General features: G+C 42.5%; 3 protein-coding genes and 1 long non-coding RNA gene across 6 annotated transcripts; 2 read left to right on the top strand and 2 right to left on the bottom strand.

The window, feature by feature from the left end:
- Positions 1–774: 774 nt before the first annotated feature.
- malt2 (MALT paracaspase 2) lies at positions 775–10174 on the bottom strand. Of its 2 annotated transcripts, none has more exons than XM_029632343.2 (17): positions 9756–10174; positions 8475–8618; positions 8059–8225; positions 7791–7921; positions 7116–7266; positions 6752–6939; positions 6469–6565; positions 6217–6261; positions 6059–6100; positions 5686–5889; positions 5391–5568; positions 5203–5277; positions 4987–5114; positions 4706–4855; positions 4340–4497; positions 2548–2682; positions 775–2298 (listed from the first exon to the last, which is right to left on the bottom strand). In XM_029632343.2, exons 2-17 carry the CDS (start codon positions 8609–8611, stop codon positions 1840–1842), a joined length of 2445 nt encoding a protein of 814 aa, XP_029488203.1. In that variant the 5' UTR covers positions 8612–8618; positions 9756–10174; the 3' UTR covers positions 775–1839. The 2 variants fall into 2 exon arrangements, with proteins under 2 accessions (XP_029488203.1, XP_029488202.1); XM_029632342.2 differs by having other exon boundaries at positions 8475–8622; positions 9756–10173.
- A 16129-nt stretch (positions 10175–26303) lies between these two features.
- Positions 26304–33124, bottom strand: LOC135564318 (uncharacterized). The gene is made up of 2 exons (XR_010460919.1): positions 32923–33124; positions 26304–32358 (listed from the first exon to the last, which is right to left on the bottom strand). It is a non-coding gene; the product is annotated as an uncharacterized LOC135564318 (long non-coding RNA).
- Positions 33125–33229: 105 nt separating this feature from the next.
- fam32a (family with sequence similarity 32 member A) lies at positions 33230–38793 on the top strand. Its single transcript, XM_029632341.2, has 4 exons — positions 33230–33311; positions 38071–38212; positions 38353–38406; positions 38532–38793. The coding sequence occupies exons 1-4, from the start codon at positions 33235–33237 to the stop codon at positions 38598–38600; spliced, it is 342 nt and encodes a 113-aa protein (XP_029488201.1). The 5' UTR covers positions 33230–33234; the 3' UTR covers positions 38601–38793.
- Positions 38794–39476: 683 nt separating this feature from the next.
- LOC115108232 (AP-1 complex subunit mu-1) lies at positions 39477–56854 on the top strand. Of its 2 annotated transcripts, XM_029632339.2 has the most exons (12): positions 39479–39666; positions 40290–40446; positions 40768–40835; positions 40976–41106; positions 41351–41498; positions 41701–41827; positions 42184–42326; positions 42935–43006; positions 43149–43307; positions 43494–43619; positions 51145–51220; positions 55962–56854. In XM_029632339.2, the coding sequence occupies exons 1-12, from the start codon at positions 39625–39627 to the stop codon at positions 55982–55984; spliced, it is 1272 nt and encodes a 423-aa protein (XP_029488199.1). In that variant the 5' UTR covers positions 39479–39624; the 3' UTR covers positions 55985–56854. The 2 variants fall into 2 exon arrangements, with proteins under 2 accessions (XP_029488200.1, XP_029488199.1); XM_029632340.2 differs by lacking the exon at positions 51145–51220 and having other exon boundaries at positions 39477–39666.
- The last annotated feature ends 15235 nt before the right edge of the window (positions 56855–72089 follow it).

Here is a 72089-nt window from a genome sequence, read left to right as displayed (position 1 = left end):
TCCTGAGGTTGAAGAGGCGCTGCTGCGCCTTCTTCACGATGCTGTCTGTGTGGGTGGACCAATTAAGTTTGTCTGTGATGTGTACGCCGAGGAACTTAAAACTTACTACCCTCTCCACTACTGTCCCGTCGATGTGGATAGGGGGGTGCTCCCTCTGCTGTTTCCTGAAGTCCACAATTATCTCCTTAGTTTTGTTGACGTTGAGTGTGAGGTTATTTTCCTGACACCACACTCCAAAGGCCCTCACCTCCTCCCTGTAGGACGTCTCGTCGTTGTTGGTAATCAAGCCCAGTGTTGAGGATCAGCGGGGTGGAGATGTTGTTACCTACCCTCACTACCTGGGGGCGGCCCGTCAGGAAGTCCAGTAGCCAGTTGCACAGGGTGGGGTCAAGACCCAGGGTCTCGAGCTTGATGACGAGTTTGGAGGGTACTATGGTGTTAAATGCTGAGCTGTAGTCGATGAACAGCATTCTCACATAGGTATTCCTCTTGTCCAGATGGGTTAGGGCAGTGTGCAGCGTGGTTGAGATTGCATCGTCTGTGGACCTATTTGGGCGGTAAGTAAATTGGAGTGGGTCTAGGGTGTCAGGTAGGGTGGAAGTGAGTGCTACAGGGCGGTAGTCATTTAGCTCAGTTTACCTTAGCTTTCTTGGGAACAGGAACAATGGTGGCCCTCTTGAAGCATGTGGGAAAAGCAGACTGTAGACCCAAGAAGACTCAAGGCTGTAATCACTGCCAAAGGATATTCAATAAAGTATTGATTAAAAGGTCTGATTACTTATGTAAATGTGATGTTTTTTATTTTTTATCAATTAGCAAACATTTCCTAACCAGTTTTTGCTTTGACATTATGGGGTAATTGTGTGTAGATTGATGGAGGGAAAAAACTATTTAATCCCTTTTAGAATAAGGTTGTAACGTAAGAAAAGGTGGAAAAAGTCAAGGGGTCTGAATACTTTCCGAAGGCACTGCAACTCCTCAGATGTAAAATCCTTTAATCCTTGAAAGAGTTCAGTTGCAGGATCAATGTCGATCTTTCTTGACTTATTTTTACTTCCGCAGTTCCATTTATCACCATTGCTATAAATGACACAAAGTCCACTTTCTTTACTTGAAGAATGTCTGGATCCTGCAGGTGACACGCAGGCATCGCTGCTTGTTGCTGTGTCGGACCTTTTGCTATTTCTACCCTTTATAGAACCTTCCGCATAGAAGACGGACTGAACTGCTCTGATTTTGGCCACCTCCACCTCTTTCACCATATTTGGGCATTCCAAGGATGTTGCCTCATCACCACAGTTACAACACTTTATTCCTTTGCAATTCTCTTCTGCTATACAGTCTCTATCAAACTGATTTCCCCCGACATGTTCCACATCTCGGCTCCTTCCGTCTGCAGACACTTTTTACACGTCCAAACATTTGACATCTCTTACACTGCAAAGGCTCTGACAGGATAATAAACATATCCCAGCCTAAAGTATTTGTGTTTTGTGTACAATATTTGAGGGGCCAGAATCAAAATGTTCAAACACATTTTAATAACTTATTTATGTCTGTTTAAAAAAAAAAAAAAGTTAAATCCACCATGTGAAAGAAAATAAATGTATTAACAGCATGCCCAAATGGTTATGCTTTAAGGCACTATATGTTCATAACATTAAGAGAAACACCCATTACATGAGTGTTTCAGTTTTTCTATACATATTCTTTAACATATAAACAATGCAGGTCATGGGATCAATTTGTTGTAAAGTAAGTTGCACTATAAGTTAATGTGTAGGTCTGTGGACAAAACACAATGGGTTGCACGGCTTACAACACTGCAAATTGACATGACTAACATGAATGGAAGTTGTGCATGTTACTGAACCGATATGTGAGGTCCTCTACTTGACCATGAGGCAGGCTTTTGCTTGTGGTGAGAGGCTGGGGGGCGTCAGAATCAAACAACTCTGGACTGTCATCCTCCACAGGTAGATTTAACTTCCCAGGCGAAGATGGGGTGGCAGACACTCCTGGCTGTGAGTAATATGACCAGGTGGTGGAGGCTGAGCCAATGGATGAAGTCTCTGAGGCAGGGAAGCTTGGCCCAAAGCCCTCTGGGAAGGAGGAGGAATGGCTGAAGGAGTGAAGGTCGAATGAGGAGGAGGCCGAGTAGGAGCGGGGAAGCCGAGGTTCGTGGAGATTGAGTTTGGATACCAGTGGTTTGCCCACAGTGACAGTTTGCCTCTCATGGACCTCCTCATCCAAGTTTGTATACTTATACTGAAGGCACACAGTGAATGTCAACTCCTTCTGTAATGAGAACAAACAAAAGCAGATGCGTCAAAGCTCAGAAAATGGTGATAGTCACATAACTCATAGGCCTACACATAGAAGGGATTCACAATCACCTTGAGCAAGGTTCTTACAGGGTTTCTGGGCTCTCCCGTATCTCCAAACAAAACGGGTAACAAGGATATCTGATTTAGAGTTTGAATACCAACACTGGTCCCACTGTTGTGGAGCACCCATGAGATTTCAATGTGTAAAATGAACCCTGACCTTAAGTCTCTGCAGTCCCTTCAGGCGGGTGTAGAGGCCTGGAAGCTCTGCAGGTAGGAGGATCTCCATTGGCAGTAAACTCCCTGCATCTAGGAGGTTCTCCTGATTACTCATCTTCAGATCCATATCCAAACCCTGCCATCATACAGAACACAATTGGAAACCGGAACAAGTGTGATTGCATGTCCACATGACAGAAACATAAAGCAAAAAAAAAGAAAGGTCCTCTCACTGTCAACTGTGTTTATTTTCAGCAAACTTAACATATGTCAATATTTGTATGAGCATAACAAGATTCAACAACTGAGACATAAACTGAGCAAGTTCCACAGACATGTGACTAGCATAAATGGAATAATGTGTCCCTGAACAAAGGGGGGTTCAAAATCAAAAGTAACAGTCAGTATCTGGTGTGGCCACCAGCTGCATTAAGTACTGCAGTGCATCTCCTCCTCATGGACTGCACAAGATTTGTCAATTCTTGCTGTGAGATGTTACCCCACTCTTCCACCAAGGCACTTGCAAGTTCCCGGACATTTCTGGGGGGAATGGCCCTAGCCCTCACCCTCAGATCCAACAGGTCCCAGACGTTCTCAATGATATTGAAATCTGGGCTCTTCCCTGGCCTTGGCAGAATACTGAAATTCCTGTCTTGCAGGAAATCACGCACAGAATGAGCAGTATGGCTGGTGGCAATGTCATGCTGGAGGGTCATGTCAGGATGAGCCTGCAGGAAGGGTACAACATGAGGGAGGAGGATGTCTTCCCTGTAACGCACAGTGTTGAGATTGCCTGCAATGACAACAAGCTCAGTCCGATGATGCTGTGACACACCGCCTCAGACCATGACGTACTCTCCACCTCCAAATCGATCCCGCTCCAGAGTACAGGTCTTGGTGTAACGCTCATTCTTTCGACGATAAACACAAATCCGACCATCACCTCTGGTGAGACAAAACCACGACTCGTCAGTGAAGAGCACTTTTTGCCAGTCCCGTCTGGTCCAGCGACGGTGGGTTTGAGCCCATAGGAGACGTTGTTGCCGGTGATGTCTGGTGAGGACCTGCCTTACAATAGGCCTACAAGCCCTCAGTCCAGCCTCTCTCAGCCTATTGCGAACATCCCCGATGGAGGGATTGTACGCTCCTGGTGTAACTCGGGCAGTTGTTGTTGCCATCCTGTACCTGTCCTCCAGGTGTGATGTTCGGATGTACCGATCCTGTGCAGGTGTTGTTACACGTGGTCTGCCACTGCGAGGACAATCAGCTGTCCGTCCTGTCTCCCTGTAGCGCTGTCTTAGGCATCTCACAGTATGGACATGGCAATTTATTGCCCTGGCCACATCTGCAGTCCTCATGCCTCCTTGCAGCATGCCAAAGGCACGTTCACGCAGATGAGCAGGGACCCTGGGCATCTTTCTTTTGGTGTTTTTCAGAGTCAGTAGAAAGGCCTCTTTAGTGTCCTAAGTTTTCATAACTGTGGCCTTAATTGCCTACCGTCTGTAAGCTGTTAGTGTCTTAACGACCGTTCCACAGGTGCATTTTCATTAATTGTTTATGGTTCATTGAACAAGCATGGGAAACAGTGTTTAAACCCTTTACAATGAAGATCTGTGAAGTTATTTTGAATTTTTACAAATTATCTTTGAAATACAGGGTTCTGAAAAAGGGACGTTTCTTTTTTTGATGAGTTTATTACTGTGAAATGTTTAATAAAGAGTCACCAACCCTGACTGTGCTGCAGTTGAAGTCTATTGAGCATATTAAGACATTTTGACAATGGAGAAGCTAACCTCAGTGAAGTCTGTGAGATGGGCCGAGCAGGACGCAATTTCCTTGGGGTTCTCCAATATTCGGGTGTAGATGATCATGATGTTGGAGAACTCTGCTGCGAAGCCCAGCTGCACCGTTACGCCACAGTCAAACTGCAGGTTACGGCTCTTTGGAAGAACTGGACAGAGACAGCTCATGCTTATTGAAGCCGTCATGCAGTGCTTACTTAGGTCTACCAGAAAACGCATATCAGCTCCCAGAGCTAATGCATTGGATTTAGCTCAAAGGGATAATGTAGCACATATGACCTGGTTCAAAACCCAGTCGGTCACTCCACTAATGTACTTTGATTGAAAAATGCATGGTGAATTAGCCAAAGGTCTCACCGTGTGCTATGGCCCACTGCAGGTTGCGTGCCGAGGTGGTCTCCGGGCAGCCGGAGCTCTGGATGCGGTCAGTGAGAGCACGCCGCTCAGAAAGATTACTGCGTAACTCTAGAGCCTGACGCCCTCGTGTGATCTCACACCGACCCATGTCTGTACAGATACATGAACAAAACAGAGAAACTACATTAACAGTCATTTGTAAAGATTGATATTCACGATATCAAGTGTCACAATACGTCAAAATATGTTTTCGTTTTTTTTTTATACTTCATTAGTCATACCTTCGGCCACCCTGTCCAGCATGACAGTGACCTTCTCGTCCTCCATGACTCTCTGTTTGAGGAAATTGATGAAGATTCCATTGGACAGGTCGTCTTTGTTCACCTCAAAGGCCTCTGCATCCACACACCTAGACATAATCAGAGATGAACATAACACATTCTGTGATACGTGTATGAGTGAAAGAGGTACTTTAAGTCGGCAGAGAAGCAACTCACGTGGCATAACCAAACACTATGTTTGCGGTCACTTTCAGTTGCCCTGGCTGTGGAGGGACGCCGTCGTTCAAGTTTCTACAACAGTACAAGTTTAGTACAGATATGAGTTCATTTACAACATCATAACAGCAATATCATTATTACATTATCGTAGAGCCCAATCACATAGTTGATGCTGAGAACTGTACCTTTTGCGACACATGTCCAATAGAAATACATTGAGGCTCGTCTCTCGCTCCTGCATCCGCTGTAGCACATCCTGCACCCACAGGCAGTTCTCTGAGGTATAAGAAGCTGGGGCGTCAATGGGCACCATGAAACTGTTCCCATAGTTCTCATAACCATGACCCGCAAAGTACAGAAGCCCTGGAACATGACGGGAGAGGAGGAACGGGAAAGGGATAGGCACTATTAGACCCAGCTGGACAATGCAAATAATATGACTATTTAACTACTATGATTTCTTATAGTAACTAAACTGACCATAGACGCCGCGGTCGAGCAGCAGTAGGAACTCAGTTACAGCGCTGTGCATCTCCTGCCAGTTGAGGTCCAGCAGAGAAACCACCTTGAAGTCCAGCTGGCGCAGCAGGTTGGTCATCTCGTGCACGTCAGCCATGGGCGCTCGCAGAGGCCTGTGGTGCAGGTAGTTCATGTTGCCCATCAGAAGAGCCACCTTGTCCGTGGCTTTGACAAACAAGAGGAAATTAAGGTATGAGGAAAAAGGGTACACATCGAAAACATTCTGTTATTAATGTTGTTCAAATGGACAATAATATACAGTCATTTATGTTTTTAAAGCTTTTTTTCGACACTGCATATTCTTTTAGATGGCTATGTTGTTTACTGCACTTACCATATAATTTACTTATCTGCCTGGCAGGGCTAGGTGTGGCAGCTGTAAAACATTGTTTATAACATGGTTATGAATGAATCACATTACCACCCCAAAACATTGGTGTGACATGGAGTAGAAAAACAGTGAAGTTGGTTAAAATACTATTATGTCTTTACCAGGGTCTATTTCTCCCCAGGAGGCATCAATGGAGGAACCAGGGTCTACAAAAACCACAAACAAGGAAGTCAGTCAAAGCACTGTGTCATGTGATTTCTGGGACAATCAAAACATATTCATAGAACCACTTCTGCACGAATCCTCACAACTAAGCCAACACTAAAAAGGAAACATACAAAATACGTTGTAAAATTCTGACCACAGAACAGAAACAACAGACAATACAATCATTGCAGATGCACCACTCTCACCTATTTTGACATGGACCTGGTCGCTCCACACCTCATGGTACAGGTTGAACACCCTGCAGCTGTACATTCCTCGATCTGCTGTGGTCACACACAGTATCTGCAGACAATCACGACACATAACAACCCCAAACATGACAATCATATACAGCCAATGAACAGACACATACAAGTCCCAAGATGTCTGACATAACTGGACCTATAATTATGATACAGGCTTTTTAAACATGGAGTTTAAAAAAAAGGTAAGTAATCATATATTCAGTGGACCCAAAACGGCACTGACCCTCAGGGTGCTTATCTTGCCCGTTGGCATTGGTTGTTTATTGTGGTACCACTGGTACTGAGGAGGAGGGTTGGCCTCAGCAAAGCAGTCCAGACACAAGGAGTCCCCCTCAGCTACTACCTGGGGCCGGGGATGACGAACAATACGCACTCCACTCACTGAGGGGGGGAAGAAGCTGCTACTGACACCTGAAACACAACCAAAGGGCCTAATGGTTATGACACAAAAAAATGCAAGGTGAAGTCAATGTGATGAATTCAGGAAGGGCAGAGCCTAAATGCCAAGACGATCTTCTAATACCACCATTGACTACATTAATTCTACTGATTTAACTATATTTGAAAATATAGTTGAATTGAGTTACCTGTGCTGGAGCCGGCAGACCTGACAATGCGGACATGTGCCCACTGGGAGAAGACGAAGTTCTCTCCATGGTTGACCCGGCAGATGTAGTGTCCCTGGTGGGTTGGGGTTAAAGGGCAAAGGACCAGCTCTGGACCACTTCCACCCAGCACCTAAAGAGAGAATACATTATCTCACTCATACACTTTACACTGTATGTGGGCACACAGTGAGTACACCAAACATTAGGAACACTTTCCTAATATTGAGTTGCACTCCCCAACCCCTTAATTAAACAAGTTGGCTGGATGTCCTTTGTGTGGCGGACCATTCTTGATACAGACGAAGTTGAGCGTGAATAACTTAGCAGCATTGCAGTTCTTGACACTAACGGGTGCGCCTGGCACCTACTACCATACCCCATTCAAAGGCACTTACATCTTTTGTATTGCCCATTCACCCTCTGAATGGCACACCTACACAATCCATGTCTCAATTGTCTCAAAGCTTAAAAATCCTTCTTTAACCCGTCTCTTCCCCTTCACCTACACTGATTGAAGTGGATTTAACAAGTGACATAAATAAGGGATCATAGCTTTCACCTGGGTTCATCTTGTCAATCTGTCAGGGAAAGAGAAGGTGTTCTTAATGTTTTGTATACTCAGTGTATAATCACTGTAATATCCAATGGACTGACCTCTTCTTTGCCTTTGAACCACTGGTAGCCCATAGCAGCAGGACCAATGGCCTTACAGACCAGCACAACCCTGCCTCCCTCTGTAGCATGCTGGGCCTGGGGCTGCACTGTGATCTGAAACCGCTCCATCACTACACACACATATACACACGCACAGTGACTGAGGTAACAAGTAAGGTGACAGAGGACACCTGTAGTGTTGCTAAAATATAGCAAATATCATATATTTCAGAGAGACAGAGACAGGCAGGCAGAGGTTAAGACTGACCGTTAGCAGTGAGGTACTGCACAGCTTCATGGTGCTCCATCTTCTTCAGGCAGTGCAGCAGGAAGCCCAGGGTGCAGGAGCGCTCAGATAGCCTCTCTAGGAGGTAGCGGCTGGGGCTGCCTGTCGGGTTGAGCACCTGGAGCGAACAGCTGGTCATCTCATTCTCACTGTCAATAAATGGTGACAAACCACTAACAGGTCAGGCTAAACATCGACATTCTCTCTGTATGGCTTTATACCATCATTAAGACACCACAATTTCACAACATCACCATTAAGAAAAGTTACAGATTGAGTGTTATCATTCGGTATAGATGACAGATTATTCTGTGAAGAATATTGGGTACGAACTCAGTTATCAACATCATAGCTCTAACAATGCTATTAGCATTGAGTGTTTCATTTCAAAGTCTCACCTGCAGCGGAATCGAGGTTCCTCAGTGACAACATTGGCAAGTTGTCTCCATCCACATTTAGCATTATCCAGCATGTCAGCTAACCTGCTCTGAGCTCCTTCACTCAAAGTCCCAATGCTGAGATTCCAGTCACCCATCTCTATTCTGTCTTCAAACAATATTGTTTTTTTGTAGGGAAGAAAAGAAACAGCTAATGGTTATTGACCTTAGTTTTCACAGTCCTCAAAACATTTTGGAATAAACTTGTAACAGTGGTCATCCAGAGTCAATCGTGCCAGTCACGCCTTGAGTGGCTGTGATGACAGAACACACTACAGAAGACACATTGTTCCAACCATAGATATCCTGTTAAATTACTAGAAGGGGTATGTCATAGATCCTCAAAGTTCCAGAATGGGTAGAAAATGGCAGCCATATTGGTCAGGGAAAAATCCCAAACAGTCTAACTGGAATGAATGGCAGTAGAGGCATAATCCTGATTTGACTTATACATGAAAAGAAAAGTAAGGCATGTGATATTTTAGAAATTGTGTAATATAATTATTGTCAACATAAAATATTGTCATATAATTATACATACAGTTTATACAGGTTTAATACCTATTTTCTTTATAAATAGCCTCTACAATATATGTAAACAGGCCAGAAATGTCTCAGTTTTATTGTAAAGCTGTGAGTGCTATTATATGATACAATATGAGTACTTGTTGCATTTACAACTTGTCTAAGTCCTGTCATCAATTAGTTTCAGCCGGTGTATGGCCATGGATAGCGGAAGTGGAGTTTAGTCCGCTAGGCTGTGGATTGATTGCATTGTTTGAATGGAATGTTGGAATATTAGCAGTTCATTTGACCCATTAATGGAATCATTCCTCTAAAACGGGCTTGCTATAGCTAGCTAACAAACATACACTGCAGATAAATTGTTCAAATACATTATTTTACACAATATCTAATCACAGCACTGGCAAACCATGGTTGACAAACTTGACCAAAATGGCTGACCTTTATATGATCATAACAACGTTCATGTCCATTCTAGTATTTTTAATGCTATGGTTACAACTTTCACTTGATGATGCTTATGGTGACTGGCAGTATGCAAAGCCTGCGACAAAATAGTTGTATGATTGGATTGTACGTAGCCTAGTTAAAAGCTATAACAATTAAACAAGCACATTACAACATAACGAATAGGCCTAAATATCGGTCAACTGCTATAGCCTATTTATCCGAATGTATCGCTCACTTAAATGAGTGACTGAAAGCGCATCCATTTACCTGCGTTCTATTCAGCAGCTTCCGGAATAACCTGAGATGAATTTCTTCGTCCACGTAAACGAGACTACTGTATCTTTATCTCAAAACTTACAAACGCCCGCCTCTTTACCGATTCCGACGATGTTTTCGATGATACAATAAGTTGTTCAATAGTTTTCAGTGGAAGAAGAGACACACCGACCGCTCTCATCTAGTTCAGAAATCTCTATCGATAATCATATATTTCGGAACTAGAGTAGTCCGTTTTGCCAATCTCGTCTCGGGGTGAATCAACTCTCACAATTGGTTGAACAATGTCTTGTTTCTCATTTCACATCGGTTCCTCTTTTTGTGTTGTCCCTTGTATTTGCATGAAAGCAACCATGTTCCCCCTCAAGTTTACTTTCACCTTCCCTACGCCAATAGAATCACACCAAAACTCAGCGTCAGTGGAAATATGTATCAGAGAGAAGTTTGGAACTATCAACAAAAGAGACAACTCCATCACGTTGCAGAAACACTAGTGGTTCATGGGTAAAATCCCTGAGAAAGCCAAGCCAATAAAAAAAAATATTACAACCTGGTATGATAATTGCGTTGTTTGCTCTACAACCCATTCATTAATACGTCACCGTGAAATACAATAAGGCCGTGACAACAAAATAGACAACAGTCACACAGTGGCGGAACAAGTTTAAATGCACAAAAAAAGGATATTCCCCATTTACACACAAAATCTTGCACGAAATAAGTAGATCTCAAAAGGTGACGAGAATAAACAAGGCCATTTTTTTTCAGAAGAACTCTAGCAGCAGCGGTGCATGTGTAAAATCACAAGCGACGCCAAACCACACAAAAAATGCCATATTCCAACCTGTTATAATTGCGTTGTTTGCTCAGCATATCTAACTTTTTCAGAAGTAGGGCCATATGATATGTTTTATTCGGCAGGTGATGGAATAATACAAAAAAATACAAAAAAATAGCCATTAGATGGAGAATGACCCTAGATAATCTCTAGTATAAATTAATTAGATTTTACTACAGATTTTTTTTTCGAACCCCACTCGCAGTTCTATTAATTTCAGTCATCCGGCCAATCCTGGTTTAGTATAATGGCATTAGCGATTTTTAGGCATATGCTGGTGACAATGTTAATTATAGGATGATTTGGGATACATGATCCACGACCAGTGGTGGAAAAAGTTGCAAATTGTCATAGTTGAGTAAAAATAAAAATACAATGGACAACACAAAAAGCGGAACCGATGATGACTCAAGTAAAAGTGAAAGTCACAAAAGTTTTCATTAGCAATGTAGTGAAGTAAAAGTAGTTGAAAATATAAATAGTAAAGTACAGATACCCCAAAAAACTACTTAATTAATCATTTTAAAGTACTTTTACTTAAGTTCTTTACACCACGGTCTACGACAGACAGCACATCTCAGTGTCATAGGCCTACCATAGAACAATAGGCTATAGCCTATGTGTAAACGTCGATACATCTTGACAAAATACACCATGGGTGGTCTAATGTCATTTTCTGGACCTTGTACTGTAGAGAATAAAGCAAAAAAAAATCCTAATAGTTGTATAATCAGGGCTTTATTTCTGCATGAAACACAAAAGGACGTTTGAGGGGTTATTCATATTAGCCTACATCACTGCAGTTTACAGCAAAAACAATAATTGTGTACTAACAATAATACATTTCTCATTGCACTGTGTTGTATCCTAAGACATAGAATAATTGTATTTTCCAAAAACACAGGCCTATATCTTCCATTTGATAATCTGCTACCTAGGCTGAAGGAGTGTTGCAGTTTACAACCATGCATGTTGAATTATTCCAATAGCCTATTAAATTTACAAATTTAGTCTTTAGCCAAAATAAACAACGACCATAGCTGTCACTGGAAAAAACCATGGCGCCCGAAACGTCATGATTGTGGGTTCGATTCCTGGGTCCACGAACGGAAAATGAATGCATGACAACATACTGTCGCTTTGGATAAAAACGTCTCCTTAATGTCACATTGATTATTTTTGCACACCTCTCCACATATTTTAATCTTCATATTATTTTGCAGCGGTGTGTGTGTGTGGGGGGGGGGGGGGGGGATTTGGGCCATTGCTGGGACGATTCTGGCCCTAAAATGGCAGCTTTGGCTCAGTTCAGACTGCCAGATCTGTCCCGAATGACTCAGGCCTAGTCTGTACCAACATTCATTTCGGGCTCAGGCAGGATCCGGCTGCCAGACCCGGGCCAGCAGTTTTAGATCTGGCATGCCGGAATCAGGCCAGATGTGAGCCAGACGTTTTGTGCTACCTGGGAAGCCACAGTGGCAGAATAAATTCAACCACACCTTTGTTTAATCACAAAACCAGAGTGGTGAAATCCACAAAGCAAATATTGCATGTAACAGTAATTTCACCAGCAGCATGGTCAAGCAAGTTCATGTTTTCAACAGTTTACTAAACAACTACTGATTTAAAACCAGTTACCACAAGTGAGCATAAAAACAACAGGAGCACTGCCTCTGCTATTCCAGTACCATTTCAACTTAAACATTTAAACATCATCAAATGAACAAGGCTATACATGCTTAGTTTAATACACTGAAAACAAACTTAAAATATACCCAAAACAATTTAGTTCAATCAATGTTGCTAAATGTCATGTGGTTGTCCATGGTACAGATTTCAGTCTGTGTGTGTGTGTGTGTGTGGGTGGGCGTGATTAAGCAAAACAATTTTTGGGGGATTCACCATACTTGTTGACTAGTTGAATGCCAATGCAAACCTCCTTTCTTGCTAGCTAGTTAATGGGATCCTGCTAGGCTACATATTCAACTTCAATCATCTCAGGCCAGTGGCACAACATATCAAATTATAGTTAGATCAGAATCGCCATCACAATCATTGGCCTGTACAGAGAATTAAGTCAAAACAACAAGTCAAAATCCCCATCTCCATCCATGGCTTAGGAATGGGATGATTTAGCAAGCTAGTTACTGCAGGACATCAACAAAAGCAGACCAGAAACCGACACTGAAGTTTTGTCCAAATGCTTGCTGGTATCATTCAATCAAATGCTACGGGGGCAACATGTTATACTTCTTAGGTCCAGATAGCAACAGATAAATGGGATGCACATACTGAGACAGGGGGGCGCTGTTTCCCTCGCTCCGATGATGTCTCCAGTGAGATTCAGACACTCAAATTATGAAAACACAGAGACGAAATATAATTGTATTAATATTTTGGTATTGGTCAAATATTTGGGGGAGCCTGGCTTCCCTTGGCATCCATGAGCACGCCACTGTGTAGAATAATCAAAATAATCACTTACAGAATAATCAAAGCAGTCATTTTATTCACCATTGATACACAAAATCTTGCACGAAATAAGCAGAGGTCAAAAGGTATTTAGGTGTTCTCTCTCTGACAAGTGACGAAAATAAACAAGGCCTTCATTTTTCTGAACGCGAACTTGGGACCTCTGCCGTGCTAGCACACATGACCGCCCTCCTGTAACGTCTTACCAGTCGGTGCTACGCGAAAAGCTAGCTATTCGCTGGCGCAAGTGTGGACACTTCAGGCTGAGGAGTAAGTTACACTTCATCTGACTACTAAAATATACCAAAAACTATTTAGTCCAATCAACTTAAGCTAAATAAGATGTCAGTCCATGGGACTGAGTTCTGTGTGTGTGTAAGTAGAAAAAACATGTTGACTCACCCTACTTATAGGGAAATGCAAATGCCATCCTACTCTTTTATGTTGCCTAAACGGTCTATGTCATACAGTACACACTTTTATAGTTTTTGTTGTCCTATGCTACCTGGCTAAAATGCTTGCTCGCTAGCCTAACTTCCTTTCATGGGCAATGATGTGCCAGACCAGTTAATTAAACTATCTACATGTTGATCTTCCATCCTCTCAGGCCAGGGGAACAATGTATGAATTTATGGTTGGATCAGAATTCTCCCTTATAATAATTGGCCGGCACGGAGAATGAAGTAAAACCAAAAGTCCAAATCCCTGTCTCTATCCATGAAAAGGGACGATTTTAGATAGCTAGACCCTGGAGGACAACGACACAACAATTCAAGTTTGTTTCTGTCAATGACGTTTGGCTTCTGATGTGATTGGTGTCAAGCCAAATCCTAACTTTTCACACGCTTTGTATACTGCCAACAATGTTATACACTTTTTGAACAGACATAGATGGGCTACACATACTGAGACAGACGGGAGAGACGAAATAGAAATCCTTTTGTATGTTCACAGAGTATTACAGATGCTATCTGCAAGGTGTGAATCAAAACTCATACCCTCACATAATTCTAAAATAACATGTCGGTATGCGTAATATTTTTCAAAGAAGCCTAGACATGGTAACATTTGAGATAAGAAATCGAAAGGCAAAAGTTGAGATGGATTCAAAATTCAGGTCTTTCTATTTGCCTTAGTTTACAGTACAAAGTCCAAGTTCTCGAGGTGATGGGTTATTCCCTTTCAGCAGAAAGATGACATGCAAGCTGAGAGTATTGACTCAGTCAAGTTACAGCTGCGCTATAGTGTCTGGTTACAGCGCTATAGTGTCTAGGACCCTGGGAAGCACGTGCTCCTTCCTCAGGACCTTCCAGTATTCACAGCTAACTGGCTCCAGCTCGTGGATATTCTTAAGGGGACCCAGCTGTAACTGGAAGAGCCTGGGAGGCAGAAGCTTGGTGTCACTTAAATAGTTTATAAAGCTTTTGTGTTTATTCATTAATAAAAACACACAACGCTACATGTTTATAACAAAAGCTGATATTCATGGACATGAAGTAGAGCATTAACAGGAAGTAGAGCATTAACAGGAACTAGAGCATTAAACAGGATATATTTATATTTTTCAAGTGAAAGCTATATCTCAAAATATCCCACAAAAACATGACTGATCTCCAGCTCTCTTTGTCAAGGTAGTACCACATTTGAGCACGTACCACTGGGTATTCCTTGTGTGGTTTAAGTGCAGGGTTGTCTCCTTGCTTAAAAATGTTGACTCCGACAGCATGAGAGGTGAGCTTCACAGGGTCCTTACACAACTCCGGCCCCTTCAGCACACCTTTTACAATGCCCTTGTCTTTCCCTTTGGCAGCTGGCAGAGAGAAAACAAGTTGGGATAAAAACGTGTTATGACTCATTCTACACTTCAGCATTGCTATCACTGGTCATACTATAAAACATGGAAACAATGAGTTCGAGAACATGAACAAGACTGGACTCATGATTTGTGCTCTTCTGCATTTCTGCCCAGTGTTTACGTTAAATAGATCTAATTGATCCCATATCTATAGATTTAAAGTCTTAAAAATCAGGTAAATTAATGAATGCAATAGATTTAACATTGGCTAAAGATCCAACTGATCCACGGAAGATACCATTTCCATCGCTATTTACACGGCCGTAACACATCTGGACAAGTGGAACACCTACAGTATGTGAACTGCATTCAATGCTGTTCATTGAATACAGTTCAGCATTCAACACTATTGTTCTCTCCAAGCTCCAACACCACCCTCTCCAACTGGATCACGGACACCCTGACAGGCAGACCAAAGGCTGTGAGGATTGACAACAACACCTCCTCCACACTGACTCTTAACACAGGGGCCCCCCAGGGGTGTCCTCTTTCCTCTGCTGTAGTCCCTGTTCACCCACGACTGTGTGGCTTTGCACGACACCAACTCCATCATCAAGTTTTCTGACGACACCACGGATGTAGCCCTGATAACCAACAACAATAAGTCAGCCTATAGGGAGGAGGTAAGTGAACTGGCATTGTGGTGTCATGACAAACACCTCTTCCTCAATGTGAGCAAAACAAAAGAGTTGATTGTTGATTTCAGAAAGCAGAGGAGGGAACATGCACCGATCCACATCAACGGGACTGCAGTAGAGACACAAGTTTTAAGATCCTCTGCGTCCACATCACTGAGGACTTGACATGGACCAACACCACCACCACTCTTGTCAAGAGGGCGCAACAGCATCTCTACTTCCTAATACGTCTGAAGAAATTTGGCATTCCGCCCCGGGTCCTCTCCAAATACTACCGCTGCACAATCGAGAGCGTTCTGACCGGTTGCATCACGGTCTGTTACGGGAATAGCTCCGTCCATGATTGCAAGGCCCTCCAGTGGCTGGTGAAGACGGCCAAGTAGATCACTGGGACCGTGCTCCCACCAATCCAGGATATCTACTTGAAACGGTGCCTGAGAAAGGCATGCAGCATCATCAGGACCCCACACAACAGCTCATGGCTGGGGTATCTCCCTTACCGTCGTGCAGACGGTATCGGAGAATGAGGTCTGACAACAACAGGCTCTATCTTCTACAAGCCATCAGACTGCTGAACACTTGAACTGGACTTGACCACCTGCTCTGATTCTCCGGACCTTAGCACACATGCACGCACACACACACACATCACACCTGCTGCTACCAGACTCTTATTATACTGCTCAACTTATACATTTGCCTCAATCTCCCCTTCCCCAATACACGTGTAAATATTGGACTGTAAATTGTGCCTTCCTGTATTACAAAATGTATTATTCTATTCTACTGTCATTTACTTTACATTCCATTTTCATATATTTTATTTGTTTATTTTTGTTGCATTGTCGAGGAGAAACCTTCAACTAAGCATTTCGTTGGACGATGTATATCATGCGTATATCCTGTACATATGACTAATACAACTTGAAACTTGATATTGTCCTGAATGCTACGTGGCAAGGCAACATTCAGATGTAATCTAAAGGTGCAGTGCCTTGAGATAAACTTCATCATTTACAGAGATAATATGGACAGGCAAAGGCATACAGAGGATACAGGCAATTATTCAGTGGGTGTGGGTGAAAGAGCTATTTTGATTGCACATGAAGTCACACAGGAAGTTATGATAGGAACTGTGCATCACTGTGGGCATCCTGACCATAAAGCGGCACATAGACTCCTACTAGCAAGTAGATAGCTACCTCACACTAGAGGTCTTCAGATCCACAGATCCACCTATACCTGAATACCCGAGACCCGGTCAGGGACCCGAGTGGGTCCGGAACCAGAATTCTAAATAATGTCAGGGGTCTGGGTCGGATCTGATATGATTGTCATGGGCCTCAGGTATGTTTAATTTTGTCCGGAAGGGTCCGCACAGATCCGAACGCAATTATTGAGGTAGAGGGAGAGAGAAATTTGATCATTTATGGTGCTTCTCTTGCTTTTCACAAGTGGAGGGTGTAGCTTGTGGTTGGCCAATCATAATTCATCAAAGCGGCAACAGGCATCCAGTCAGAGCCTCACCCCGTGTGTGGCACAAGTTAGGAAATATCTAATCAATGGAAGATGGAATTAAAATGAAAAGTTACAGGAGAAGGATAGGCTGCCTGCTGAAGGGGCACCACTCTCCCTCCTCTCACGCTTTATTAGCTCTGGTTAAAAATGTATTTTCTGCTGCTTCCCTCACTCAGATCAGACGGCTCTGGTTCCAACCAGGTCTATACGGAACGTGTCTAGTTGTCCTCTGGTTTATTTGCAATGGGTCTCTATATTAAAATATTATATTTATGCATACTGGGTCCGGGTGGGAAAGCCCAACTTTTTTGGCCCGTGAAAACCTCTACTTCACACTTTAAAGGGCTTGCAATGGCATCACAAATCACCTAGAAACCGCACCAGGCACCATGTTGGAAGACCAGTCTTGTGGAAGTCCTCCAATTATCCACATGGCTAGGTAGCTAACAGCCATGGAAAAGGGTGAAAGGTTTAGCTAGAAGTTCCAGCTGTCAGAGAATGGAGAGTAGGCTACTCTGGATAAGGGCAGGTACCTTTGTTGGGGGACATTAGTAAAAGATTTTCCAGTTCCAGTCCCTAGCGAGAAAAACTGAGGACAGAGAGATATAGCAACATAATATTCAGGGCTGTCTAATTTCAGTATAATGCAGCCTGTTTCTTGTTGATATTTTCTGTCCTCGGATACTGAGAGCTGTGAAACCCTGTCTGCAGATTTAAAGGTCCCAGTGAATGTCCCAAGAGAATAAGGGTACATCCTTGGATACCATGGATTACAGTGGATTCGGAAAGTATTCAGACTTCTTGACTTTTTCCACACTACAGCCTTATTTTAAAATGCATTACAATTGTTTCCCCCCCACCATCGACCTACACACAATACCCCATAAAGACTAAGCAAAAACAGTTTTTTAGAAAATGTTTTTAAATGTATTACAAATAAAACTGAAATATAACATTTACATAAGTATTCAGACCCTTTACTCAGTACTTTGTTGAACAGCGATTACAGTCTTCAAGATTTTCTATGGGGTTGAGATCTGGAGACTGACTAGGCCACTCCAGGACCTTGAAATGCTTCTTACGAAGCCACTCCTTCGTTGTGTGTTTGGGATCATTGTCATGCTGAAAGACCCAGCCACGTTTCATCTTCAATGCCCTTGCTGATGGAAGGAGGTTTTCCACGGATCAGGCGTCCTGGTCCCTTTGCAGAAAAACAGCCCCAAAGCATGATGTTTCCACCCCCATGCTTCACAGTAGGTATGGTGTTCTTTGGATGCAACTCATCATTCTTTGTCCTCCAAACACGACGAGTTGAGTTTTTACCAAAAAGTTATATTTTGGTTTCATCTGACCATATGACATTCTCCCAATCTTCTTCTGGATCATCCAAATGCTCTCTAGCAAAACTTCAGATGGGCCTGGACATGTACTGGCTTAAGCAGGGGGACACGTCTGGCACTGCAGGATTTGAGTCCCTGGCGGCGTAGTGTGTTACTGATGGTAGGCTTTGTTACTTTGGTCCCAGCTCTCTGCAGGTCATTCACTAGGTCCCCCCGTGTAGTTCTGGGATTTTTGCTCACCGTTCTTGTGATCATTTTGACCCCACGGGGTGAGATCTTGCGTGGAGCCCCAGATTGATGGAGATTATCAGTGGTCTTGTATGTCTTCCATTTCCTAATAATTGCTCCCACAGTTGATTTCTTACTAGATGTTTTACATGCATTGTACCGACATGAAATAGTTTTGTGCGAATCCGACCCTTGTAATCTAGGCAGTGAAATGTCTTGAAGCAGGAGATGGGATCTTTAGCTTAAAACATCCACCACCATGTTCAATGCCAGATACTTTTCTCCCAGAAGATCCGAGTGGCACTTCGGAAGTGCTACCTGTTATAATGAAAATGGTTTGCCTAAGACTAACACAACAATTACATTGTTTATGCTAAATGTGTTTAAATTATATATATTACACACACACACACTATTATTAAAGTACAGTATGTTTATAATATCATAAATAAGTATATAAATAAGTATTTGACATGTTGTTCCAAAATAAATGTATAACTGAGGGATGTCTCCTTTCATATCTGGAGAAGGACGAAGTTGTAGAAGAAACGGATGTTGCTGCAGCATTGCTCATCTTCACAGGGGGAATCCAGTCGACATACAGTACATAAACAAATAAAGCTGATGTTAGAATATCACTTCTTCAGGTCACCTATACCATCAGGGCTCTTAATTGTTTGGTTGTGTTTAATTCATTCAGTTGTTTTCGTGTCATATAAAGATTAAATATGTTGTTAGGCTGGAACAACCAGTCAACACAGCAGGTTGTCCTAACCCATTGAGGCATTTTTCCTATGCTGTAATGTCCATACATTTTCTCTCTTTTGAATAAAGTTCTCAAATGATCATTGTTTTTTGGGGGGGCTATAGGGACCTCATATTGTACATTCTACATGGGTAGAATGTATCCATCCTTTGTCAAATTAATGTAATTTGACTATTTGTTACAGATGAGGAGAATTCAAGTAGCAGGTTAAGGAGAATTAGGTTAAGGTAAGGAAAAGAGCTAAAAGCTGCATCCCTTCTAGCTATGACTACTTTTCATAGGCATACAGTGGGGCAAAAAAAGTATTTAGTCAGCCACCAATTGTGCAAGTTCTCCCACTTAAAAAGATGAGAGGCCTGAAATTTTCATCATAGGTACTCTTCAACTATGACAGACAAAATGAGAAGAAAAAAAATCCAGAAAATCACATTGTAGGATTTTTAATGAATTTATTTGCAAATTATGGTGGAAAATAAGTATTTGGTCAATAACAAAAGTTTATCTCAATACTTTGTTATATACCATTTGTTGGCAATGACAGAGGTCAAACATTTTCTGTAAGTCTTCACAAGGTTTTCACATACTGTTGCTGGTATTTTGGCCCATTCCTCCATGCAGATCTCCTCTAGAGCAGTGATGTTTTGGGGCTGTTGCTGGGCACCACAGACTTTCAACTCCCTTCAAAGATTTTCTATGGGGTTGAGATCTGGAGACTGGCTAGGCCACTCCAGGACCTTGAAATGCTTCTTACGAAGCCATAAAAAAAGCCAGACTATGGTTTGCAACTGCACATGCGGACAAAGATCGTACTTTTTGGAGAAATGTCCTCTGGTCTGATGAAACAAAAATAGAACTGTTTGGCCATAGTGACCATCGTTATGTTTGGAGGAAAAAGGGGGAGGCTTGCAAGCCGGAGAACACCATCCCAACCGTGAAGCACGGGGGTGGCAGCATCATGTTGTGGGGGTGCTTTGTTGCAGGAGGGATTGGTGCACTTCACAAAATAGATGGCACCATGAGGTAGGAAAATGATGTGGATATATTGAAGCAACATCTCAAGACATCAGTTAAAGCTTGGTCGCAAAAAGTTCTTCCAAATGGACAATGACCCAAAGCATACTTCCAAAGTTGTGGCAAAATGGCTTAAGGACAACAAAGTCAAGGTATTGGAGTGGCCATCACAAAGCCCTGACCTCAATCCTATAGACAATTTGTGGGCAGAACTAAAAAGGCGTGTGTGAGCAAGGAGGACTACAAACCTGACTCAGTTACACCAGCTCTGTCAGGAGGATTGGGTCAAAATTCACCCAACTTGTGGGAAGCTTGTGGAAGGCTACCCAAAACATTTCACCCAAGTTAAACAATTTAAAGACAATGCTACCAAATACTAATTGAGTGTATGTGAACTTCTGACCCATTGGGAATGTGATGAAAGAAATAAAAGCTGAAATAAATAATTCTCTCTACTATTATCCTGACATTTCACATTCTTACAATAAAGAGGTGATCCTACCTGACCTAAAACAGGGAATGTTTACTAGGATTAAATGTAAGGAATTGTGAAAAACTTAGTTCAAATGTATTTGGCTAAGGTGTATGTAAACTTCCGACTTCAACTGTAAATTCATTAAGTCCTAATCTATGGATTTCACACGACTGGGAATACATATATGCGTATGTTGGTCACAGATACCTTAAAAAAGCAGAGGTGTGTATCAGAAAATCAGTATCTGGAGTGACCGCCACAATGCGACATCTCCTTTGCATAGAGTTGATCAGGCTGTTGATTGTGGCCTGTGGAATGTTGTCTCACTCCTATTGAATAGCTGTGCGAAGTTGGTGGATATTTGCGGGAACTGGAACACGCCGTCGTACACGCCAATCCAGAGCAACCCAAAAATGCTCAATGGGTGATCTCTAGTGAGTATGCATGCCATGGAAGAACTGGGAAGTTTTCAGCTTCCAGGAATTGTATACACGGCGTTGCCATTCAATTGGAATGATGGCGCCGACAGAGATGGTCGCCTCGCTTAGAAAACTATGCGGTCCTTTGAAAACTATGCAGTTATTTGTTTTTTATGTACTATTTCTTACATTGTTAGCCCAGAAAATCTCAAGTGTTATTACATACAGCCTGGAATAACTATTGGATATAGAAGCGATGTAAAGTTACCATCATTAAGAACAGGAATAAGTATTTCGCAAAGCGGATCCTTTGTTCGGACCTCCAACCTGGACACGCAATCTTATCCCAGAGGCCGACCCAAAACAAAGCGGTCGCCGCAGCAGAGGCAGACGGAGCGGCCTACTGGTCAGACTCAGAAGGCGAGCACACCATCCACCTCTTCCTAGCATATTAATCGCCAATGTCCAATCTCTAGATAACAAGGTGAACGAAATTAGGGTAAGAGTTGCCTTCCAGAGAGACAGAGATTGTAACATTCTCTGTTTCACGGAAACATGGCTCATGGGATACGTTGTCAGAGTCGGTACAGCCAACCGGTTTCTTCACGCATCACGCCGACAGACACAAACATCTCTTTGGTAAGAAGAAGGGCAGGGGTGTATGCCTTATGATTAACGACTCATGGTGTCATCACAACAACATACAGGAACTCAAGTTATTTTGTTCACCTGACCTAGAATTCCTTACAATCAAATGCAGACTGCATTATCTTCCAAGAGAATTCTCTTCGATTATAGTCACAGCCATGTATAACCCCCCCAAGCAGATTTTAACAACGCTAACCTAAGATCATTACTCCATAAATTCTTTCAGCATATTGAATGCACAACACGAGCTGGCATAATTCTGGATCATTGCTACTCGAACTTCCGTGATGCATACAAAGCCCTCCCACACCCTGCCTTCGGCAACGCTGACCATGAATCCATTTTGTTGCACCCAGCCTATAGACAGAAACTAAAACAGGAAACGCCCATGCTCAGGTCAATACAACGCTGGTCTGACCAATCGGATTACACGCTTCGACAACGTGGACTGGGATATGTTCTGGATAGCCTCAGACAACAACATTGATGTATACGCTGACTCGGTGAGCGAGTTTATTAGCAAGTTCATCGGAGATGTCATACCCACTGTGTCTATTAAAACCTTCCCTAACCAGAAACTGAAAGCGCGAACCACCACTTTTAATCATGGCAAGGCAACCGGAAACATGACCGAATACAAACAATGCAGCTATTCCCTTCGCAAGGCAATCAAACAAGCGTCAGTATAGAGACAAAGTAGAGTCGCAATTCAATGGCTCAAACACAAGACGTATGTGGCATGGTCTACAGTCAATCACGGATTACAAAAAGAAAACCAGCCCTGTCGCGGACATCGACGTCGTGCTCCCAGACAAATTAAACAACTTCTTTGCTCGCTTTGAGGACAATACAGTGCCACTGACATGGCCCAAAGCCTGTGGGCTCTCCTTCTCCATGGCCAACGTGAGCAAAACATTTAAACGTGTTAACCCTCGCAAGGCTGCCGGCCCGGATGGCATCCCTAGCCGTGTACCCTGGGTCTCGACCCCGCCCTGTGCAACTGGGTCCTGGACTTTGACGGGCCGCCCCCAGGTGGTGAAGGTAGGAAACAACATCTCCACCCCGCTGATCCTCAAAACTGGAGCCCCACATGGGTTGCGTTCTCAGCTCTCTCTTGTACTCCCTGTTCACCCATGACTGCATGACCATGCACGCTTCCAACTCAATCATCAAGTTGGCAGACACTACAGTGGTAGGCCTGATTACCAACAATGACGAGACGGCCTACAGGGACTATTCACTGCCCTCGGAGTTTGATGTCAGGAAAATAACCTCTCACTCAACGTCAACAAAACATCCACATCGACAGGACAGTAGTGGAGAAGGTGGAAAGTTAAGTTCCTCGGCGTACACATCACGGACAAACTGAAATGGTCCACCCACACAGACAGCGTGGTGAAGAAGGCGAAACAGCGCCTCTTCAACCTCAGGAGACTGAAGAAATTTGGCTTGTCATCTAAAACACTAAAACTTTTACAGATGCACAATCGAGAGCATCCTGTCTGGCTGTATCACCGCCTGGAACGGCAATTGCACCGCCCTCAACCGCAAGGCTCTCCAGAGGGTAGTGCGGTCTGCACAACGCATCACTGGGGGCAAACTACCTGCCCTCCAGGACACCCACAGCACCCGATGTCACAGGAAAGCCAAAAAGATCATCAAGGACAACAACCACCCGAGCCACTGCCTGTTCACCCCGCTATCATCCAGAAGGTGAGGTCAGTACAGGTGCATCAAATTTGGGACCGAGAGACAGAAGCTGTTTTTCAATCTCAAGGTCATCAGACTGTTAAACAGCCATCACTAACATAGAGAGGCTGCTGCCAACATACAGACTCAAATCTCTGACCACTTAAATAAATGGACTTAATAAAAAGGTATCACTAGTCACTTTAAATAACGCCACTTTAATAGTGTTTACATATCCTACATTACTCATCTCATATGTATATACTGTATTCTATACCATCTATTGCATCTTGCCTATGCCGCATACCATTGCTCATCCATATATTTGTATGTACATTTCCTATTCATCCCTTTACATTGTGTGTATAAGGCAGTTGTTGTGAATCTGTTCGATTATTTGTTAGATATTAGTGCAGTCGGAACTAGAAGCACAAGCATTTCGCTACACTCACATTAACATCTGCTAACCATGTGTATGTGACCAATAAAATGTTATTTGATTTTTTTGCCATCTGCCTGGTACAGTTGAAACCGCGATTCATCCATGAAGAGCACACTCCAGCGTGCCAGTGGCCATCGAAGGGGAGCATTTGCCCACTTAAGTCACTTACTACGTCAAACTGCAGTCAGGTCAAGACCCTGGTGAGGACAAGACCCTGGTGAGGACGACAAGCACGCAGATGAGCTTCCCTGAGATGGTTTCGGACAAGTTATGCAGAAATTCTTCGGTGGTGAAAACCCATAGTTTCATCAGCTGTTCCGGTGGCTCGTCCTCAGACCTGGCCACATGTGAAGAAACCAAATGTGGAGGTCCTGGGCTGGCGTGGTAACACATGGTCTGCGGTTGTGAGGCCGTTTGGACGTACTACCAAATTGTCTAAAACGACGTTGGAGGCGGCTTATGGTAGAGTAATTAACATTAATTTATCTGGCAACAGCTCTGGTGGACATTCCTGCAGTCATGCCAATTGCACACTGCCACAAAACGTGAGATATCTGTGGCATTATGTTGTCTGACAAAACTGCACATTATAGAGTGGCCTTTTATTGTCCCCAGCACAAGGCGCCCTTGTGTAATGATCATGCTGTTTAATCAGCTTCTTGATATGCCACACCTGTCAGGTGGATGGATTATCTGGGCAAAGGAGAAATGCTCACTGACAGGGATGTAAACACATTTCTGCACAACAATTGAGAGAAATAAGCTTTTTGTGCGCATGGAACATTTCTGGGATCATTTCAGCTCATGAAACCAACAATACGTTTATATTTTTGTTCACTGTATTTTTTACAGTTTGGGGTAGCCACTCAGCTATTGTCATTAGAATAAATGCGGTGGTCTTCCAACATGGTCACTAGGAGGCGTCATATGTCAACTGCTAGAATGTAGGCTTACCCTGGTGTGACGTTTTGATAACCATGTAACTCTCTCTTGGACAAGGTGACTTTTATCAATATACTCAGCTCTATTTACTCTCAGATTCAAAAATGCTAATTAGCATCAAAGTAGACATCATGCAAGACTACAAATCCCTGCCAGCTCCTGCACGTCATCACTAGCTGACACCTTTGCTAACAGGCATTATGTCAATTTAAAACTTGCATAAGACAGTTTAAAGAATTGTACATTTCAAGAAATTTAGCAAATTTCTTCATGACTAAATTTAGATAGTTAATCCAGAGATTCCCACCTTTGCCTCGATTTGGCAGTCTCATCCAGATCATCATGGCATTTGAAGTTCTTTATGATAGCCATATTACCAGCTAATTAGCATTTCATGTTGAGAGGGTAAATACAGGCAAATATATTGATTGATAAGTAATCTTGTCCTAGAGAGATTTACATGGTTAGCAAAACCTCATGCCAGGAAGGCTACACGAAACACAACCCTTATTTGAAGTGTTTCTAATATCCTTATGGGGAAAATGAATGGTGGAAAAATGATTGGAACCATGTTCTTGTTTGACTGCTAGGTTTTATGGGTATTATGACTCATTCTGTGGTACTCTATTGCAGGGTTTCCCTAAGTTGGTACAGAAACATGCTGAAAAGCTTCTGTGTTGTTCAATGTATATGTAACCAGGTCACAAATCTGGCTATTTATCACAGGAAATGTGGGGACCCAGTGTCCAAGTAGGCTTTGACAACATGTAAACTATGTTTCGTCTCCAAGGTTTGTTTAAAAAAATAATTACATTTGCACAATGAGCACTTGCTGTCTCAAATACGTTGTTACACTTGTTGTAGCACAAGCACACTTGTTGTTACACTAACTAGCACATTTTTTCCATATTAGTATTGCCATGAAATCAGTGAAAACAAGACATGGTATTATCGAATACATTTTCCAAGAAACCCCCACTTCTCCTTACATGGTTCCTTTCGAAACGCCGTCCTTTCGACACCCCCACTTTTCATGAGAGATTACATATCAGTAGGTTTTTTTTTTTTTTTTTTGTGACTAAATGCAGAACAACTACGGACGGGAGTAACTTTTCGTAGCAGGTTAGCAGAGTATTTTTAGCTAAGCCTAAATATTTTCTTAAACTTAACCTAATTATCCTAAACTGCTACATTAATTATCCTAACCTGCTGCATACGTTTTCCTAACCTTTAACGAACAAGTTACTTCCGGTCGTAGTTTATTTTTTAATATTTTTTTTATTAACAACAAATCAATACATAAAGCACATGAGGGAACACAAGCATACATAGATTACAAACAATAGACAATCGAGCTAGGGGGTACAATATCACATTACAATTACACAAGGACCTTAAGGGACATGCATATACTTACAATTCTAACAGCTTTTTTGTTAGTAGAGCATTTAACCGTCTTAAAATACAGTTCAATTTCTTTTTGTAGGGTACGAAAATGTGGTTTTCTGTTTGTAAATTTACATTTGTGTATATGAAATTTGGCCAAAAGAATAATGAAATTAATTACATAAAAATGATTCCGCTTATTTCTATTGTATGTAAAGAATCCAAACAGTACATCTCTCCACAATAGTGTAAAATCTTCATAAATGTGTTCAATTATAAACCTACTGATGTCTTGCCACAGTTTTCTTACATGCATACAATGCCAAAAAAGATGCACAACTGTTTCTGGGTGGTCATTACAAAAGGAGCAATTTGAGTTGATGTTTTCCTTAAACTTCTTCATATAGTGGTTGGCAGGATAATATTTATGAATAATTTTAAAGGAAACTTCCTTAATTTTGTTAACAAGTAGGTATGTGTGTGGCAACATCCAAACTTTTTTCCAACAGATATTATCAATAAATCCATTCCAATAAGGCATGACATAAGGTATAGATACAACATCCTGCTGAAACAAGGATCGTATCGCTCTGTTGTTGAATGGACCAAAAGAGAAACAAATCTTTCCTACTGATGAGTCAACAGGGTCAATAGAAGGTAGGCTCTGAGGGTCAGGTCTTGACATGTTCCTGAATAACATAGCAACACCTGAGGGAATGGCATCTAAAACAATTGCAAAATCTTTAGGTGTTACAGGGACCTTGTAAAGTGATAAGAATTCTTTATAACTGAGTAAAAGACCCTCTGCATTTACCAGTTGGCTCACCAATAGGATATTATTTCTCAACCAATATTCTAAAAACAGAGAGGTATTTTTATACAATATATCCCGATTATTCCATATATAATATCTGTGTGGAGAAAAATTGTGTTTATAAATTAAGGACCATGACAAGAAAACCTGCCGATGAAAAGCAGAAAGTTTCACTGGAACTTTGTCAATATTATAATTGCAAAACAACATGAAGTTAAGGCCACCAAAAGTAGAGAAGACATGATGAGGAATAAAATTCCAGATAGAAGTGGGTCTTCTTAGGAATTGTTTTATCCAATTGATCTTGAAAGTATTATTTAAAGTAGTAAAATCCAGAAAATTCAGTCCACCATTCTCATGTGTTCATTACAACAGTTTTCCTAATGTAATGGGTATGGTTTCTCCAAAGAAAGTTGAAAAGCATCTGGTCTACCTCCTTGCTTATTTTACGGTCAAGATATAAAGATAGAGCACCATATGTTAGTCTAGAGATACCTTCAGCCTTGGTTATTAGGACTCTACCTTTTAAAGATAAGTCCCTCTGTAGCCATTGATTTAGTTTCTTCTGGGTTTTTTAAATAAGAGGGTTAAAATTTAGTAAGCCTCTAGACTTCTGATCCTTTGTAATGGTTATGCCTAAATATGTAAGTTCTTCTTTTACTGGAATACCATAATATGAAGGTGTCACACAATCTTTGATAGCCATGAGTTCACATTTCTTAATGTTAAGATATAGACCAGACGCTTTGGAAAAGGATTGTATCACATTGATCGATATGGGAATTTGGTTAGCGTCTTTCAGAAAAAGTGTAGTATCGTCAGCCAGCTGGCTTATAATAATTTCTTTACCAGCGGGAAATACCTTGTACAGGACTATTATTTAAAGAATTTGCAAGAAGTTGGGTGATTAATAAAAACAGGTACGGAGAGATAGGACAACCTTGCCTAATTCCTCTCTTTAACTCAAATCTAGGTGAGGTGCCATGTTTCAATTTGATAGAGCTGTTACCATTTGCATAGAGAGTCTTAATAGCCTTACAGAAAAAATCCCCAAAACCAAGTCTCTCAAGGGAATGGAAGAGAAACTGATGCTCTACTGTGTCAAATGCTTTATAAAAATCTAAAAATAATATGAAGCTATCCTCAGTTATTAGGTCTGAGTAGTCAAGTACGTCTAATACTAGTCTGACATTGTTAGAAATATGTCTGTTCCTCATGAAGCCAGACTGTGTTTCATCAATGATTGCATCCAGGACTTCTTTAATTATTTTTGCAAGTAGTGAGGCTAATATCTTATAGTCATTATTAAGAAGACAAATTGGACGCCAGTTATCGATGAGCAGCACTTCTTTTTAGGCTTAGGTATCAGTGTTATTAACCCCTGACTCATTGTAGGAGGGAGAACATTGTTTTTAATACTCTCTAAAAAGACTTCAAATAGGAAGGGAGCTACTTGTTCAGAAAATAATTTGTAAAATTCTGATGTAATTCCATCAACACCTGGTGATTTATTGTTCTTTAGATGTTTGATAGACTCTATAATATCTTCAATTTTGATGGGTTCATCACACTGTTTAGATTCTATATCACTGATAGAGTGAACATTATTCAGTGAGTTAAAAAACATATCTGTGGATTCCTGACAGTACGTAGAGCTATACAATTTTCTGTAAAAATTGCTGCAGTATTTAGCGATTAATTTTTGGTCATCTGTAATAACACCATCAATGTTTAACTTATGGATAGTGTTATTTTTAGAGTGAAATTTCTCAAGTCTAAAGAAATAGGATGAATTATGTTCTCCCTCCTCAATCCATTTTTCCTAGATCTAATAAAGGCTCCTTCTGCTTTTAATTTATATATATTATCCAGTTTATTTTGTAACTCAATTAGTTCCATCTTCTCCTCCCCCAAGAGGTCAGCTGGGGACCTCTGCGAAAGGGAAGTTATCTTAATGATCACCTTTTCCTCCTCAGCTCTTCTGGTCTTAGCAAGATTACTACCATATTTTCTAAAATATTTGGACACCTCAAATTTAAAGAGCTCCCAGTTCTTGCAATAAGATTTTTCTTCACAAGCCCTTTCCCAAAAGTGTGAGAGCAGATCTTTAACCTCAAATGTAACTATATCATTATTTAATAATGAGCTATTTAGCTTCCAGTAGGATGCTCTATCAAGGTTTGTATCAGGGGTAAATATTTTGATATCAATGTAAATAGCCTTATGGTCTGTGAGGGGTGTAGTACAAATATTTGTAGTAACACACTCACTATCAATACATTTGGATATAAGCCAAAAATCTATTCTGGATTGTCTGGAGCCTGTTTTGTTACTCCAAGTGAATGATCTTTCGGCCGGAAACCTCTCTCTCCATATATCAGTAAGATCAAACTTTTCCATAAAAAGTATTAAACCCAAATTCTGATTGGTTGGCCTACCTGGGGGCCATCTATCAGTTGAATTATTTATTGTAATGTTAAAGTCCCCTCCTATCAATAATAACGAATTGGGAAATTTAGATAACCAATGAAGTATATGTTTCTCTATAGATTCAAGCAACTCATCATTCTCATGTTTGGTGTTGTACCCGTAGAAGTTTACAGTAATGAGTGTAATGTCATTGTAACTGATCACAAGACAAATAAAGTGACCAAAGGGGTCACATTCCGAGTGTAGAATATTACCACCAAAGATATTTTTCATTGTAGTGACACCAGCAGAGCGTTCAGATCCATGGGAAAGCCAAATATCGTTGCCCTACTGTGACCTCCAGAAGTTGACATCAGCAGAAATTGAGTGAGACTCTTGAAAAAAGCAAAAATCTGTTTGAAATGGTTTAGCAAATAAAAATAAGGCCTTGCGCTTCACACTGTTTCGTAACCCCCTAGCATTAAGAGAAACTATAGACAAAGACAACACAACAAAGATTATATAAAAGTATAAACTGTAGTAGGATGAGTCAAAGACGTAGGAGCAGTGAACGTAAACGATAAGGAACCGAGATCTGCACCATTTAAGTCAATTTAAAGTGAAAATAGCTTATTCCATAACCTTTGAAATTCAACTCAACTGGAAATTATGTTCAAGACCAAACCAAGGGTTCTTGTAGTAAGAGAGACTAAAAACCCTCTTTAGTGTAATCAGGAACTATTCTGAGAAATAAAACAACAAATAATAATTTAAATAAAAGGGTACCTACTATTTTAAGTACATATGAAAACTGATCATAAAATAATTGAATAACAAAATGTTTTACATATAAACGGTCCTAAGACCTTTTTTGGAAATAAGTATTAATAACTAAATAGAACAATAACCGTGTAAAGTCAGAGCAGACCTGTATGTCATTTAAAACAGTATCTTAGTTACTCTATACATAAAACATAAATTCAGCTTTCAATCTTCTTCGTAAGTTTGTAAACAAAATAGGACTTCTGGTCATACAAGAACAAACTAATGAATTGAAATACCTGAGTATTCCTGTAAAATAGTCACCTGATGCTTGTTAGATAAACCACATAAGGAAAATGAGAATACCATGGCTGAAACCATCAACCTGTTCCTTCTGGTGAGATTTTAGGGAGGAATATGGATTTCTGAACCGTTGATGAAACCTCGTCCTCCGGCGACGAAGTAAGCAGCCTTCCCCTCACTTCATGCTATCTTGATCGTTGGCCACAACTTGTTCCTTCTTTCTATGTCTTCCGGGCTGAGATGCTCGGCGAAACGCATACCATGGCTCTGAAGGAAGGTGTTCTTCCTAGCAGCTTTCCAGACAGCATCCCTGTAGAATCTGGTAGTGAATAGGATGATGATACCCCTGGGTCTTGAATTGCTTTGCTGTTGCTTCTTGCCGAGGCGATGTACAACGTCGATGGTATCACCAACTTTGTTCTTCTCTGCAGGCAAAACTTCTTGGCAGATACGGATAGCCTCTCCTCGCACATCTTCATTCTCCACCTCTGGCAAGCCGTAGAGTCTCAGGTTCCATTTTCTTGTGTATTGTTCCAGATCAGTGAGACGTCTATGGTAGACATTGTTATTCTTTTCCACCCTTTCCACATTTTTTTCAACTTTTGCCACTCTCGTTTTCACATCATTAATTTCACCACATGCAAACTACAGTCTTTTTCAAGCCTTCGATAACCATGGTGTTCACGCCTACCATTTTCTCAATGGCGTCACACCTGGAGTTGATGAGTAAGGAGAGGGTAGCCACGATGTCAGAGTTCATGTTGGGTTTTTTGGAGGGTGGAGGTTTGCACGGAGTAACTGGTAAAGAGGGGAATTCGTCATCTTCAGCATTCGAAAGCATGATATTATCCATAGGCCAAGTGTAGTTATGGCAGTTGTCTATAAGCACGTTTCTCTCTTGTTGATTAGCAATAGAATGGCTAACTTTTTCCTTTCTTTTTTTGTCACGACTTTGCATGGACATGCTGAAATAAATTATCCAATTATCATTCCAGTCACAGGAAAGGTCTTATATCTTGAACAAATAAAAATAATAATGACTAAACTTTAAAAAAAAATATTTCACAATCTTTCTGAAGTTTGGTACGGAGCTCGGTAAAAAAGCGTCTGTTCAAATCAAATCAAATCAAATTTGTTTATATAGCCCTTCGTACATCAGCTGATATCTCAAAGTGCTGTACAGAAACCCAGCCTAAAACCCCAAACAGCAAGCAATGCAGGTGTAGAAGCACGGTGGCTAGGAAAAACTCCCTAGAAAGGCCAAAACCTAGGAAGAAACCTAGAGAGGAACCAGGCTATGTGGGGTGGCCAGTCCTCTTCTGGCTGTGCCGGGTGGAGATTATAACAGAACATGGCCAAGATGTTCAAATGTTCATAAATGACCAGCATGGTCGAATAATAATAAGGCAGAACAGTTGAAACTGGAGCAGCAGCACAGTCAGGTGGAAGTTGAAACTGGAGCAGCAGCATGGCCAGGTGGACTGGGGACAGCAAGGAGTCATCATGTCAGGTAGTCCTGGGGCATGGTCCTAGGGCTCAGGTCAGTTGAAACTGGAACAGCAGCATGGCCAGGTGGACTGGGGACAGCAAGGAGTCATCATGTCAGGTAGTCCTGGGGCATGGTCCTAGGGCTCAGGTCCTCCGAGAGAGAGAAAGAAAGAGAGAATTAGAGAATGCACACTTAGATTCACACAGGACACCGAATAGGACAGGAGAAGTACTCCAGATATAACAAACTGACCCCAGGAGGGGGAGGGGTCAGGAGACACTGTGGCCCCATCCGAGGACACCCCCGGACAGGGCCAAACAGGAAGGATATAACCCCACCCACTTTGCCAAAGCACAGCCCCCACACCACTAGCAGCCATCTTGGCACCTCCCCTCGACATATCAGTAGGTGGGAGCATAGACACCCTGGGAGATGACGTTCCAGCTGGACCCTTTTGAACTATCTGGCCATCCAGAATCACAACAACACACCGGCTTCTGCCCCATTGAAGCGTGCACATCGTTTTCGTGACGTTGTCAGCTAAACCATCTATGTTAACTACTCATACTGTAATCATATAAATAACTTTTGCTCACCGTGCCTGCTATTTATCTGTACCTGTGTATTGTTCAATACTCAGTTATATTTTCTAATGGAGCTAACGTTAGCTAGATTAAATTATACATTTTATAGAAGCAATTTAACGTTACTTACCATTTTCTTTGCGTATTCACATGTCGGAGTATTATACAACAGGTTACTCATACAAAACCACACGGGTGTATTGGTCACAAGGCATTTCATTGTCATTGTAGAGCAGAATAAACCGTACCCTGCCATCCTTTCGTGAAGCGTTGGGGATTGGCTAAACACAACAGGCCACTGCGCATGTGTTTGACGTTCATAATCGCCACCTGCTGGAATGAACGCACAGTACTCTGCCAAAGGTGGCAACAGAGTACCATTCATGAAACTCATCTGCGTAACAGCGAGAGAGGAAGAACGAAATCTACATCAACAACAAATATGTCGGACCAATACGCAACCGTCCAGAAAGGTTCCTTGAAACTGAAAGGAATAGGCGTTGTTTCCGCCGGTAAAAAGTATGTATTTCATGTTATTATTACTTATAAGTCAATGTGTTCTTAAAATTGTCCACACCTTACTGTGTTTAAAATGGAGTAAAGGAGAAAAGTAGCTAGCTCTCTGTCCCTATAAACCAGCTAATACAGCTAGAACAATGAGCCAGATATTTCACCAGATTTTAAAATGTGAAGCATCCGGTTGGCGTTTCCACTCACTGACAAATATGGTGATGAGAGGAAGCTCAGTGGCCGGAAGTAGGAGTGAGATTAATTTTGTCCGACATTACTGTACATTTTCTCATCGATGAAACATCTCCATGCAGTTTTCTGTTTCCAAAACTAGAATATGTCACAGAGTGGATTGCGTTTTGTAGACTTTACAATTTGCAAAATTGTATTTTTATTTTTTTGCCAGCTAAGCTAACCATCTTGCTAACTTTTGGTCCTGGTCAGTTCCTGGATGGGAGACCAGATGCTGCTGGAAGTGGTGTTGGAGGGCCAGTAGGAGGCACTCTTTCCTCTGGTCTAAAAAAATATCCCAGGACACTGCCCTGTGTAGGGTGCCGTCTTTCGGATGGGACGTTAAACGGGTGTCCTGACTCTCTGAGATCATTAAAGATCCCATGGCACTTATCGTAAGAGTAGGGGTGTTAACCCCGGTGTCCTGGCTAAATTCCCAATCTGGCCCTCAAACCATCACGGTCACCTAATAATCCCCTGTTTACAATTGGCTCATTCATCCCACTCCTCTCCCCTGTAACTATTCCCCAGGTCATTGCTGCAAATGAGAACGTGTTCTCAGTCAACTTACCTGGTAAAATAACGGATACATTTAATTTATTTTTAAACTATCAAACATGGTAACAACAGCTAAATCATATTTTGTTCACTGTAAATATTTACATAGTGTTAGCCTTCTCAAATGTATGTAGCTTTTAAGTGCATCGGCCATCAGTCCATCAGCCCTGTTCTTTACCTTACCTGCCTCAAGCTCACTCCTGGCCCCTTACACTAAGTCTGAATTTGTCCGGCTAGGTGACCTAAACTGGGACATAATTAAAACACCTGACCAAGTCCTAAAGCAATGGGCTCCCTAAATCTTTGCCAGATTATTACCAATCCCACAAGGTATGACTCCAAACAAAAAAAAGGCTAATGTCCTTGATGTTATCCTCACAAATTATCATGATAGGTATCTGTCTGGTGTTTTCTGTAATGACCTTAGTGATTACTATTTTACAGCCTGTGTTCGTAATGCCTGCTCAGTGAAACGGCCTGTCCTGATTTGTAATGGGTCAGATGGTTTAGACCCTTTCTTTAAAGTTGCTGCCCCTATCATCGCCAAGCCTCTCTCCAACCTTTTTTTAATCTGTCTCTCCTTTCTGGGGAGGTTCCCATTGCTTGGAAGGCAGCCATGGTTTGTCCTTTATTTAAAGCGGGAGATCAAGCTGATCCTAACTGTTATAGGCCTGTTTCTATTTTGCCGTGTTTATCAAAAGTGTTGGAAGAACTTGTCAATAATCAACTGACTGGCTTTCTTGATGTCTAGTATTCTCTCTGGTATGCAATCTGGTTTCCACTCAGGTTATGTATGTGTCACTGCAACCTTAAAGGTTCTAAATTATGTCACCATTGCCCTTGATTTTAAGCAATGTTGTGCTGCTATTTTTATTGACTTGGCCAAAGCTTTTGATACGGCAGACCATTCCATTCTTGTGGGCCGGCTAAGGAGTATTGGTGTCTCTGAGGGGTCTTTGGGCTGGTTTGCTAACTACCTCTCTCAAAGAGTGCAGTGTTTTTCCAAGTCAAATGTGCTGTCTCAGCCACTGCCTGTCACCAAGGGAGTACCCCAAGGCTCAATCCTAGGCCCCACGCTCTTCTCAATTTACATCAACATCATAGCTCTGGCAGTAGGAAGCTCTCTCGACCATTTATATGCAGATGATAGTCTTATACTCAGCTGGCCCCTCCCTGCATTTTGTGTTAAATGTTCTACAACAAAGCTTTCTTAGTGTCCAACAAGCTTTCTCTACCCTTAGCCTTGTTCTGAACACCTCTAAAACAAAGGTCATGTGGTTTGGTAAGAAGAATGCCCCTCCCCTCACAGGTGTGATTACTACCTCTGAGGGTTTAGAGCTTGAGGTAGTCACCTCATACAAGTACTTGGGAGTATGGCTTGATGGTACACTGTCCTTCTCCCAACACATACAGTGGGGGAAAAAAGTATTTAGTCAGCCACCAATTGTGCAAGTTCTCCCACTTAAAATGATGAGAGGCCTGTAATTTTCATCATAGGTACACTTCAACTATGACAGACAAAATGAGAAAAAAAATCCAGAAAATCATATTGTAGGATTTTTAATTAATTAATTTGCAAATTATGGTGGAAAATAAATATTTGGTCAATAACAAAAGTTTATCTCAATACTTTGTTATATACCCTTTGTTGGCAATGACAGAGGTCAAACGTTTTCTGTAAGTCTTCACAAGGTTTTCACACACTATTGCTGGTATTTTGGCCCATTCCTCCATGCAGATCTCCTCTAGAGCAGTGATGTTTTGGGGCTGTTGCTGGGCAACACAGACTTTCAACTCCCTCCAAAGATTTTCTATGGGGTTGAGATCTGGAGACTGGCTAGACCACTCCAGGACCTTGAAATGCTTCTTACGAAGCCACTCCTTCGTTGCCCGGGCGGTGTGTTTGGGATCATTGTCATGCTGAAAGACCCAGCCACGTTTCATCTTCAATGCCCTTGCTGATGGAAGGAGGTTTTCACTCAAAATCTCACGATACATGGCCCCATTCATTCTTTCCTTTACACGGATCAGTCGTCCTGGTCCCTTTGCAGAAAAACAGCCCCAAAGCATGATGTTTCCACCCCCATGCTTCACAGTAGGTATGGTGTTCTTTGGATGCAACTCATCATTCTTTGTCCTCCAAACACGACGAGTTGAGTTTTTACCAAAAAGTTATATTTTGGTTTCATCTGACCATATGACATTCTCCCAATCTTCTTCTGGATCATCCAAATGCTCTCTAGCAAAACTTCAGACGGGCCTGGACATGTACTGGCTTAAGCAGGGGGACACGTCTGGCACTGCAGGATTTGAGTCCCTGGAGGTGTAGTGTGTTACTGATGGTAGGCTTTGTTACTTTGGTCCCAGCTCTCTGCAGGTCATTCACTAGGTCCCTCCGTGTGGTTCTGGGATTTTTGCTCACCGTTCTTGTGATCATTTTGACCCCACGGGGTGAGATCTTGCGTGGAGCCCCAGATCGATGGAGATTATCAGTGGTCTTGTATGTCTTCCATTTCCTAATAATTGCTCCCACAGTTGATTTCTTCAAACCAAGCTGCTTACCTATTGCAGATTCAGTCTTCCCAGCCTGGTGCAGGTCTACAATTTTGTTTCTGGTGTCCTTTGACAGCTCTTTGGTGTTGGCCATAGTAGAGTTTGGAGTGTGACTGTTTGAGGTTGTGGACAGGTGTCTTTTATACTGATAACAAGTTCAAACAGGTGCCATTAATACAGGTAAAGAGTGAAGGACAGAGGAGCCTCTTAAAGAAGAAGTTACAGGTCTGTGAGAGCCAGAAATCTTGCTTGTTTGTAGGTGACCAAATACTTATTTTCCACCATAATTTGCAAATAAATTCATTAAAAATCCTACAATGTGATTTTCTGGATTTCTTTTCTTCTCATTTTGTCTGTCATAGTTGAAGTGTACCTATGATGAAAATTACAGGCCTCTCTCATCTTTTTAAGTGGGAGAACTTGCACAATTGGTGGCTGACTAAATACTTTTTTGCCCCACTGTATCAAAGCTGCAGGCTAAAATTAGATCTAGACTTGGTTTCCTCTATCGTAATCGCTCCTCTTTCACCCCAGCTAGATGCTAGATTACGGAGACATAATTTATAGGTCGGCAGGTAAGGGTGCTTTCGAGCGGCTAGATGTTCTTAACCTTTCGGCCATCAGATTTGCCACCAATGCTCCTTATAGGACACATCACTGGACTCTATACTCCTCTGTTAACTGGTCATCTCTGTATACCTGTCGCAAGACCCACTGGTTGATGCTTATTTATAAAACCCTCTTAGGCCTACTCCCTCCTATCTGCGATATCTACTGCAGCCCTCATCCGACATACAACACCCGTTCTGCCAGTCACATTCTGTTAAATGTCCCCAAAGCACAGACATCCCTGGGTCGCTCCTCTTTTCAGTTTGCTGCAGCTAGCGACTGGAATGAGCTGCAACAAACACTCAAACTGGACAGTTTTATCTCAATCTCTTCATTCAAAGACTCTATCGTGGACACTCTTACTGACAGTTGTGGCTGCTTTGCTTGATGTATTGTGGTCTCTACCTTCTTGCCCTTTGTGCTGTTGTCTGTACCCAATAATGTTTGTACCATGTTGTGTTGCTACCATGCTGTGTTGTCATGTGTTGCTGCCTTGCTATGTTGTTGTTTTAGGTCTCTCTTTTATGTAGTGTTGTGTTTTCTCTCTTGTCGTGATGTGTGTTTTGTCCTATATTTATATATTTTTAATCCCAACCCCAGTCCCCGCAGGAGGCCTTTTGGTAGGCCGTCATTGTAAATAATATTTTTTTTCTCAACTGACTTGCCTAGTTAAATAAAATAAATGAAAGTAAAAAAACATATAAGCCTAATCTAGTATTTCCCTCAAAGCTCTAGCTGGTGTAGGCTAGCTATGTAGCAGGCTAGCTAACTCCTCACTAACAACCCTTCATCTGTTGGCATTATTTTACTCTTTTAGAAAGAAGAAGAACAAGGAGAAGAAGCATCGTTTGGAGCAGCAAATTAATACAAATAAAAACGAAGAGGAGGAAACCAAGAGTGGATACATTGACAAAAGAACACCAGCTCAAATGGCTTTTGTCAAGATGCAAGATAAGAGGGTAATAATCATTGTCCTAAATGTATTGTCCTACTGATGTTCTAGCACTGAAATAGAGACAATGTTAGTCATGGGATAAAAGTACCTACTTCCTGTTTCAAATACAAATATTCACACCCAATTTTTGTATGTTTCTTTCAGCAAATGGAGAGAATTTTGAACAAAGCAGAAAAAACTCACAAGCGGAGAGTTGAGGTAAGACCATATTATTTGAAAACCTCTGCATGAATTTACTGTAATTCAGAAAATACACTTGGAGATTTGAGTTCTACAAACCCCTGGAATTTACAATAAACAAAGGTATTTTTGTTGTATTGCAGGATTTCAACCATCACCTGGACACCCTGACAGAACATTATGATATTCCTAAAGTCAGCTGGACCAAATGAAGAGGAATCCTGGACCATTTTCATTTTAGAATATGCTTTAGAAGAACATTTTTTTTGCCCATTCTGTGTCATTTGTTGTACATTAGTCATTTTATAATGTGGTAATTGGTGTGACTATATTTTAGTTCCATACATAAAATTATACTAGATTAGACATGCTGTGATGTGTATTTAATTAAACTGAGTTACTTTTCCTTGTCTGGAATTTCACTAATTTATTCACCTTACATTTTTTACATTGGTATTGGTTGTGTGTAGTTCATTGCTGTCAAGATTGAAACGGGAAACGACAGGTGGCATTTTCCAGGCCCAATTGCAGAGCCTTCTATTGTAAAGTAGAGGGCTGAGCTGTGGTCTCTTATAACACCACATGCATACAGTGTAGTCACTCAATATATTAATTACAATTAGCATAACTTGTAATCTAAGAAAATATGTAGCAAATTATGTATGAAGGCAATATTTGTGTTGGGAATAGACAGACAGCTTCCCGGAAGTAGAGCAATATAATTGTAAATATTAGCAAAGGTTTTCTATTATATTGACAAGATAGTCGAGTAATCGCTCCAACAATGGAAATACATGTCTTCAAAGGTTGAAGGCAGACGGGAGGAGGCGAAAAGGTTGGACCATTCTAGCTAATAAGGTCAGATACTCATGCCAACAATAGGCAGAATTCTGATATAAAGTCGTTTTGTTGTTGTTGAAATACCACGTGCGTTAGTTTATTCGTAACAATCGATCTCGAAACGTATATTTGATCAAATAAGCCTCACGTAGCAAATTCGCAATTATATTATTTTGATGACCAAATTCGACACTCATATTCAAAAGTTCCTCACTTTCGCGGTCTTGTTTTCGTGGACAAGATTTGGGCGGAGTAAACCCTCTCGCTTCGCTTCTTCCTCTCTGATGTTAGCCGGTAACACCTAGCACTCCTAGGTGGATGCTACCATACCGCCGCATGTTTTAGATATTCTAAATATTTTTCACCGGTACCAACTCGTAAATTAGGACTAGCAAAATGTCAGCAAGTGCGGTGTATGTGTTAGATCTTAAAGGCAAGGTAAGAGGAAAGTGATGAGCTCAGCCAGCTAAAGAGCTAACGTTAGCTAGCTTAATCTAACATGGTTCACATTAAAATGTTTACTAATGCATCACATAATTTGATGGCCAAGTTACAATATGTAGCTAGCTACTTTACATTCTAAGACATATACAATAGTGAATTTGAGATGGCTAGCGTTTGATGTTGATACAGGATATTAATAATATACATTGTAGCTAGTTACTTAGCTAGCATCTACCCCACCCAGCTAGACTGGTATTAGGATCAGATTGGGTTCAATGAATCACGTAATGTATTGTGGCCAAATTCTGCATGATTATGATAATGGTTGTGGTGGCCTTATGAACAGTATCACAAGCCTGACCATCCATGGACGTCATCATGATCACCAACATTTGCCCCCATCCTAAGGCCTGTTTGAGAATGAGAACACCCTTTATGTGAAGCCTCAAATTCAAAGTCCCGTTAGACCCATGTAGATGTTTGTGTTCCATATCAAAGACACTTGATGAGATGAAAACAGGATGCCAGTTCAGGATGTCATCAGGAGGCACATACCATGTCGGACGGAGAGACAGCTAGAGAAGTAAGTTCCTGTTGATTTTGTTTCACCGCTCCAGGTTCTGGTTTGTCGTAACTACAGAGGAGATGTGGACATGTCAGAGATTGAGCACTTTATGCCCATCCTCATGGACAGAGAGGAGGAGGGCAATTTATCCCCTATCCTGGCCCACGGAGGGGTCCGCTTCATGTGGATCAAACACAACAATCTGTACCGTATCCTTACTGCCATTTACTCAACCTCTCACACGGGATTAGAATGACTACTGCCTCAGTATTCCTTTTCCTTTCCAATATATGGTTCCCAATAGAAATGGGAAACGATTCCATATTTTGCTCTGGGTAAAAGGGAGAGTGATGGTTTGTTTGACTGCTCAGGTCAAAGTACTACTTCTCTTGCTGAGAGTTCAATGGTTCACTTCTTGCAAATTCCACTTGTAGTTGTTCTCAAACTGGCCACCTTTTTTAAGGTAGATACAAGTCGACTTATGTTGAAAGCCCCACATCAACTTTTCACCTTAACAAATGTTCCATCAGTTGTAGCAACGTCTAAGAAAAATGCCTGTGTCTCCTTGGTCTTCTCTTTCCTCTACAAAATTATCCAGGTGAGTTACAATTAGTATTTCTATAATGGTGTGTGGTGTGCAGTAGTCTTATTTTCCAATAACCCATAAGTATTACTGGTGGTTAACTGGTAAAAAAAAAAAAAAGTGTTGTATCTAGACTCAGCCTATTGTCTCTGCAGGTTTTCTCAGAGTATTTTAAAGAGTTGGAAGAGGAGAGTATCAGAGATAACTTTGTCATCATCTATGAGTTGATGGATGAGCTGATGGACTTTGGCTATCCTCAGACTACTGACAGCAAGATCCTTCAAGAGTGAGTATCCTACCTAGCCCTTATTCTGTCTACAAAACTCTCTCTGTACAAGCCTATGTTTAGCTTCCATTAAACAGTTTAAAATTCCTCCAAGTTAAACATGATTTAATAACGTAGTAGTGACCTACAATACTGTGTACAACTTATCTTCCATTTCACCTAAACACCCAGTATGGCTGCAGACAGACAGTTCCTGTCATTGTTGTCCTGTCCTCTCACCAGGTCTGTCTCTGTTTGTTTGTAGGTACATCACCCAAGAGGGGCACAAGCTGGACACAGGGGGCCCGCGCCCTCCTGCCACCGTCACCAATGCTGTGTCCTGGAGGTCAGAGGGCATCAAGTACAGGAAGAATGAAGTCTTCCTGGATGTCATCGAGTCTGTTAATCTTCTGGTGCGGCGCCTTGTCACGTCGTGTTCTAAGTCTAACACTCGCCTCCCTCTAATACATTCTTGGCTTGCAATGTTTATTATTTCTCTATGACAAAATTATTCAGTGTTTTATTGAAGTACTATCAACCATTTTGAACGTAGACGCATTTCTGAAATTGTTGTAAACGGTTTGACACTTTTCCCCCTTTCTCTCCTCTGTGCAGGTCAGTGCGAACGGTAACGTGCTGCGCAGTGAGATCGTGGGCTCCATCAAGATGCGTGTGTTCTTGTCAGGGATGCCTGAGCTGCGTCTGGGCCTCAATGATAAAGTTCTGTTTGAGAACACTGGCCGTGAGTTCCTCTGCACTGTGTGTCACTGTGTCACTGGATTGGTTACAGTTCAGTTAAAATACAAATGCATGTCAGATTTCAAAGCTGTTTCTGTCTGTATTCTCATCCCAAATGTTAGACACTAACGCGTGACTTAGCCTTTTGCTTAGAATTTCCCATCGGTATCATTGTATGATTTGCAAGGAAGTTGGAGTTGTGTGCTGTGCTGTGCGCACATATTTCAAGTTAGGATTCAGCTCTTACCTCTAATCTATTTAAATTCTTAACAGAGCTTGTATTTTTTTGCAGAAAACTATACTTGTACCAGGTACAATCCTCTCATGCCCTGACTCTCTCTGTCGCTGTGCTCACCACAGGAGGGAAGAGTAAATCAGTGGAGCTGGAGGACACGAAGTTCCACCAGTGTGTGCGTCTGTCTCGCTTTGAGAATGACCGTACCATCTCCTTCATTCCCCCCGATGGAGAGTTTGAGCTCATGTCCTACCGCCTCAACACACACGTGGGTACTGTATGAGAGAGAGAGGCCAGTTTCATTAGATGGGCTTGTCATAATGGGTCTTGTTTTTACAAAGATATGAAGTCTTCGACAAAGAAAAGAAACAATGTTCATGAAGCGTCTCCATCGAAAGGACTTCTTAGTCCAAGACTAGGTTTAATCTCTGTCCAGGGAACCGCCCCCTTTATGGGATGGGCATCCAATTAGAAGTGTACAAGTTAAAGCTGGAATCGGTACTTGGTGAAACTGCCACGTCCGTTTTGCAATATTAAAGCAATTAAGAAGTTACTTCAAACAACTAACACTGTTTTTTTCCCCCTCGGGAATTGCACATCATTGCACGAGCAATAGAATAGCAGAGTATTTATTGCCATTTTTTTTTCTCCGTTTCATCAACTAAACAAAACCGATAACAAATGCGCTGGGGCAGACAGTGACCCTCTTTCACCTTATGCAGATTTCAGCTTTAAGGAATTGCTATTTTATTTATGCATATGAGATAATGGCATGCCATTTTGTGTGTGCAAGAAAGATGTGTCAATGCAGAAATGACCCTTTAGTTGTATTGATGAGTTGTTGTTTTTTAAGCCTATGAAATGTGTTGTCCCTAGGTGAAGCCCCTGATCTGGATAGAGTCGGTGATAGAGAAACACTCCCACAGCAGGATCGAGTACATGATCAAGGTAAACACCAGCCCTGAAACGTTACCCAGCAGCTAACAGTATGCTCTAGTATCAAATCAATAGTTGACCACAAAGCTATCATAAATGCAAATAGCATGATCTTCAGACATGCCATGTATTAGCCTCTCTTTTTGTGTCTAAGGCCAAGAGTCAGTTCAAGAGGCGCTCCACTGCCAACAACGTGGAGATCCACATTCCAGTTCCCACAGACGCAGACTCGCCCAAGTTCAAGACCACGGTGGGCAGTGTCAAGTGGATCCCAGAGAACAGTGAGGTTGTCTGGTCCATCAAGTCATTCCCGGTGAGCACAACAACACACTGGACTGCATGCTAGCGTAGACCATAGTTCTCAAAGTGCGGCTCTTTTGAGTGTCTGAACATCATCATAACCACAAAGACCTCATGTGTCACTTAACTGACCTGGATACATTTATGTAAAACAAAGTCCACATTATCCTAACTCTTGCTCTGTTTTGTCTTGTCCCAGGGGGGTAAAGAGTATCTGATGAGAGCCCACTTCGGTCTGCCAAGTGTGGAAGCAGAGGACAAGGAGGGGAAGCCCCCAATCAGTGTGAAGTTTGAGATCCCCTACTTCACTACCTCTGGCATCCAGGTGAGCATCCTCACTGCAGTACCTCTTCTATCCTCCAGGGGTCTCTTGTTGCTGTGACTGGGAAACATTCAAACACAGGATGGCGCTGTTGTAACACAGATGAGGTCTGGCTGCTCCTGCTGAGAACCTGAGGTGTGCTTGGTTTGCTGCTTCAAAGACTGGTGTCGTGTGTGCATGGTTCTGTTGTATGTAGAACTGTTGTCGTTTTTAATACAGACCGTACAACAGACTGTCAGTCAACACAGGGACAACAACATCACTGTAGCGTTGGTCTGGTGGGTCTCTCTGTAACATATCTACACTACAGAGTTAAGGTGTCGTTGACAAGCTACACTCAGAAGGATGGACACACAATCAAATAGTTCTGCACAGGTACTGTATAGCCAGCATCAGGCAACTGCCAAAAAATAAACTGCTCCACACACTTTGTATTTAATTTAACTCGGCAAGTCAGTAAGGAACACATTCTTATTTACAAAGAGGGCTAACCCGGACGACACTGGGCCAATTGTGCGCCGCCCTATGCGACTCCCGAACACGGCCGGTTGTGATACAGCCCGGGATCGGACCAGGGTCTGTTGTGACGTCTCTAGCACTGAGATGCAGTGCCTTAGACCGCTGCACCACTCGGGAGCACCAAAAACTCACTGCTTTTAAGACTAACTTTGTTTTGCTCTGTTTTATTGAAATGTTTCTACCAATAATACTCAGACCGAATGCTCAATAGGTAGTAGATGGGCTGGTTAAGATGAGAACAATTAGGGGCAGAGTACTAGTGTTCAGGTCCTTATTTAAGTCGGGCAGTGTTCTGGATCAGTGTCAAGCTCTCTCTCTCTCTCAGCCCTCTGCTTCCAGATCTGACACCAGGGAAATTACATCAGAGCCCAGAGAATCAAAGGAAAGCCTTTTCGTTGGCTCAGTGCGGGGTTTGCTCGCCTCGGGTCTTTGTTTCCTGGTGAAAAACAAGCATGGCCAACTTATTATGGAGACGCACACCCTCACATCAGCACTAAAACAAACCGTTTGCGTCTCCATACAGGAATACAAAAGCTACGAAGTCAACACATTACACTATTGTAGGGATTAACATGGGTAAACGGGATCCTGGGACTGTCCCGGGAACACTTCACATTACCCCCCCCCCAAATAAAATGACAAGACCCGGGAAGTTACTTTTTTCCTTAAAGTGGCATTTTTGCAATTCCACAAAAAAAAAAAAATAGCACATTATCCAAACAGGTTGTTGCATGGAAGCCTTGAGTCTAGGATATTTACTTCACACAAAGTCACCATAAATTCAAAGCACACGCATAATTGACACTGCCGGACTGCACACGCGACCCGAATGCAGTTAGTAAACCCTACAGGAAACCCCTACAGTACAGCCTAGGAAAAAATGTGTGCCTCTTTGAGCTTTCGTTGTGACTTCCGACAGTCACACATTTGATAGGCCCCTATGCACAATACACTACATCTGTCAGTCTTTTAAAAATTCAGAGGCCCGAGGGGAAGTCTTCTCCTGTTATAGAGCCTAGGCTTTTCTTCAATTGCACTGAAACCCCAAATCCTTACTCCTGTCTCGCGCGAAAAACCCTAACTTCATTCTGTGGTTGCATTATCGAAGCACGTTTTTTTTTTGCCTATGCATGTCAAAATACATCTATAACATCCCCCCCCCCCCCCCCCCCCCCCCCTGCTTTTCTCCTACTTTCTGGCCATCTGAGCTTCGGTAGAGAATGCGTGATCAACAAACGGTGTGAGAGTATATATGGATGTTATTATTATTTATTTTTTTAACAGAGTTTGTCCCTGTTAAGGTATCTTTTTAAAACATTTCCTCTCTTCATCTCCCCGTTATTCATGAGCTGATCTGCTATCTGTATAATCATGAACTCCCATTTTGCCAAATGTAGGAGAGATTCTGTCATTCGTTGGATGTTATCTAGCAAGCTTAGCAACTTTGTTCATTTGACTCGATGCTCTCGGTGCGTCCTGAGTGCAGTCTTTGTTGAGATGACCCACTGCTGAAACGCACTGAATTTGAGGAACATGATAATGGCCTGTTTTGCAATTCACAGCAATGTCATTGGCGATCAAAGATAGTTACTCAATCATTACTAAATATCAGTTTCATTTGCTCTGAAATCTTTACATAGTGGCGCTGACAAGCTGTCGCAACGTCCCTCTTATTTGGGGAGAACCCTGGCATTTTCACCATATCTTGGTTTGAAACGCTTTAAATGGGCACTTTGTGGACTCCAGAAAGAATAGCTACTCCTTCTGCAAAACGAGTAAACAAAAAAAATCAGATTTTTGCAGTATTTCCCAGGACTCTCGGGATGAATATGAATGATCTTCTGGAAAATACCATTGTGCTGCAAGCGCTGTGTTTTTGTGCTGTACCCGCAGAAAATGTTCATCATTCGTAACAATCTAGCTTAGACTTTCAAGTTTGCCTAGGGACATCTCTAACCTACCACACATTTGGCTAAACACAAATGAAGGAACTCTGGGGGTGCAGGGAACTGGTTATTAAAGTTGAGTTAAGAGTCAGTAAAGCAGGAGAAACTCAAGCCTGTTATCTACACCTCCTTTGTGTCGTATTGTAAATGTGCCATGCTAGCTCACAGCGGTGACATCGGGTCACATTGCTGGAAAGCCGCATTGGTGTCTGGTGGTTACCTTCCATAGCAGGTTTGTGTGTGTGCGTTGGGCTGGTTTCCTTTCTTTTTGTACGAGCGTATGACATGTGTTCACAAGGCCTCTTGTCTTGCCAGTAGAGCCACAGGATATGTTACCTGGTCTCTCTCAATTTTTACCCTCTATGCAAATTCCCTATCAAACTGTTTTAATAAATTAGACAATCTGCCCGATTTATATTTCTTTACCCAAATGTTAGAGCCAAACATGCTCTGCTAAATTAGAGCTTTTCTCCGTTTTTGGTGTTCCTCCCATATCAATATTCTGCAGTGGCGTCCCACACAGAATTGAAAGGCAGAGGATTAAATTACACTTTGCTTGAAATTCTCTGTAAATGAGGATGTTTTGGCAATATCGGAAAATGAGGGATTTCGTAATCCAATGGCGCGACTGAGAGACATTCAGTGTCTTCCTGTTGTAGTGTTCTACCAGAGAATGTTCTCCGAAAGGTTTCATCATCACTACAAGATGCACTCGTAACAGCCACACTTATTTAACCCTAGTGGGGGCACCTTGAGGAAAGTGTTGCTTGTAAACCGAAGCCCCTCAAAATAACTCACTCAACCAGAGATCAATGGAGCCTTCATCAGAGATGCTACTTTTAGCTACTAGAAGCTACTATTTAGGGGTTTTGATGGGGAGCTATTTTGTGGCCCTGGCTGACCCCAAGGTCGCTACGCTGGTGTTCCAGGGCCTCTTGAACTGTGCAGAGCCCCTGTGGCCACTCCAACGGAGCCCACCGCACGCCACCGAGGATCTCTGCTACCATTGAGGGAACATTAATGCAGCCTGGGCTTATTACAGGGAGTACGCCACTTACTGCTCTGTGTGTGTGTGTGTGTCTGTGGGTGCGTGCCTCTGCATATGCCTGGCTGCATGTGTGACCATGTGTTTGCACACTCACGCTCACCACGCTACCCGGTCTCTCGCACACGACCAGGGGGGGGGGGGGGACCACATCATCATCATCAACTCCTTGATTAGACAGCGTGGTATATCAAAGTGGTGTTTTACCCCACCGCCAACCAGCCAGGCCTACAGGCAGATGTGCATTAAGCCCCCCAGCCATATCCCATCTGAGGTAGAAAAGGGAAGTTTACCACCAGAGCGGTTTGGGCTGCTCCAGAGGCATAGGCTGCTTGGTTTCTTTATAGCCTGCTGATGGTAGGGGGGGAAGCCACATCAGGGCTCATCTGTCCCCCTCCAGGGGATAATTACAGCCAGGTTCCCCCTCCCCTCAGACACAGTGGCGTGGCCCGCCATCCCCTCAGAGGGATGTACTCCATATAGGCCTAGTCAACCACCAGAACAGAACGCTTGGCCAACTGCAAAATACTGATGTACTACATTATTTACAGTAAATATATCATAGTCTGTATCATGTACTGAATTATTATTATTTTTAACTGGTACTGTGTATGAAGATGATAACTGTATTTGGCACAGGCATCATCACAGAAGTTCCGGTGTGGTATCAATTTCACATGCGATTTGATGGATGTGCCTCTGCTGTCATTTTTGTAAGCACGTGATCATTTGGTCTTCATTTAATGTAAATAAAGTGTTCTTCCTGTTACAAACAGAAATGATCAGACGTCTATCAGTAGTTAGTAGAACTATCCCGTGGGCCTAGTTATTTCAAAGGAGAACTTCACAAACAAGTTGTTTGTTGGACGATGCTTGACGGATTCATTGCCTAGTTCCGCTTGAACGTTCATTGAAGCTCTGACCTCATGCTGATCAAATCAAATGGCTGTTGAAAAGGTAAATTGTCTACCAGACTGCCTGGAGAAACCGCTTGTTCTACACAACTACTGTCTGGTATTCACATTCTCTAACGTCTCAGAGAAATCCTCCACACTGAGGACACATTCATCCCCAAGATAAATCTGCTCTATTTCAAGAGAGTGTCCTTAAAATATGGCATTCTTAGCTTGGTCCGGCTGTGCCCCAAACTTTGGAACGAATGTGTGCGAATGTTTGTGCCTGCTTTGGCCTTACAGTTAGTTTAGAACAACAAACATCTAAATTTGTAAGGCACCAGACTACTTGGACACAGAGCAGTAGGCTACACCTCGATTTAGCTGCGTTCATTACAGCATCACGTCGGCCAACCTTGTTACGGTCTGTGACTAACTGGTAGTGTAGGAATAAGAAGCTACCAATTTCACCACCGGCAGTGTAGAGTTGTAGACAGGTCAACTAATGTTGGAGACTTCGGGACGAGAAAAACCCTCTGTCCTTGTTTCACCCTGTGGCTACTATTCCTGCATCTCTTTTGATCAAGGCTATTTCTCACTATGACTTGGTCTTGCTGGCAAAACCATAGAAACAATGAAATATTGAATTGGCTCAGTTAGCATATCACTTTTAAGCAAGGATAGGAGACTTAGGAGGTTCAGCATGATTCTGGCTGATAAAAGTATGGATGTATAAATGTAGGCCAGATGTAATGGATGTGTTGGACAAAAACATCATTTATCATCTTTAGTGATTATATATGAGAAGATCACATAGTTGAGGGTTGCTAGGGAATGTCAACATAACCACCAGGCCGTTCTGATGGTCCTTGTTGGCTTGCATTGACCTGCTAGCACCCATGTTCTGCCAATGACCGCCACTAGACCTAACTAGTGTTAGCCTTGACCTGCCAGCACTGAGATTCTCCTGTTCTCACAATGTCTAGACTGCAGACACACACACACACACACACAGCTCTGAGACCGTTCAGACAGTCCTCCTCCTATATGCATATAGACATATTCATTCTGCATTGTGTATTGGCGGTGTAGGATCCGCCTCGAACACCCTTTTTTTAGATTTTAAATCACACTTGAAAAATAGGCGTCGTGCGCCTAAATGGGAGGCGATTTGTACAGCGCACAGTCCAAATACAGCGCTAGTCTGATATGGATCAGGTCAGGTCAGCAGACCGATTTGACCTCTGTGGAGTAAATTATGTGTTTGTATCCAACTCTGTTGCCTTTGCACCAGCATGCGGGATTGTAGCCTTTTTTTTGTTGTTGTCGAGGAACACAACAACCCTCTTTGTGAAGCTGTTTGCTTCCTGTTATGAGAAGAACCACCTTGTGTGTCCTGGTACCGGCAGTGTTCAAACCTTTTCTGAGAGGAAGATGAAGGATCGGTTTTGGGTGGCCGACTTGCACGCCTGTTGCATCTTCATCACGACCCCCAGATAGACGGCCCACACCCAGAGGTGTTTGTTGAGGAGCCTGTTAGGGCCAAGGTGTCCTGTTGTAGCAGGGGTTTCTTCATTACGGCCCAGTTATGATTCATGGTACCCTTGTTGTAAAAGTGTTTCACTCCCTAAAGCAAAAACATCACCTTTCCCATATGGTGTTGATAAAAAGCTCAGTATTTATGTGAAGAGAGCTGGGCTGCGGTGCGGTGTGCTGTGGCCATTTACACATTGTCAAGTCTGTCTGTCAGTGTAATTCTCTGGGCGGTTATTGCAAGTATTTTATCCTGGAGAAGATTTAAGGCTTAATCCCCCCACTCTCTTGTTCTGTTAGGTTCTCTGAATGCCTCAAGGTTCTCCTCGTTTCAACGAAAGCCCAGCCATGAAACAATAGTGAACTGTTTTACGATGGGGGTAATATGCAGCTCAATCCACTGATAAGCTCACCACAGAGATAAGCATGTTAATTTATGCTGTTTGTTTTATAGGCCTCAGTGTAAATAATGAGATTTTAATGACAATAGTAGTTAACTCCCTGTCATGCGTTCTGCTTACTATCAAAGTTCTCTCATGTGACATGGCTCAATTTGGTAAATTCAGTTATGTAATATTATGCAATATGTGTGCCCTTGGTGGGTCTTGTTCAATAGGTTGTAGTTTCACAAGAAGGGCAAGTGAAGAATTTATGACATTTCACATAGGATTGGGAAGTGCCAGTTCCCTAATTTTGTATTAATATCTCAAAGTTTCTTAACCACCAGCTCGTTTCTCTCTTGAATGTGAGAGAAGTTCCCATCATCTACAGACATTGGCTTTGTTTGCTGGGCATGTATGACCTTATGGGTAGACATTGGCATTGTTAAAGTTAGTATTTTAAGTGAATATAATAATAATCGTCCTTGTAAAAACAACACAGTATCATGTATAGTTAACCCTATTTTGTTATATTCAATGTACTTTACTTGACCGGTTTTCCAAACAGGCTCAGAATGGCATGAAATGCAAGTCAAAACATTAGGAACACCTTCCTAATATTGAGTTGCACCCCCTTTTACCTTCAGAACAGCCTCAATTTGTCGGGACATGGACTCTCCAAGGTGTTGAAAGCGTTCCACAGGCATGCTGGACCATGTTGACTCCAATGCTTCCCACAGTTGTGTCAAGTTGGCTGGATGTCCTTTGGGTGGTGGACCATCCTTGATACACACGGGAAACTGTTGAGAGTGAAAAACTCAGCAGCGTTGCAGTTCTTGACACAAGCCGGTGCGACTGGCACCTACTACCATACTCCGTTCAAAGACACTTAGATATTTTGTTTTGCCCATTCACCCTCTGAATGACACACACACACACACACAATCCATGTCTCAAGGCGTAAGCATCCTTCTTTAACCCGTCTCCTTACCTTCAATCACACCGATTTGAAGTAGATTTAACAAGTGACATCAATAAGGGATTATAACTTTCACCTGGTCAGTCTGTCATGGAAAGAGCCGGTGTTCATAATGTTTTGTCCACTCAGTGTATGTATTCTATAGAATTTGACTGCTTCCTCCCTTTAGTCACTGTTTGTGCTAGGTGTGACGGTGGACAGGTTTTGTGATGTTTGCTCACTCTCGTTTTCAGGTGCGCTACCTGAAGATCATTGAAAAGAGTGGCTACCAGGCTCTGCCATGGGTTCGATACATCACACAGAACGGAGGTAAGGCTAAAACTAGACATTCACACCCTTCAAAACCAAACCTCCCAATGAAGACTGATCCTCAACCCACCACACTGTAATAATGATCTCTCGTTGTCCCAGCCACCAAACATCTGCATATGAAACGCACTGTCATCTGCCATCAATCTGATGTGTTGAACTATGCATGTCTGAACTGCCACGTGTCTCTGCTCGTCTGCTTCTGGGTGGGCCCCCCACGTTGCTCTGTTGCCCCTCACATAAATGTTTGGGCTTTTACTGGTTTCAATAGTTTTAGTAATTGCAGCACTGAATGTTGCTTCAGGGACCGTTTTGCCCTGCCTAGGAATAAGTCTAGGGGACACTGCAACCAAGTGGTCTGTAACTTCCTTCACTGGATTTTCCCCTGCTTCATGCAGTGCTGTGTGGTTCTATGATCTCCCCTCTGCTGTGTGCCATGTTGTAAGGCTCTACAGTACAGTCTGCAGTCCGTCTCCCTCCAGGCCTCTCTCCCTGATCAGGTTATCTGTGCAGGTGGTCTGAGATGGGGGGCCCCTCCCCTCCCGACTCTAATTGGCAGGAAGGGAGCATCCAGGAAATAGCGTTGTTCTTGGCGGCCGCTGGCCAGCTGTCATACTGTACTACACCCCAACTAATGGCTGTCTTACTTATACACCGGCCCCCGCAGAGCCAACCAACATATTCATTACCTCCGATATCAACCAGAGGAAGGCATTCGTCTCCGCCGACAGTTTGTTTTGATACTTTGTCAATCGGGGGGTTGAATCTTTTGTTCCGAGCAGTCTTTGGTGTCTGCGCCATGCAAGGCCAGACTCCAGGTCCTGGTTTTGTTGTTGTCTGCCTGTGTGGCTTGAAGATACAGTAGAAGTCTAGCTTGGCTCCAATCGGAATTGCTGATCCTGATGGAATTCATGTCAATATTTTCACTACAATAAAAGTAGATTCAACGGACAAGAAACAATATCTCCAGTGATCCAGTCTCACCCGAAGGTATCATGATATTTGACAATATGAGTCCCGGGAATTCTACGGCTCCATTTTGTCTCAATCCCCTCTGACATAGATGAGTTCCACCTCCATTGTCTGCGAGGAGAGCGAAAGCCAACACATGCTGAAGCGGTTATGAATGATGCTGCAACGCTGACATTGATACTATCTTTTGAAAACGAGTGAAAAAAGGGAAGAAAACCAGGAGGAGGGGGGCGCTGAGGTCCCAGAGTACTGAGAGAACCTGCTAGAGGGGAGGGCGGGCCGGGGAGAGGCTTTTGCCAAACGATGGTGACCTATCCCGTTTGGGGTTAGCGGATGACGAATGTAGGCAGCCCACAGGGACTCCATGAGCACGCCCTTGCTCTTAAATGTTTATCTTACCTTTTGTCTCTGGGTTATTGCCAGTGTATTTAGCCAAGGAATGATTTAGGAATGCACATGTGAGTAGGGGAATTCAGGGCTGCTGAAACTGAAAGCATACTTTTTCCATCGCCCCTCTCACAATGTTTCTGATAGGATCTAATTAAACAGGTACCGGTGGGTCTGTTGAATTACTTGTCTTGAGTATGGGTGATAGATATCATACGGGGGAGGTTAGACCTTAATGTGGGTGGATCGCTGAACACTTACAGTAGATGTACTGTATATAGGCTGAGTTCATTAGTTGACACAGATCTAAAAAATGTAAGAACGCTGCCATCATACAGCACTGTTGTATCTCGCCAAAAGGGAAGGTGTAGATCCTCATTTCCATACATCTGTATTTGTTATGTTCATGTGGGTGGTGTGTTCCGCTTAGGGTTAAACAAATACTACACCTTTTTGTTTATTTGAGTTAATCCCCCTAACTTTTTTTTTTTTTTTTATCCAACTTTATTATCACTTATCAACCCTGTAATTAAACAGATTTAAGTTGACATGTTATGGAAGCTGTCAGGGCAATTAAACAACACGGATCACAACGGTGCAATTACACAAACTAGGTGTGGAGACAAGATATCTCATGTACGCTACCTCATGTGCTCAGGCCACTGCCAAGTTTGACTTCCACGTTCACCCCCAACGCCCCAACTGAATAGCCCACGCCACCTGAATTGACTGCTTGCATCATCCTGATGAGCTCTGGGTTCTGGTGGCCAAACTGGTCACCAGTTTCCAGACGGATTCCTTGCCAGGGCCCACCGCAGACTTCCACCGCACCACCATTTTGTGTCTTTTTTTCCCCTCCTATGTAATTTTGTTGATCAAAAGAGCTGCAACGTTAGCAGAAAGATGTCCCGAGCCGTAACTGACGATTTGATTTTCATGAGATTGCATTTCAGCTCTTTTGATGAAATCAATTGGGCATCCTTAATATTAAGCGTGGTAGCCCTGTGTGTTTTTTTTAACTTCATCTATTAACGTCTACACCTTCAAAAGGGGAAGGTCCATAATAATAATTCTATGTCTAGGTGACATCTCACTGTTATCAAACAATGAAAGACAAATGACTTCAAATTCCACGTTTCATATCACTTTTGAAGAGGACCAGTGTTCTTTTATGGGGAAGCGATACACGACACCGTACAGCTCTAGAAATAAAGCACTGGCCCTAACCCAACTAGAGGCCTTGATGCCTTTGGCAGCCTGACAGTTTCTTCAGGCTGAATGAAAAGCCTTGTCCTATTTGCAGAGCGCCCTTGGGGCCTTGATGTGGCTGTAGGTCCTGATTGGCATATTGGTGGCGGTGAGGTCACGGACTGGGCTGTCGTTGAAGACTGGTGGAAAGTGTAGGAGCGGCGTGACAGGGTAATGCCACCCCCAAGGACCTGTGGCTTTACCCCATGCACCGACAAGCACTTTGTTGTGGACCACGGAGAGCCAATGGCACCTCATCTGCGTGTCCCTGTGTGTGACTTGTGCCACGGCCAGGAGCCTGAGTCAGCAAAGCCACGCGTTGGCTCCGTCTCCGCAAGAAGAGCTGTGTGTGTGTGCGCGCGTGCATTTCTGGGGAGAGGGGCGCATGGGACCAAATTAGAGACCTCCCATGAGCGTGTAGTAAAGGTCTGTAAACACAGCCTATCAATTACCACAGCCAAAGTAGTCCTGAAGACTTACGCTGCCTTATTCTACCCCTTTAATGTTCTCCTCACTCAAAAGCCATATAGGAAACCAGCATGTGTTTGATGGTTAAGAGGACAGTCATTTTCAAGGAGGCTTGGGGGGGGGGAATAAGCCACCAGACCCATTGTCTAGCCCATGGCATGTGCACGCTACAATTAGAAATATGTCTCCAGGCAAGTCGGGGTAATTTAGACTGATGTGTAGACTGGATTCAAGAGTTCAAGTCTCATATTTTGTAAGAAATGTCATATTGCAGAGAAGTGGTATTTAGAAGTTTTATTAGGTCTGTTAAAGTTGTTTTGAAAGGGGTCAAAAGTCTTTTAGTTTTATTCACATGAAAACATTCTGTCAAACTAACAATATGAAGAGCCACATTTAGAAAGCGAACCGTTGCGTTTTACTAGAAGTAAACATGTTATGATATTTAAAGAGCGTGTGTGTGTGTGTGTGTGTGTGTGTGTGTGTGGCATGCACATGTGGGTGTCTGTGTTAGACACTTCATAACTACCAAATTTGGCACGTCATTTCTCGAACCACCGTCACGTTAAAGGATTTAACCGTCACGTTAAAAGGATTTACAAATGTCAGTAGTGCGTTTCAAACCCTCGTCATGTAACAATACTATTGGGCTCAGTTCACCATTGTTCCAAGTGCCTCTGGTTCCCCATAGCAACCACAAAAACACTGCTCCACCGTAGGCTTTGCACTTAATTGCTCTTAAAGCAGATATGATTTAAGGCAAATGAAAACCAGATACGCTGGGCTTGTGGGGCAAGCGGTTTCATCACTCCATGTCTAACGTTCCACACACCACACTGTTTCCATAACAAACTGTGTTTTAAAAAAAAATTGTATTATTGTTATCATTACAGAAATTGAGGCTGTGTTCTTTAAGGCTAGAGTGTGATTTTGGAGAGGTTTCCACGAACAGACGGTACTGATCTTGTTAAATCCGGCCCATGCTGCGTGCATGCCCTCGTCGCAAAAGTGAAGTCCGCACAGTCCACACACACACATACTGTACATTCACACACACACACACACACACACACACAACAGATTGTGTACTTGTTTATGTGTGTGAGGGAGTGCGGATGTCATGCTCACCTCTACTCAAAACTCAGATTCCTGAACAGATAAGCAGTCAGAACTTGGCTTGAGCGAAGAAACCAAACTCCACACAGCTGTGTGCTTCCCATTTGTAAATGTATGTGCATTTAAGATGTTTATTTACGAGTCATGCTGCCAAGCATAGCACCAGAGGAACTTAACATCTCCTTACAAACACACAGTCTTTGGTCTGAGGGAAATAAAATAAGGAAACTTATCCTCGATCTGGTTCTGCTGGTTTTAACAAGAGTTTTCTCTACTTATTGTCTTTCTTCTGTTAGGTTTATAATGGGTGGAGACAACTCCCACAAGACGAATCACATTTTATTTAGATTGGCTCTTGGAGTAATATTAAAACGTTAATGAATTATGTGTGTTTTGAGGTCAAGATGGAAGGGTTAGGGAAAGGAGTTCTCTGTAAAGCATTCGCTTAGCTTTTATGGCCAAACCGATGTTTCTAGATCAGTCAATATTCATGTATGACTGTCAGCGAAATGGAGTTCGCGAATTGTTTAATAATTGTCCTTTTTTCCTCCAGATTACCAACTCCGAACCCAATAGAAGCTGCAGCAGAGGAAGGACCGACCCATATATTTCCAGGATGTATAATTACCTATAGTCCTATGTCATGGACCGTTGTTGTCAACTGTCTTGTTATTTTTTGTTTTCATTTCCATCTTAAGGTTTGGTTCGAATTTAAGTGCCATAACACAAAAATGATACTCCTCTGAAAATTCTGAATCTAGGCTTTTATTTGGTTACAGTTGTATTCCAAAAGCAGTGAAATGTATAATATTTCTAGAGTTACTCAAAGGTAGGTCAGTTGCAAATAATAAATACAGTTATTGATCCTATACTTCCCTGTGGTCTAGCGTTCTAAGCTGCTGTCTCCAGATCACATATACCCCTGCAGCATGGGTTTGAATCTGTACCACTGCTATTTTCTCTCTCTTCTGTCCTTCCCCTCTATTCTGTCCTTCTATCTATCCTGCCCACTAAAAACTGAAATAAGTGAGCGGGACTGACACTCCTTTTAAAGAAAAAAGGTACTTCCCCTTTTTCCATCTAAATTACATGCTTGAGATTTTGTTTCATAGGTCAATTTCAGGTGTTAAGTTGTGACCAACAAAACAGTACAGTGTTATAAGAAGTGAATGTGAATTGACAAACAGCTTTCTTAATTTCTCTGTTCCATTTACTTGGTGATAGCCTGACTCCAGGCTGAAAAAGCGCTTCAATATATATTGTCTGTGTGGCTGTTATGAGATGGGGTGCATTGGTACATTCATGCAGGTCAAAGTGAGCACTTAAAATAGACAAATTGTAATAAAATATGTGCCACATTAGTTTCTATGTTTGTGTCAGGACTCCAAAGTTGCAGTACCTTTATGCCACCATTAACCCTCTTAAGAATAAAACCCTGAATGCTTATTAAGGATGTATTATTTTCTAATGATCTGTTTATTCATTTTAAAACATTTTTTTTTCATTTGACATTTTGATCTTTAATTTGTTTTTGGGTTTCTTATCCTCACATTGGTCAGTGGAATTAACATGACTGTTGTGACAAAAAAAAAAGGTTGAACAAAGTTCTCATTTACAACCTGGCCAAGATAAAGCAAAGCAGTTCGACAGATAAACAACAACACAGAGTTACACATAAAGGTACAATAACACAGTAGAAAAATCCATGTAGTGTGTGTGCAAATGTAGAAGAGTAGGGAGGTAAGGCGATAAATAGGTGTTGGAGGCCAAATAATTACAATTTAACATTAACATTGGAGTGATAGATGATGATGTAAGGATTGTGCCTTTTTAAACAGCTTGGAAAATTCCAGAAAATGATGTCATGGCTTTAGAAGCTTCTGATAGGCTAATTGACATCATTTGAGTCAATTGGAGGTGTACCTGTGGATGTATTTCAAGGCCTACCTTCAAACTCAATGCCTCTGCTTGACATCATGGGAAAATCAAAAGAAATAAGCCGAAGACCTCAGAAAAAAAATTGTAGACCTCTTCAATTCTGGTTCATACTTAGGATCAATTTCCAAACACCTGAAAGTACCACGTTCATCTGTACAAACAATAGTACGCCATGGGACCACGCAGCCGTCATATCGCTCAGGGAGGAGAAGCGTTCTGTCTCTTAGAGAGTAACGTATTTTGGTGCAAAAAGTGCAAATCAATCCCAGAACAACAGCAAAGGACCTTGTGAAGATGCTGGAGGAAACGGGTACAAAAGTATCTATATCCAAAGTAAAACAAGTCCTATATCGACGTAACCAGAAAGGCCGCTCCGCATGGAAGAAGCCATTGCTCCAAAACCGCCATAAAAAGCCAAATTACGATTTGCAACTGCACATGGGGACAAAGATCTTACGTTTTGGAGAAATGTCCTCTGGTCTGATGAATCAAAAATAGAACTGTTTGGCCATAATGACCATTGTTATGTTTGGAGGGAAAAAGGGGAGGCTTGCAAGCTGAAGAACACCATCCCAGCCGTGAAGCACGGGGGTGGCAGCATCATGTTGTGGGGGTGCTTTGCTGCAGGAGGGACTGGTGTACTTCACAAAATAGATGGCACCATGAGGAAAATGATGTGGATATATTGAAGCAACATCTCAAGGCATCAGTCAGGAAGTTTGGTCAGAAATGGGTCTTCCAAATGGACAATGACCCCAAGCATACTTCCAAAGTTGTGGCAAAATGGCTTAAGGACAACAACGTCAAGATATTGGAGTGGCCATCACAAAGCCCTGACCTCAATCTTATAGAACATTTGTGGACAGAACTGAAAAAGCGTGTGCGAGCAAGGAGGCCTAGAAACCTGACTCTGTTACACCAGCTCTGTCAGGAGGAATGGGCCAAAATTCACCCAATTTATTGTGGGAAGGTTGTGGAAGGCAACCCAAAACGTTTGACCCAAGTTAAACAATTTAAAGGCAATGCTACCAAATACTAATAGAGTGTAAGTAAACCTCTGACCCACTGGGAATGTGATGAAAGAAATACCATCTGAAATAAATCATTCTCTCTACTACTATTGTGACGTTTCACATGTGGTGATCCTAACTGACCTAAAACAGGGGAATTTTTTAATAGGATTAAATGTCCGGAGTTGTGAAAAAACGTGAGTTTAAATGTAGTTGGCTAAGGTGTATGTTAACTTCCGACTACAACTGTAGATGATCTGGAGCCAGTGTGTTTGGCGACTTAAGCTAGCTATTAAATGGTTATACATGTACACTCACCCTATTTCTGAAATGTTATCGCTCAGTCATGTGGCTGGTTTATTATAAAGCAGGCAGAGAAGCGTTCAGTAACTGTTCGATTGAAATATGACTGATGGAAGCGACTTTGATAGTGGGTAGGACTGTGGCGGTCCCAACATTTCGTCGGTCGGTGATTGTCAAGCAAATAAATGCCAGTCTTGCGGTAATTGACCGTTAATTAACATAACCACATTTAGCATCTCCTGGCTTCTACACAGCCTACAAGCCACTGATGCAGACATTTTGAAACATCTACATTTTTTTTTAAGTATATTAAATCCATGTAATATGGCCTACTCTTTCACAATAAATCCATGATTTCTTTTAGACAGGTCTTAAGAAACATGATATGAAGAAAATGTAGTCTTACTTCAGAAGAACAGAATAGCATACTTTGAGTTGTCCTTATGTTAGGTCCTCATCTGGCTATGCCATATGGCTGTGGGCTAAACTAGTTCATTTAGCAGACAAGATTTGCTTAGAATTCCGTGTCATTATTTTATAGTATGAAGAATACAATTGTACAATACTGAATAAAATAGGATATTTTCTCCAAACGATTTGAGTCCGTGCGCCAACGCGGCTATTTCAGGTTGAGTGGTTAACAAAGAAATAGGTACACCTATATGCTACATTTAGAGATATTAGTGTGACTTTAGTTTCCCGATGAAATCCCCTTTGTGTGGACGTAATGGCACATAAAAAAGTCCATGGCGTCTGCGGCCCTTGGGCTAAATATAGTAATGGTAATTCCTTTCTGTGTGCTCCGAAGCACCTCTCACAGAACAGCGCAAACTGGCTCTAACCAGAATAGAAAGAGGAGTGGGAGGCCCCCAGTGCACAACTGAGCAAGACGACAAGTACATTAGTGTCTAGTTTGAGAAACAGACGCCTCACAAGTCCTCAACTGGCAGGTTCATTTAAATAGTACCCGCAAAACACCAGATCCCCATCACTGGACAATTGAGGAGTGGAAAAACTTTTCCTGGAACATGACGAGTTCAGTTTACGTGATTGGCCTGCGCAGTCCCCAGATCTCAACCCAATAGAGCATCTTAAGGATGGAATGGGCTGTTCACTGCATGCATGTACCACCGTCCAATCTGCAACAACAGTGTGATGCCATCGTATCAGCATGGACCAACATCCCTATGGAAGGTTTCCGACGCCTTGTAGAATGCCCCAATGAATTCAGGCTGTTCTGGAGGCAAAGGGTGGTCCAACCCGGTACTAGATGGGTGTACCTAATAAACATAAACTGGCCAGTGAGTGTATAGTGCTAGCAGATCTTTTAGATGACTCGTACGAGTTAATATCAGTGGTAACAGTTGACTGCATGGATGTTTCAATAAGTTCTCAGAAGCTAGGCCAAAAGCTGTAAACCTTGGATTTTGCCCAAAATATCCCACTCGGATACACTTTCCCCCTCACAGTTTTGTCATCTTGGTCTTGTTTGCTGTAAACTGTTTATGTTCAAATCGAAGGACAACAGTCCTAGTGGGTGTGTGTTTGGATTTGAGGTTTGTCTGTGTTTCTTGTCTGTTCCTTTTTAATCACAAAAAAAGTTTACATGACGCCAGAACATCTTTAAAATCAAGCATAAAGAAAGTAGTTTATCAAAAAGAGCTTGATTATTTCCTCTGTATTAATAAACTACTGCATTATGTTTAGGCCACACAACTACTGCAGCATGTTTAGGCCACATTTGAATACTTTGAAAATGCATCAATTCCACCACCCTTTGTTGAAGTAATCACTTGACATGACCGTCTGTGAAAGCTACTCTATGTTCTATGTAGTGGCACCCCTGCTTACACCTATCCAAGGAATGATGCATTTTCAAAAAGCATAAAACTATTTGGACAGGTCTTCGATATCTTCCACCGCAGACAATTTGTGTTACTCAACTTTCTTTCCCTCAGAGGTGTGATGTAAGTCAGTCCAGATGCTGTGTTGCGTGCATGCCTCACATGCTCTCGTCCAGATCAGAATGGAATATCTCCCTGCAGACCACCGGTTGAGAATAGCATGCATGCAGACCTGTGAGGCTCTCTACTGTCTAAAACAAATCGATCTGCTATTTACACAACATACGTCTGTGTGTCTTCTCCCCCTTTACACTCTTACGATGTAACAACAAAACACAGCAACATGGCCTATAAACCAAACGCTGCCAGTCGATGTATTATTGTGTATCAACGATGAAACTAAGAGTAGCCTGCAAACAAGGGGTCTGACTGGCGTGCACATGGACCAGGAAGTGACAGGCTGTTTTCTCTGTGAGTGTGTACACACACACACACAGTGTGTCTGAAGCTGTCCATATGTGTTGAGAGCTGAATAGGAGGAAGATGACCGCCGGGTGGCTTCCCTGGACAGGGCCAGCCAGTCTGTGCCCTTGATGCTTATTTTAGACCTGTTGAGGGGAGGTCTGTGACTGTGTGAATGCTGCAGCTCCGGACTGGGCCTGTGTGAGGTCACGTCCTGAGTCACAGAGTGCAGCGTTTGGGAAAGAAGCCCTGGAATGTGGAGGAGGAAGTGATTCAAAGTGGGGAACAAGGGATCACACTGGGCAGCGTGAGGCTACCTGACTCAGATAGATTAATTCCTCCAACACACACATTTTTTTGCTCTCACACACATGTGGATGGGGACAATGGGACAGTCGCCTTTAGAGCTGGCATTCCCAGACCCTAGACCTGCATTCAGCTGTGTCTGCATTAGGCATACAGTACTAGTCAAGTTTGGACCCACCTACTCATTCCAGGGTTTTTCTTTATTTTTAGTATTTTCTACATTGTAGAATAAGAGTGAAGACATCCACACTATGAAATAACACATATGGAATCATGTAGTAACCAAAAAAGTGTAAAACAAATCAAAAGTAACCACCCGTTGCCTTGATGACAGCTTTGCACACTATTGGCATTCTCTCAACTCGCTTCACCTGGAATGCTTTTCTAACAGTCTTGAAGGAGTTCCCACATATGTTGAGCACTTGTTGGCTGCTTTTCCTTCACTCTGTGGTCCAACTCATTCCAAACCATCTCAATTGGGTTGAGGTCAGGTGATTGTGGAGGCCAGGTCATCTGATGCAGCACTCCATCACTCTCCTTCTTGGTCAAATAGCCCTTACACAGCTTGGAGGTGTGTTGGGTCATTGTCCTGTTGAAAAACAAATGATAGTCCCACTAAGCACAAACCAGATGGGATGGTGTATCGCTGCAGAATGCTGTGGTAGCCATGCTGGTTAAGTCTTCCTTGAATTTTAAATAAATCACAGACAGTGTTTCTTGGACCAAGCAAGTCTCTTTTTATTGGTGTCCTTTAGTAGTGGTTTATTTGCAGCAATTAGACAACATATGCCTGATTCACGCAGTCTCCTCTGAACAGTTCATGTTGAGATGTGCCTGTTACTTGAACTTGTACTGTGAAGCATTTATTTGGGCTGCAATTTCTAAGGCTGGTAATTCTAATGAACTTATCCTCTGCAGCGGAGGTAACTCTGGTTCTTCCTTACCTGTGGCGGTCCTCATGAGAGCCAGTTTCATTATAGTGCTAGATGGTTTTTGCAACTGCACTTGAAGAACTGTTCAAAGTTATTGAAATTTTCCACAATGACTGACCTTCATGTCTTAAATTAATGATGGACTGTCATTTCTCTTTGCTTATTTGAGCTGTTCTTGCCATAATAAGGACTTGGTATATTACCAAATAGGGCTATCTTCTGTATACCACCAGTAGCTTGTCACAACACAACTGATTGGCTCAAACGCATTAAGAAGGAAAGACATTCCACAAATGAACTTTTAAGAAGGCACACCTGTTAATTGAAATGCATTCCAGGTGACTACCTCATGAAGCTGGTTGAGATAATGCCAAGAGTGTGCAAAGCTGTCATCAAGGCAAAGTGTGGCTACTTTTAAGAATCTCAAATATGAAATATGAACCTTTTATGGACCTTTTGAGGACTCATGCCAAATCTTTTCAGTCTCTTGAGGGGGAATAGGCTGTGTCGTTCCCTCTTCACGACTGTCTTAGTGTGTTTGGACCATGATAGTTTGTTGGTGATGTGGACACGAAGGAACTTGAAGCTCTCAACCGTCAATGAGAGTTGGGGCGTGCTCAGTCCTCCTTTTCCTGTAGTCCACAATCATCTCCTTTGTCTTGATCACGTTGAGGGAAAGGTTGTTGTCCTGTCACCACACAGCCAGGTCTCTGACCTCCTCCCTATAGGCTGTCTCATCGTTGTTGGTGATCAGGCCTACCACTGTTGTGTCATCAGCAAACTTGATGATGGTGTTGGAGTTGTGCCTGGCGATGTAGTCATGAATGAATAAGGAGTACAGGAGGGAACTGAGCACGCATCCCTGAGGTGATGAGGATCAGCGTGGCGGATGTGTTGTTATCTACCCTTACCACCTGGGGGCGGCCCGTCAGGAAGTCCAGGATCCAGTTGCAGAGGGAGGTGTTTAGTCCCAGGGTCCTTAGCTTAGTGATGAGCTTTGAGGGCACTATGGTGTTGAACGCTGAGCTGTAGTCAATGAATATTCATCTCACATAGGTGTTCCTTTTGTCCAGGTGTGAAAGAGCAGTGTGGAGTGCAATAGAGATCGCATCATCTGTGGATCTGTTGGGGCGGTATGCAAATTGGAGTGGGTCTATGGTTTCTGGGATAATGGTGTTGATGTGAGCCATGACCAACCTTTCAAAGCGCTTCATGGCTACAGATGTGAGTGCTATGGGTCGGTAGTCATTTAGGCAGGTTACCTCAGTGTTCTTGGGCACAGGGACTATGGTGGTCTGCTTGAAACATGTTGGTATTACAGACTCAGTCAGGGACAGGTTGAAAATGTCAGTGAAGACACTTGCCAGTTGATCAGCACATGCTCTGAATTCACATCCTGGTAATCCGTCAGGCCCTGCGGCCTTGTGAATGTTGATCCGTTTAAAGGTCTTACATCGGCTACGGAGAGCGTGATCACACTGTCGTCCAGAACAGCTGATGCTCTCATGCATGATTCAGTGTTACTTGCCTCAAAGTGAGCGAATAAGTAATTTAGCTCGTCTGGTAGGCTCGTGTCACTGGGCAGCTCGTTGCTGAGCTTCCCTTTATTCTACAATGTCGAAAATAGTACAAATATAGAAAAACCTTGGAATGAGTAGGTGTGTTCAAACTTTTGTCTGGTACTGTAGGTTAGTGCTCAATGTCAGCATCATTTCAAACAATAGGTTCCTGTTATGGGTTTATGACTATTTCAAATAAAGAAATACAACCCATTGAGTATGGTTGCATTGTACAATATGTTTGACATACACTTAAATTGTAAAACATGTTTTTATTAGCTGAAATTGCTACTCCCTTTTACATGCTACTCGTTAACACACATTTAAGTATCAGAACAAAGTTACTTGGACTTTTATCAAAGTATCAGGCTGGGTTTCAGGCTAGATGATGCTCAACCCTTCAATATGTTTAGACTGTTTTCCATCCATATTGCGAAAGATCAGCATTAAAATATAAAGGTCATTTTCGATTGAGCCAACATATGCAGCGTTTCCCATGAATGCAGTCTCTATGAACACGGGAACTTTGCCTTTAAATTTCAATAAAACTATATGTGAGTGCTAGCAAGCAGAATAGTCAGTGCTAGGTATCAACAATCCAGATGTCACGATCGTAGTCAGGGTGGAAGTGACCGGACCAAGGTACAGCGTGGTGAGCGTACATCTTTCTCTATTATAAATGTTGTCAACAGAAACAACCGTGAAGCTTACGAGGGCTTTACATGCCACTAACAAAGACAACTACCCACAACTAAGGTGGCAAAACAGGCTGCCTAAGTATGATTCCCAATCAGAGACAACGATAGACAGCTGCCACTGAGTGGGAACCACACTCGGCCAAACACACAGAAATACAAAACATAGAATGCCCACCCCGCATCACACCCTGACCTAACCAAATAGAGAAATAGAACGTCTCTCTAAGGTCAGGGCGTGACACCAGTAGGGTCTGGAAGCTATGGTGAGCTTCGATCGTTCAATAGCGTTGCGAAATCGGGGAGTATTTGCATAAAGTTCAGCTTTCCCCAACTTTAGTCTGCTCCCTTGCCATACGCTCATCGCTCAACGGTCCCTCCGCCCATTTCATTCAAATTGAAAGGGGCTCCGTTGTTTCATCGCCCCCATCGTTGTATGTGGAAATGCACTGTAACACAGATCTTCCGCTATACTTCAGCGATACGGATTGAATCCAGCCTTTAACCTGTCAGTCAGACAGAGCGAAAGGAAGACGGATCACCTGTGTAGCTCAGACGGACACATCGCCAGGCAGCTGTGTTATCATCTCATCTCAGCAGCTCTCCAACACCCTCCAGTACACCAGGTACCTGTGGTATGTAGGCTAACTGGATCTGCAAAGGAAACTTGAAAACGGAGGTTCAATAGACAGCGTTTCTTTATTGTTGAACAGTAAGGCACATAGCGCTGCGTTAAAGCCTTCTCCAGGGTGCTCAGTACAGTTGGCTCCTCATGAGACTTTGTTGAATGATGTGATAGTAAGTAAACTGCTTGGAACCCAAGTAGATCCAGATACATTACGCTGCAACAGAACAGAAAGAGAGCGTGAAAGGTGGAGATATACTGTACACACGGAAATAATGACAGAGAGAGAAAGAGAGAGAGAGAGAGAGAGAAAGACATTAATCCAATTTAAGTGTCTTTCAGACGGAGTGATGGAAGAGTGTGTTTATGCTCAGATCAACAGGCAAGGCAAATGCTCCATTTACTAGGAATGAAAGATTAGGTCTTGATACGTTAGGGGAGAGAGCTTTACAGAAACTGTAATATAAGGAGAAAAGGAGGGATACAAAGGTCAATAAAAGACATTCAGACATCCATCCGGTTTCCATTCCACTGTGTGTGGCATGTAAATGTGGAATTATATACGAGCAAGGAGGTGAATGCACAGGCACAAGTTCTCCCTTGCTGGGCTCTTTTTTTTTAAACACTCAAGCGTAAATGAGTCGCACCATGTTGCATTATACCTCTTTGCGGCCATTTTGGGATGTGTGCCCTGGTCTTCCTAGCCATTTTTCCTGCCATTCTTTTTCTTCTTCAATATGCCAGCCATCCCCTTTGACTCATATAATGATTTATTAAAATGCCCTTCAAAGTATTTATGGATTTGACCTTATCATTATGTCTCCAAATAGCTCAAGGTGGTTATCGGGGTTTAGAAACAAATGTCGCAGATTGTTTTGGGTCCCATTCAAAATACATCACCGTTTTGAACAGTCTTATCTGAAGGTAAAACCCCCGGGAGTAAGTGTCTTTGTATTCTTAGCCTGTGGCCCTAACCTTGGTGTTGAGCCTCTGCACTGTGTGGGTGGCTTTGACTTGGGTCACAGTTAGCAGAGTGCAGCAGCTGAACTAGGATCAGCCATAGTGCATTTAAAAAGCTTAATAGTTGAACCTTTACTATGGTTCTGTTTACATTCTAGCTGCTCTTGTGCAGCTGCCAGGGATCCTTATAGTAGCTGGGATCTGGCTTAATGTACCAGATCAGATTGTGAAAGCCAGACAGGTCCATTGAGAAGGAGAGAGATGTGGCCACACCAATTTACCAAATACAGCCAGTCACTGTGACTCACTCACTGGACCTCTGGCTACAATCACCTCCGGCTTCAATCATGCCTTTATGTCCTTATCTATGCAGAATAACTTCCTGGCACGCAACCACTGACATAACTTCTGAACTACTCATGTCGCAGCAATGGTTCAAACAGACAACCAGTGCAGCCTGAACACTAATCTGAGAATGACGAGGTGACGTTGATGGCTATGAGATATGTAAGGAGCAGGGGACTGAAACTGCACCGTTAGTATCATTTTTAGTGATATTCGGGCGTTTCTAATCTATACACACAAGGGAAACTATAGAATACATTACATGTGTGGAATCAGGATGTGGGTACCCATGCTAGAGATGAGAGGGAAGGGTACTAACGGCGATGACTGACACCACTCCTCTGGATCTAGGAACTTAACTTAACATTGTTACTATGCTTGGTAAGAGACAGCTGATTGAGATCTATCCAGACAGTGATACGATTGTATGATATCTGTCTTTCAATTGAACTTTATTGTTAGCCATATAAAGGAAAAACGTCCCTCTATAAACGTAAACATGTTTACGGGAAAATTGAAATAGCTGTTCCTGAGCCTAAAAAAAACATTTTCAGATGCTTTTGTGGAATTCGATGTATTCAGAATAATGAAATTGTCGGAGATCAAATCTGTTGGAGAGAGATTTGAGACCAGTTTAGACAGATAGATGAAGGTGCTGAAGTCTGACTGGACACTGTTCATGTGTCTAGCTTTTCTGGTCACACTAGGAGAGAATCTTTAGTTTAGTACGACTGCAGTACTGCTGAAGGAGAGATTGGCGGCGCTGTCATCCACTCACATCACACCTCTCTCTGCCTCTCTCTGCCTTTCTCGGATCTCCTGTAACAAAGCAACGAAACAACAAAACATTCACATAAAAAAAATATTTAGCTAGTTGAGTCATTTACAATTCTTAATGGATTGATATGAATGAGTCCTGAACTGTATAAGGCTCTTTGTTGGAATACACAAAATGCACTCAATTACAAACTGAATGTTTGAGGTTTTGCGGTAAAATTGAGGACAACCACTTGAAACAGGGAGCATTCCTAAAATGAGCTCTACAGTTTCAGTGAGAGGTCGATCGCAGGTTGTGACCTCATCCTGTCCTGATTTTTGCACTGAACAACACTTTATAGATGCTGCATAAACTACACATGACTTGTTGCGTCAGCTGGTTACAATGTGTGATGTGGTTCAAAACAGCACATCCACCTGGCCCTCTGAAGACGTACGTTAATCCTAGAGTCATCGACACCGACCATACCGATCACTCATCACAGGCATTTTGCTAACATCATTCATTACGATAAGTAGCCTATACTAGAGAAATGTGAAATGAAAATAGACGTTTGAAATGAAATAAGTTTGCCAATATGGGTGATTGTTAATGGGACATTTGATGTCTACAAACATCAAGCTAGTAGTAGTAGTTTAAAGGATAATACTCGTACAAATTGTGCGTATCAACGTATCGTTAAATTATTATAATTATTTATTGTCACATACACCGGATTTATCGTTATCACATCAATTCAGGCAATTTATATGGAATATGGATATGGAATTTTTGTACATATCAGCCCCTTTCTAGTTAATACCCTTTGAAAACAATTCCGTTTTTTCCCCGCTTCCACAGAAAGTGTATTATGACAGATAGAGAGACTTTTAAGCAAGAGCTCTTGATTGCAACACAGCGTTAATGCCCACACACAGGCTAACCAGACGCCCACTAGGCCTTGGCTAATGGCATGTTTACCTGTGTTCTCATGCGATTCCATCATACTTCTTCTGTCAATGGCCTGTGAAACCTGACAATGGTCCTTTCTGCTTGTTGAGCCATTAACAATCAATCCCTCCTCAGCTATCCAATAGACTCAGGAGGGAATTTCATTTAGGACCAAATCAATCACTGCAGAGCAAACTGGCACTAAGCCCTGCTACCCAGCTCAGGTGCTAATGAGGAAATTAATGCAGCTTTAGTCCAATCAATGCAAAGCCTGTTGGATAATGGGGTTTATGCCCTACCGCCTGTTGTTAGTGTAATGAAAAATATGACTGTTTCTGAAAAGACACATCTACTTAGTGGACAGGCTCAGGAGATAAAGCAACGGTTAGATGATGGTTGTATTGGTTTTCTGACACCGAAATACACACACATACGCTATCAGCCCCTGAGAGTACAACAGAGAGACATAAAACAGACAGAGGCCACAAGCACAACACACACACACACACACACACACACACACACACACACACACACACACACACACACACACACACACACACACACACACACACACACACACACACACACACACACACACAGGCTGAATCCCTCCTACACACTTCCAACCATTTCCAAGAACAGGTGGCTTATATCAGTGACATTTCTCTGAATTGTGTCCAGTTGAGAGAAAATCAAGTTTGTATAAAGTCTCAAATTGAATACATTTGTTTAACTTTCACTACGATTTCTCAACGCTTTTGATTACAGTATGATTGTAATCTTTTAAAAAATCCCTTCACAATTGTGCACAGAGGATTCAAAGAAGCACGCTACTATTATGGAACTTGCAAAATTGTTCTGTTCTAACACTTCTTTACCTTCTTCAAGGAATACAGCGATATTTACGTTGCTGTTTAAACTCACTTCAACCTAACAACCACACATATCATAAAAGAGATGACATTATAATGGGTCTAAGATGAGTGAACTTAGGTCATATAAAAGTCTGTTGGCATTCCAAAGTGCATGGCTTTGATATGAGCCAATTAGGAGCAGCTAGGTAAACCGCTATCGGATTACGTGGGATTCGACCTGCGCCCCCACAGTGACAGGTACGCTGCACCCCACCGAAGCTCTGTGTTTGTTACGGTCTGGCGCCTCGTCGCCTAGCAACCCTCATTCTTGCAGGGAAGCCCTTGCGTGTGAATGACTGTGCTCAGTGCGTGACGTCAGCAGACAGTATTTCCCCACATGGAGGGGGTAGTCGGCCAAGGGTAAACGGAAGGGGGAGGGGTGGAAGTTCAAGGCACCAATGTCTATGGTATCGCCGCCACACTGGCTGTATCTGACTGATTGACAGAGAATCACAGGTTGTGATCAGACTCCCACACACACAGGCATGCTACCTGACAGACTGGGGAGGGCGGGAGGACATTGAGATGAAGCACAGACTAGAGACGGGGCTGTACTGAGAAAGGAGGGGGAGAGCTCAAATGTACCTGAGTGAAATAGCTTCACTCTTATTGTTTCTTTGATTACCGTCTAGTGTAGATATGCATCTGGAATATAAGAAATCTTCCTACTAATTTATGAGTCTTTTTAGGCCCCCTGGTTTATGATTTCATCATATTTGTGCATGAGAGAGCAAAAATTTACAGTGATACATACTACAAATCTCTCCTGATGGAGAGATTTGTAGTATTCTCCAAGCATTCCATTGGACTCAACGGAGTACAGTCAACTCAGGTATTTCTCTGAACTTTATCTAATGTAAAGCAGATACAAAGTCGGCTTGGACCCTTTGTAATGGATACATTGTATAGTTCCGGATTTCCCTAGTGCTGTGTCTGTAATGTGATGGCCCCGGGCAGACAGACAATGCTTTGGCATGTCGGCGGTTTGTGTTTTGTGCTGCGGTCGCACTATTTTGGAAAATCTGGCGCTTGAGTAATATGTATCTCGGAGGTACACTGACGCTCAGGTGATTGCCCAATGCAAAAGGTACACACACCGGTTTGCACGCTGCCATGGTAACGGGGAATAATAAAGAATGAGTCATCCGCACAGAGTTCTAGAAGTTCTCACTTGGGCCTGATCATGGGTGTGCTGCATACACACACACACACACACACACACACACACACACACACACACACACACACACACACACACACACACACACACACACACACACACACACACACACACACACACACACACACACACACACACACACACACACACACACACACACACACACACACACACACGCACACAGTAGGTTTGGCTGAGATCCACAATGAGCGGCGTCCAAGTTCTAGTGGTGCTATTGCTTCTGATGGCACGACTTCCTGCTTGAGGTTGACATGCAAGCTATGTGCCTCTCCATATACTGTAGGCGTCATTATGTCAAACATTCTCACCGTTTCACACAGTCTAAAAGTGAGTAAAAGTTCCGTCTGCACAGTACTTGACAAAGAGCACTGAAGCATTTAACAACTCAAAGTTGTACTTTAGAATAAAGAATGACAGTAAAGGGACATACTTTACTATCTTTGTCATTGTTTGTTAGTGGCACTCATAAGGAATTCGTATAAAAAGCAGGCACATGATGATCATACATTTCTACTGGGAGACAAACCAATACCACAATGTGATAGTTGCCCATGACAATGAATCATTTATTGTTAAATAAGCATCACGCTTATGTGACTAATTCAGCTATGAAATGGAAATTCAATACAAAACATAAACAGTTGCTGCATTTGCAATTACATGTCAACAACTACTGATTGTTTCTGAAGATAGAGTGCATTTGTCGTGACTCAAGTTATTTACCTTTGACCCCAGCAAACAGAACAGAGTTGAACTTTGACAGAACACGCACACATTGTTTTATAGTTGTATTTTTTAAATGTTATTTTGTAATTGTATTGTTTGTATATCATTGTATTTTACCCTTCTGTGACTGTCCTTGTCTATCAGTGGATCAGCGTTTTGTTACTTGTCATGTTTTGTGTTTCTTGTTGATCCCAGGAAGCTCATGGGGATCCAAATAAACAAAATAACATCAGTGCTTGGAAGGATCATGCGTGCCAGCAGCAGTCCCCTAAAAAAGCATTATTGATTTTTGTTAGGCTTAAGTGTTTTGGAGAGGCAAGACATGTGTTTGAGATCAGAGTCCCCCTTTGACAGGGGGCTTTGCCCTCTCATTGTCTCTCCCCAGACACACTCAAGTCTAGAGTTGTCCTGACAGCGTTCAAAGGGGGCTTCAGTCAATAGTTACCTTGAATTTCCTGTTTAATTAACCCTTTCTTCCAGAGAGAAGTCTAATGCAGTTTGACCTGGTATCGCTAATGTCAGCTATGGCTCTGAGGGGAATTTTATCTAGACTTGAGGTAAAACGTTGAGACACGGCAACTAAGTGTCACGCCCTGACCATAGTTTGCTTTGTATGTTTATATGTTTTGTTTGGTCAGGGTGTGATCTGAGTGGGCATTCTATGTTGGATGTCTAGTTTGTCTGTTTCTGTGTTTGGCCTGATATGGTTCTCAATCAGAGGCAGGTGTTAGTCGTTGTCTCTGATTGGGAACCATATTTAGGTAGCCTGGGTTTCACTGTTGGTTTGTGAGTGTTTGTTTCCTGTGTCAGTGTTTGTGCCACACGGGACTGTTTCGGTTTGATTTATTTCACTTTATTGTTTTGTATTTCATAGTGTTCAGGCTTTTCTTATTAAAATCGTCATGGACACTTACCACGCTACGAAGAGGAGGAAATCTGCCGTTACAGAAACACCCACCACAAAAGGACCAAGCGGCGTGGTAATGGGAGGCAGCAGCAGCAGCAGCGATGTCAGGATTTCTGGGCATGGGAGCGAGATCTGGACTGTGTCACTACTTGGGAGGAGATAGACAGGTGGGCGGTCGACCTAGGGAGAGTGCCGGAGCCCGCCTGGGATTCTCTGGAGCAGTGTGAGGAGGGATACCGGCGA

Source organism: Oncorhynchus nerka, linkage group LG24 (genome assembly GCF_034236695.1).
Source record: "Oncorhynchus nerka isolate Pitt River linkage group LG24, Oner_Uvic_2.0, whole genome shotgun sequence".
Taxonomy (NCBI): domain Eukaryota; kingdom Metazoa; phylum Chordata; class Actinopteri; order Salmoniformes; family Salmonidae; genus Oncorhynchus; species Oncorhynchus nerka.
Note: the sequence above shows the minus strand (reverse complement) of the source record. Positions and strands in the feature narration are given on the sequence as shown.

Excerpts from the sequence above, each read along its gene's own strand:
- fam32a (XM_029632341.2), top strand. The coding sequence starts at position 33,235 with ATGTCGGACCAATACGCAACCGTCCAGAAAGGTTCCTTGAAACTGAAA. Across the intron at positions 33,312-38,070 it reads GTTGTTTCCGCCGGTAAAAA|AAAGAAGAAGAACAAGGAGA; the intron begins GTATGTATTTCA and ends TTACTCTTTTAG. Across the intron at positions 38,407-38,531 it reads CTCACAAGCGGAGAGTTGAG|GATTTCAACCATCACCTGGA; the intron begins GTAAGACCATAT and ends GTTGTATTGCAG.
- malt2 (XM_029632343.2), bottom strand. The coding sequence starts at position 8,611 with ATGGGTGACTGGAATCTCAGCATTGGGACTTTGAGTGAAGGAGCTCAG. Across the intron at positions 7,922-8,058 it reads GCAGTACCTCACTGCTAACG|TGATGGAGCGGTTTCAGATC; the intron begins GTCAGTCTTAAC and ends ATGTGTGTGTAG. Across the intron at positions 2,683-4,339 it reads ATCTCACAGACTTCACTGAG|GGTTTGGATATGGATCTGAA; the intron begins GTTAGCTTCTCC and ends GTATGATGGCAG.
- LOC115108232 (XM_029632339.2), top strand. The coding sequence starts at position 39,625 with ATGTCAGCAAGTGCGGTGTATGTGTTAGATCTTAAAGGCAAG. Across the intron at positions 42,327-42,934 it reads CCTACCGCCTCAACACACAC|GTGAAGCCCCTGATCTGGAT; the intron begins GTGGGTACTGTA and ends TGTTGTCCCTAG. Across the intron at positions 43,620-51,144 it reads TCACTACCTCTGGCATCCAG|GTGCGCTACCTGAAGATCAT; the intron begins GTGAGCATCCTC and ends TCTCGTTTTCAG.